We start from the raw sequence: 72,089 nt of genomic DNA, 5'->3' as shown, positions 1-72,089 counted from the left end.
AGTGGGCATGATATCTCTGATAGTGAAATGTGCCAAGTATGTTAATTTCTTGTGCTGTGTGGGATTGGTTAGTAACTTGGAGCTGTTTAGGGTAGTGTCCCTCAACCAGACCTTAACCACACCGTCAACCAGCATTACTGTTACTTTCAATGGGGATAGCAAATCTGTCTCTCCGCGCCTCCTCAAGGACTTGCCTGGAATTAATTTATCAATTAGCCTAAATAGTTATTAATTAGGCTAAATACACAGTATTTAATGCCAATAAGTAATAATAAACTACTTTTACTGATGCCGATTTGTATAATTATTTTAGGATTATTACATAAGTAAAGATATACAATAGCTGACAGTCTTATAATTTGAAGAGACTGACAATTGCAAATTCTCGTGAAATTGATGTATGTCGTTGGCTATTGAGATCCACGTGAATTATGCATTATTTAGTGTTAATTTTCTACGAAAAACGTTATCATTAACGTTTCTGGATTAGTTTACGTTAAGAGAGACATGGTTAGGCTAAAGTGGGTTAGTTTAGGTAAAGTTAGGTTAAATAAAGCTAGATTAGGTTGCCTTATTTATTAAGGTTGAGTTAGGCGAGGCTAGATGAGACTATATTAGCTTAAAAGTAAGGTTAGGTTAGGCAAGGATAACTTAGGATGGGGGGGACCAGTGTAGCTGTACCTGTGACAGGTGTGTGTGTGCACAATTGCCCTGTCTGGATGGCCACATGTGTGGTTCAGGTGTAGAGGTAAAGTATGCAGTATTGTGTCAGGTGTTTGGCAGTACGAGTGAGGCTTCTTGCACTCTGTGGCTTCTGTGCTGTGAGTGTACTCACCTATTTGTACCTGCAGCATAGAAAACAAAGATAAAAAAAACGTTGTTTTTTGGAAAACAAGATTGTCGTTGGCTCGTTGTAAAGTCGACGTTCTAACGCTTCTCTTAAAAAGTTCTGAGTTTTCCACCTTGTCAAAGAATAGTTTCCTTGGCCATAGAAATGCAGACAGTGATGGGGAAAAAATATATATATATACTTGCTGCAAATTAAAAAGAATACAACAACAAATTAATTCACCAGCAAGGAAGTCAACTCAGAATAAAACAATATGTCCAGATGTAATTGAAAGCGAGTGCCTATTTTCACGAGTTAAGTGCAGGAAATACCAGCAAAGTGCATCACTTGATTGGCTACACCAATCATGTGATGAATCACATATATACATTATTAAGTGGAGTGTACTGGAGTATACTTTGTTTATTTACAACAAAACGTATATATATATACGTTTTGTTGTAAATATTACTCCACTTAATATGCCTTATTAAGGGGGGTAATTATGCTCCACACACCAGCAGCTGGCCGACCAGCGAGCCAGTAAATATACTGTAGTCATGGACAGAGAATATATATATATATATATATATATATATATATATATATATATATATATATATATATATATATATATATATATATATATATATATATATATATATAAAAGGCTTCTTGCCTTTATAGGTATGCCAAGGTACCCGGTTCTCTTTCCCCTTCTCTTTCCACCACCCTTTTCCCCTCTTCACTTTTCCCCTCTCGTGTCCCATTCGTCCTTCCCCTTTTCTCACAAAATTTATATTCAGAAGCACTGAAACAACTGTATGATCTATCAGAAAATTTACTACGACGCATTAACAACCCTAGGTGAAATACACTAAATATATTACACTTGATACCATGAAAACCTGAAGAAGGGGGGGGGGGGCATTATAAATGCAAATGAACAAAGATTTGTTCATTTGATACATCACGTTAGTGTGATTTCTGTGTGTAATAAATGCAAATATTTCATAAAGCATTTAAATTAAGCCGACCCCGACAAGCCTATGCCCGTCCTGTACCCAAGACCATTCTCCCTGAAAGGTTGAGTGAGGATAGTTTTATAAGCGTATCATTCTCTACACAACTTCATGAGCATCCGAGAAAAGGGATGATCTCGGACGTAGGTTCGAACCCTCGTCATGGCCTTTGTGGATTTGTTCATTTAATCATATTCTCTCTCTTACAAACAAAACATTTGTTTGCATAAGTGTTATGTTAGACTTCAGCTCTATGACTCTTTATGGCCGCTATCTGAAATGGTCAGGTGTTGGACTAAAGGCCCCCATCAACCTCTGAAAGGGGTTATAATAGCCACCACAATACCTTACTGACCAACCAGTAAGTATTCTTTAGTCCTGAACATAGTCCGGGACTCAAATACACTGAATACACTGTACAAATACACTCAAATACACTGTACAAATACACTCAAATACACACGCCGCGAAGCAGGGAACACATCTCCATACATATGTGCTAATATACTTACCAGCAAGTCAACAAGCATATGTTTTATTTACTCGCTTTAATTACTCGTGTATGTTCTATAACTCGCAAGTTATTAATTATCATATTACTCTTATTACTACTAGCAATAATAACATTATAAAGTAAATATTTGCAGTTATAAAATTAGGTATTAAAATACCCATCATAAAATTGATAATAATGAATTCAACTTTATGTACACACTCTTCTCTGGCGACACATGTACAAAATAATTTTGTTTAAAGAAAACGCCCCAAAAAAGTTGCCAGAGATGAAAACAAAATAATTACACTTTCTTCAGGGATAAACAAAAAATTACAACACAATGCCCAGAGTTGGAAGAACGGATGTGAATAATATTTATTACATACTTATTCTTATTGTTACTCTCATGCTCTCTCTCTCTCCCTCTCTTTCTCTCTCTCTCTCTCTCTCTCTCTCTCTCTCTCTCTCTCTCTCTCTCTCTCTCTCTCTCTCTCTCTCTCTCTCTCTCTTGCCCCTTAGGGCCAACAAAGATTTTGAGAAGTTGCCAGACTTATAATGGCTTTTACTGATTAAAATTTTACACACACACACACACACACATACCAGCGATACAAAGATGCGAGAAACAACTACACTGCAGTGAGGAGAGAAGCAGAAAGATATTTTGAAAAAGGGATTGCGAATAAATGTAAAACTGAACCAGACCTATTCTATAAATTCACAAACAACAAATTGCAGGTAAAGGATGATATTCAGAGGTTGAAAATGGGAAACAGATTCACGGTAGAGCGACGGAAAATGAAAAGGAAATGTGTGAAACATTAAACGAAAAATTCCAAAATGTGTTTGTATAAAAGGAAATCTTCAGGGAACCAGACACAATAAAAATTCCAGAGAACAACATAGAGCACATAGAGGTGTCTAGAGATGAAGTGGAAAAAATGCTCAAGGAGCTAGGTAAGAACAGAGCAGTTGGTCCAGATGGAGTTTCACCATGGGTTCTGAGAGAATGTGCACCTGAGCTCAGCATTCCACTTCAACTGATTTTTCAGGCATCCCTGTGTTCAAGAATTGGATGGAGAAATACTAAAGAAATTGTTCACGACTTTTATTAGGCCAAAGCTGGAATATGGAGCGGTTGAGTGGTGCCCATATCTTCAGAAGCACATCAGCAAACTGGAAAAGGTGCAAAGACATGCTACTAAGTGGCTCCCAGAACTGAAGGGCAAGAGCTACAAGGAGAGGTTAGAGGCATTAAATATGCAAAAACTAGAAAATAGAAGAAAAAGAGGCGATATGATCACTACGTACAAAATTGTAACTGGAATCGATAAAATTAATAGGGAAGAATTCCTGAGACCTGGAACTTCAAGAACAAGAGGTCATACATTTAACTAACGAAACAAAGCTGCCGGAGAAATATAAGAAAATTCACGTTTGTAAACAACAGAGTGGTAGACGGTTGGAACAAATTAGGTGAGAAGGTGGTGGAGGCCAAGACCGTAAGTAATTTCAAATCGTTATATGACAAAGAGTGCTGGGAAGACGAGACACCACGAGCGTAGCTCTCATCCTGTAACTACACTTAGATAATTACACTTAGGTAATTACACACATACACACATTAGGACCAAAGAGCCAAAGCTCAACCCCCGCAAGCACAAATAGGTGAGTACACTGGTTTGGAGGCCAAAACCGTCAGAAATTTCAATGCGCTATACGACCAAAAAAAATAAGAGTACTTGGAAGACAGGTCATCCTGAGCGTAGCTCTCATCCTGTAACTACAATTAGATAATTACCCTTAGGTAATTACACTGTCAGTCGCCGCACCTTCGTGGTAAAGGGGGGATTTGTTTGAGTAATTGGTTCAGTGGGATACTCGATGAGAAGCAGAGGGCGAGGCTCTGGGTACAGAGGGATTAGTCAATTTGATGTGGATGGAGAGGAGAGATTGTAAAGGAGGGGGGGGGGACAGTGATGGAGGGGGGAGGGGAGGGTGAGATGTAGTGTGGTGGGAGGAAGGGGGTGGAGAGAGTGTCAGGAGATGGATGAGCTCAGTTTCCAGGAAGGTTATATCTTATCGGCCGATTCTCCCCCTCTTCCCTCCATGCCCTCCCTCTTCCAGTAATAGTCTTGGTTCTTTATTATTTTCAGCGTACTTTTTATAGTCATTAAAGAAGAACATAAGATATTAGAGGCCCTATGGGGGTACATACGAGGCAGCCTCTCTCTATTTTCACCCCAAACTCTTCTGCTGTATCAGTTTCTGGATCTGTGTATCTATTAGCACTACAACTGGTATAGTCTTACTAACTCCAATGTTCCTTCATTGTCGTTACCAACTGCAATGATCAATTTCGCGAGCCGCTAACATTTTTTGTACATTAGTTTTGACCTTAAGTTTCTCATTAGTTTTTGACCGTACACGTCAAAATCGTGATGTGTTATTAGGAGAAGAGAGAGAGTTCAAGAGAGAGAATTTGGATCACGTTACGCATGCTAACAGTACATTCTCTACACTGTTTCAAATCATAAAACAGCAATGTATGTAGTTACTAAACGTTTGTTTTGTATTTAATACAACCAAATTGTAATTGTTCTTAGGCTCAGAGGTTAGGAGTCATGCGGGGTAGAAATAGCCTAAGCTACTCAATCCCTTTGGGATGTATTTTTTTCTTGTTTCAAGAAACATACTTGAACTTAGGAGTGGATCGAGGTGCTGGATGGAGATGGGTTGTTCGTTTGTTACTCTAATTCATCTTCAACATACCCCCCCCCCATTCCATGTCCTTGTACCACCTATCATTACACACCCCATCCCATCATCTACACTCCTCTCCCACCCCATTCCAGCACATCACCTAACTCATTCTCTAAAAAAAATGCGCAGTAATTTTAATTTTACAGCTCTTGTGAAGCAGTTGGCACGATAATCATCTTACAGCCTCGCTAAGCGGTCAATATCTATGCGATTATCCGGAGCAGATGCAGTTACAAAAATCCGAGAATTTTTAACTTTTGAATTGTTGTGTGAAATCATTTTATTCAGTATTGTTATTACTATTCGTATGCATGACATGATATTGGCATAGTAAGAGAAAGAGAGAGAGAGAGAGAGAGAGAGAGAGAGAGAGAGAGAGAGAGAGAGAGAGAGAGAGAGAGAGAGAGAGAGAGAGAGAGAGAGAGAGAGAGAGAGAGAGAGGAGAGATATTCGCACATGTTTCTTAAGACTAACAACATCTCTCTCTTTCCAGGTGTGTCCAGAAGCGCTCTCTCTTCCCAGGGTTCTACCCCCCTCCCCCTCTTCTCAAGGACACCTCCACCACCACCCTCGTCTTCTCCTGCCCCTTCATCCATCGTAAACCCATCGTCAACAATCTCAGAATCACCTCCAACTCCCTCGGAACCGTCTCCGGCGATCGTAGAATCGTATCCAACCCTCTCAGAAACACCTTCAGACCTCTCAGGCGCCTCGCCCGCCCTCTCACGGGCTTCCGAACTCGTTTCCTCTGCAGATTTCGTTGATGTTGCTACTTCAACGTCCCTCAGAAGCTCGGCTCTAGAGACCGCACAAAGCCTTTTCCACTCCTCTTTTCCCCCCTACCCTTCCACTTCCACCTCTTCCTCCATCAGCCACGAAGAAAGCACCTTCGCCCCATCCCACAAATCTGTGGCCAACATCACAGCTTTCCAGGACCTGAGAGTTACACCTCTCGGCACTACTTCTGTCCTCCCGTCTACTTCTGCTGCCTTCCCCTCGCCATCGTTGCTTCCACATACGTCTTTGTGGCCATCGCCTTCGCCAGGGCCTTCATCTTCCTCGCCGGCACCGCCTTCTGCGTCTGTTTTATCATCGCCAACCTCGCCGGGGGTGTGCTGGGGCGGAGAGGCAGGAGGCTCCATTGCCCTGAGCCCGGACCACCGTGGCAACCTCTGGCTTCTTACCTCCTACAAGAGAGGGTAAGAGAGAGAGAGAGAGAGAGAGAGAGAGAGAGAGAGAGAGAGAGAGAGAGAGAGAGAGAGAGAGAGAGAGCGAGAGCGAGAGCGAGAGAGAGAGAGAGAGAGAGAGAGAGTGAGAGTGAGAGTGAGAGTGAGAGAGAGAGAGAGAGAGAGAGTGAGAGTGAGAGTGAGAGAGAGAGTGAGAGAGAGAGAGAGAGAGAGAGAGAGAGAGAGAGAGAGAGAGAGAGAGAGAGAGAGAGAGAGAGAGAGAGAGAGAGAGAGAGAGAGAGAGATGGTGAATGAAGACAGAAGTCCGTCTCTACTTGTAAATCCTTAAAATCACATTCGTCATTAGTTCCAGCTGTTCACTCTTCGTATCAACATACCTGGGCTCGTTCTAGGTTCGTTTTAGGCTAGCCCTATCCTCGCCCTTAAATTATCCTAGTCTAGTCCAATCCTCGTCTTGGGTTCGTCCTATCCTCGGTTTGAATGTCTTCTTTATTCGTTCAGTTTTCGTTTTATCTACTAGACCAATAGCATACATAAGTCACTGGTCAAGTTGTACTTAGTAAGGGGGACGGATCTGTTGCGTTAGTTACTAATAAAAATATACTTTCTATAACAACTTTAAAATTTGCACTCTGTTTCCCTATCCATTCAAAGTCACCAGAAGAAAAAATGTAATTTGCAAGTTTAATATTCTTTGATAACAGTTTTCAAAAAATGCTGCACACACACACACACACACACACACACACACACACACACACACACACACACACACACACACACACACACACACACACACACACACACACACACACGCCGTTAAAATAATCATATGATGATAACAATGTGCACAAGTGCAATTGTACTGAGCATTTCACTACGCTTGCGGCCTCAATACTATTATATCGACATCCACAGTTCCTTAACTCTCTCTCTCTCTCGAGTGTATCAAAAATCTGCATTTCTCATTTTAAACCCAGAGTTAATACTGCTTCAGTAGCCACAGTAAAGAAACCAAATTCTTGGTATTAATTAACAAGTGTGTTTATGCGATGGGCGGTTTCTAAACTTCAATTAGCGGAATGTTTCATTAAATCCTTTACAGAGGTTTTAATCCCACTTTAGTGACCTCATGAAGGCAAAGAAATTTATAAATAATAAGTAGTAGTTGTTGTTATTGTGTTCGTAGAGTGAAAGAACCATCTTGGGAAGTCTGAAATTGCGTGGCGGGTGGCGGACATAAACCTAACACAGGCGCCACGCTCGATTTCACGTGAGAAGGGAAGGCTATAAAGGAAGCAGAGGCTATATACTCTCTTCTTTTGTAAAGCTCTCGTGTCACTATTGTGGGCTAGGCCAGTAATGCTTTTGAGGCGCAAATGGGACTAACCCAACTGCTTTTATATTGGGGATTTTTGGCCATGAACCAGGTACCGGAGCTGGACTGGTTATCAGCACACTGTGTATTAATTATTTGTTTGTGTGTGTGTGTGTGTGTAAGTTATTTTCGATGTTAGTATGGCAGCTCAATCCAGTATGACAGCTCAATCCTCTCTATACTGCTTTAAATGCCCTCTTACCACTTCTAAAGAGCTAGGCTATGGTTATTTTGGTGTGTTCTCTAGGCACTTCTCTAAATAGTCATGTGGTGTATATACCTAAGAGGTGTAGCCCATTTTTCAATGCATATACTACGAGCTTACTTTGAGTCTTTCTGGTTAGTTAGAAAGCGTGTGAAAGATTTAATTACCCTTGCAACTGATAGGACTGAAACCTAACACCAATATATCAAACTAGGCTATATTGCCTTTGTTTCGTTTGCGTTGTATTTTCTCTCTTTATTAAATAATGTACAGTATAAATGGCATATATATACATCAATTTACAAAGGAAATACTACATTACATAGAGTTTATAAAATTCTCTATCATCACAGAGCATGAGTTTTAAACCTCAAATGTTAGACTTAAACCTGCCTTGCAAGAATAATATTTTTGTCTACTGAGTAACCCTCCTATTGACACAATTTATGCCTATTAACACATAAAAGTAATCAATCAAACAGTAATGTTCCTGACTCTCGATAAGGTATTGTATTAACAGTGGCGGGCTGGCAGATTTTATATATATATATATATATATATATATATATATATATATATATATATATATATATATATATATACTATTGGCATTAAAAATATGTAGATTTAGGAAAAAAGATTCATTCGAGATGTACATGCAGATATTGATATATAAACATCGAGAAGACAAACTTGTGAATATACATACCGGTATTTAAATTACCTAGGTGTATATATATATATATATATATATATATATATATATATATATATATATATATATATATATATATATATTTATATATATATATATATATATATATATATATATATATTATATAATAATAATATATATATGCCGGTAGCATTTATAAACAACATTAATGACCTTCTCTATCCTCCCTTGTCAGGCCTCAGGTGTCGCCAGGCCTAGTGTGGGTGCTGAACTTTACCTCCCTCACCTGGCAGGCTCTTGGGCAACATAGCAACCAGGCTCAGCCAGGTGGTGAGGATAGAGGCCCTCAGAACACGATGGAACGGCATTCTCAGCCTACAACGCCGTTACCCGCTGCTGCTGGTGATAATGTTGGGCAAGTTATGAGTGGTGATAAAGCTACAGTTACAGACCCGTTGGCGTTCTGCCCGTGGTCCCATGGTCTAGTAGCCCTCTATAGTGCAAACAGGTCCTCCACTATCACCTGGCTCTTGCCCTACGGAAATGATACCTGGCGAAGACTCCACAAAGATCAGGGGGTTGTATTTCCTTCGGGAGCGGCATCTGTGATCGCCAGTTGGTGTGGCAGACATCGTGACGCCCTCTGGCTGCTAACCACCGCCAGGAGATCGCCAGCTGCTGTAGGGAAGAGCGACAGCATCGACAGACAGACACTATGGAAGCTGGACCATAGAGGCAAGTGGTCTGCTTTGAACTTGGTGCCGGGAAGGGAGGAAAAACAGTTCGATTTACATCGCACCATACGCAGCTGGAGCGATGATCGCGGCGCTCTCTTCCTCCTACAGGAACTGGAGAGTTTGAGGACCTCCCTGCGGTTGGTGAAGTTGAACACAGTGTCGGGGACGCGGACGTTACTTACCCTGCAGGCCGACCATGAGAGCAGCGTCTGGGTCCCCAGCTCCTCGGGTGAGTTGTACTCCATATTCTCTGATCCTCGAGGTTCGTGGATCGTGACCTTCAGTTACTATACTGGCGTCGTCTTGAGGAGAGAGCGGACACGCGTGGCTCTCCACACAGATAATCTCTTAGTGAAGATGAACGAGACGATATACAACAATATTCCTCTGTGCGGTGACACGCCCTACATTACAAGCGAGGACGTTGTAGCGAAAGAAATAAATCTGTATCATATATCTCTGTCGCCCGAGTGCCCGCAGTTTGCCACACAACACACCACAACGCTACAACACAGAAACACACAAGTCACCAAGACTTTCCGTGGCACCAACACACCCACCCACCAGTTCCCCAACATACAAGCAATTGTTGGAGAGGACCGAGGGAGTGGTGGAGGGTCTGGGGTGGTCTCCACCAGCACCCTGCCTGCAGGGGAGACAAACCGCTCACTCCACAATGGTTACGAAGGGAACTATATCTTCATCACGGATGGTAAGGTAAGAAACACTGCCTCAGTTGTATCTACCTAGTGTCTATATTTATTGTAACCCTATGTCAGTATATTTATATAACTTTCCGTGTAAATATCGTAATGCATTTCCTGCAGTATTACTTCAGTTTACCCTCTCTGAATACTCAAGATTATTAAGTACTTCAAGTAAAACATCGGATATTTACTGTAAAGTAATGTAGTATGATCCTATTTAATTTACTCACCAGATGGGACTACAGTTGAGCTTAATAGTCAATGACCTGTTAACTAATAAATGTCTCTATTTACCAAATAGTAAATGGAAGCCGAAGCCTATGGAAGGTTTAGGTGGGGGGGATCTCGATAAGCCTAACAGGTTTCCAGTTCCCGATTGTTTGAAATAATAAACCAAATGAATAGATTTACACTTGGCTTTCCAAATTAACCTTTACTGAAGCATTGGAGTACTCAAATAAGCTCAAAACTTATTCTCTTAGCAGCGGTGGTAATAAAATAGGTTGACGTACTAATGCTCCTCTTTGTATGTGCACGTGTTCCTGCTTCTCTTCCTATGTGCACGTGTTCCTGCTCCTCTTCCTATGTGCACGTGTTCCTGCTTCTCTTCCTATGTGCATGTGTTCCTGCTTCTCTTCCTATGTGCACGTGTTCCTGCTTCTCTTCCTATGTGCACGTGTTCCTGCTCCTCTTCCTATGTGCACGTGTTCCTGCTTCTCTTCCTATGTGCACGTGTTCCTGCTCCTCTTCCTATGTGCATGTGTTCCTGCTCCTCTTCCTATGTGCATGTGTTCCTGCTCCTCTTCCTATGTGCACGTGTTCCTGCTCCTCTTCCTATGTGCACGTATTCCTGCTTCTCTTCCTATGTGCACGTGTTCCTGCTCCTCTTCATATGTGCACGTATTCCTGCTCCTCTTCCTATGTGCACGTATTCCTGCTTCTCTTCCTATGTGCACGTGTTCCTGCTTCTCTTCCTATGTGCACGTGTTCCTGCTCCTCTTCCTATGTGCACGTATTCCTGCTCCTCTTCCTATGTGCACGTGTCTCCGCTCCTCTTCCTACGTGCACGTATTCCTGCAGTAGCAGCAGCCAGTGTTGGTTCGTGTCCAAGGTAGGAATTATTCGTGTATATCTTTGTTCTTATCTGCTCTACGCGTTAGTGCATGTAAGTCTCATCATTCTAATTAAGCAAAAACGTTAAATAATTTTCTTATCATATGTTCACAAGGGTTTAGCATATTTTCGGTTAAGCATATTCTCACATAGGCTTAATCGAGGCTTTACTGTGGGAAAAACTTTGTAAATTAAAATAATAACTCAGATTAAGGCATCTTGATTTGAGTAAGGCCCGAGTCGAGGTGGTAAATATCAATATTTAAGAATATCGACTACCAAGGTTATTTTATTTCCAGAGATTTTGGAGATTTCCTCCGTTATTTCTTTGGCTATCATTAATAAACCGTAGGATTTACGGAGCAATTACATGCCCGTTTATAAGAGGTCTGTACTTCTCACCTGGGGCACGGCCGCTCAGTTTGTTTTTTATCAAACAGTTTACAAGCTCCAAGATCGTCCTCAACCGTAAGTTATTAATACTGTGGATAACCTCGTAGGGCTTCGTAGTTCGTAACCTTTAATAATCCTCAATGATCGTGTTAACTACTGGTGTCGCAAGCGGAGAAGCATAAGTAATTGCCTTGTTAATCCTAACCCAAGTAAGTAATTATCAAATGAAGGCGCAATCCTGACCCCCCCAAGTCTATGTTGAGACTCAGACATACTTAGAAACGTGTTTAAATTCTTGTTAAGCAACAGTTTTGTACATTTATTACCAAATACAAAACAGTACTTACTCTATTATAAGTGCAATGTTATGTTTTAGTATCGTAGAGAACTCAGGTTCCTCGTTCTTGATTCCCATAATAAGTATCATCTACTATTATTATAAAATATAGATAAATAGTCTTGTATATGAGAAAAATTTACGGTATCTTTCTTGGTCCTTGACTTTTAAATATTAAGTACATGGAACTTAAATAATAGCTAATTTCCAAAGTAAATGACAGCAAAGACAAAAGAAATTTGGGACGTAGTTTTACGAAGCCTAAAGTGCCGTTAATTTGACTTGAGTTATGGTTATTTGTAACATTAATTAAATTCGTAATTACACCCCCAGTCACGAAGAACAATCTCAGGTTAAATATTCGTGACATTCTCTACTTCCTTTGATAAACGAGTTGACGGTATCTAAATTTTGCAGTAATTGGTCCTCCTCCTCCTCCTCCCAGCGCATATATTATATATTGACTTATTAATTTTGGATAAATTGCTTGTAACTCATCAACGTTTTTTCAGAGGGGAGAATATATATATATATATATATACACTCGCTGACTACTCTAGAACATCAAGTTTACAGTATACTTAGGAGGTTAGCTATGGTACGGCCAGAGCTAGAAGGGTAGACAGCCCAACACAGTCTAAATCTCGCCGGCGCCTGGGATCGAACCCAGGACCACAGGATCACAAGTCCAGCATGCTGTCTGCTCGGCCGACCGGCTCCCCAACATTAGCTCCCCCAACATTAGTAAATCAAAATATATCACAGGGTATGCTGGCTACATAAATTTTCAAAATATAATCAACATGCAAATGTAAGACATGTAGTCCTGGTACAATATACTGTATAGAATTCAATGCAACCCGTAATTAAGGCAAACATATGTTTCTATATTAAACAGCATGCATTAATCACCTTAATTACTGTAAATGCAATATACAAATTACATATAATGCAACTGTGAATAACCATTCTTGTAAATTATTTCACTGTTCTCCCGCAAAGTAACTTTGCATATTAGGCTGTGCAAGAACTACTATTCAGCCAACAAGGCTGGAATAAATTAACATGAAGCAATTTAATGCATTATCAACATCATATTAACAATAAAGGTAAGCTAGGTAATCAAAACTTTATTTAATCTCTAAACTTGGTCTAGGCTGGTCACCATAAGCAAATACAATTAAAGTTATGGCGAGCGTAACTCCTTGTTCACAACGGCGCTTCCACAGCTTGTGGCATAACACACACACCTGTAGCTTGTGACACACACACCTGTAGCTTGTGGCATAACACGCACACACCTGCAGCTTGTGACACACACACCTGTAGCTTGTGACATAACACACACACACACACACCTGTAGCTTGTGGCATAACACGCACACACCTGTAGCTTGTGACACACACACCTGTAGCTTGTGGCATAACACGCACACACCTGCAGCTTGTGACACACACACCTGTAGCTTGTGACATAACACACACACACACACACCTGTAGCTTGTGGCATAACACGCACACACCTGTAGCTTGTGACACACACACCTGTAGCTTGTGGCATAACACGCACACACCTGTAGCTTGTGACACACACACCTGTAGCTTGTGGCATAACACGCACACACCTGTAGCTTGTGACACACACACCTGTAGCTTGTGGCATAACACGCACACACCTGCAGCTTGTGACACACACACCTGTAGCTTGTGACACACACACCTGTAGCTTGTGACATAACACACACACACACACACCTGCAGCTTGTGGCATAACACACACACACACCTGTAGCTTGTGACATAACACGCACACACCTGCAGCTTGTGACACACACACCTGTAGCTTGTGACATAACACACACACACACACCTGTAGCTTGTGACATAACACACACACACACACCTGCAGCTTGTGGCATAACACACACACACCTGTAGCTTGTGACATAACACACACCTACAGCTTGTGACATTATTACTGTACACACACACACACACACACACACACACACACACACACACACACACACACACACACACACACACACACACACACACACACACACACACACACAAGTCCTCTTCCTCTGACTGTCAATAACCAATTGCTTATCTTGGTCATTTCATAATCTGGCAGCTGTATTTTGTTGATGTAGTGACAAACACGATTTATTATTATCCCGAATATATCTGAGGACCAACATCACAGTCCTGGTGACCCCCACTGGTCACATTTCCTTATCCCCCCCCCCACCATATCCTCCATTTTGAATGATGGCAGGTGTAACCTAAATTTGATAAATATAAATGTTTAATAGAATCATTGAATTTATTACAAGGTGCATTATTTTGTATAGATTTAATTATAACATTTGAACAAGATATGAATTATTATTGTTATTTATTTTTAACATTATTATTATGTGTATCAGCAATATTATTATTATTAGTAGTACTGTATATATATATATATATATATATATATATATATATATATATATATATATATATATATATATAATTTTATTTATATTTAAAATTTATACTTAAAATATATTATTTCCCTTCTTGTTATTAGTCTTATCAATATTCGCCAGAACGAGAGTGAGGCGCCGCCGGGCCCGCATCTGAGGGGCAAGAACCATGCCAACAACTCTATCATCTTCTTCTCCCTCTCCCTCTCCATCTTCGCCCTGGTGGGCATCATCATCTTCGTCAGGCGCTGCGTCAGGTAGGTATTGGGAGGGGGGAGGGGTGAGGCTCGGGTTAAGGAAAGAATATATTGGGGGTGAATCTTAAACATACTTCATTGCCTTCCCTGTTTCCCTTTTGTTGGTTATATTATATTTATCTTTCGTGAATATCATTATATAATTGATAAAAATTTGATAAATCTGTTTCCCGCTTAACCATCATGTACAGTAAGCAATTATCAATGTAAAGGCAACACTATGATCGTTAAATGTTGACAAGTATGTAATATTCTCTAGTTTTCTTATGTGTTTGTGTCCACCAGATGTCCAGCTGCCCATGAGCTAGGGGATGTCCGGGACGAGCGGGGCAAGCCGCCCTCTCCTATCCCTGTGCTCTACAGCATCGTGTCTGAAGATCCAAACTACGAGACCTCGACCAACAACTCGCCGTGTCCGTCGCAGAACGCTCTTTACGACGCCACCGTCACCACCGCCGCCGATACGCCCAGCATCACCACCCCTAATGGCGGCACGCCCAACTACATGACCCCCAGTTCCACCACGCCAACGGGTATGTCCCCCAGCACCGTCACGCGCCACACGCTCACGCCAGCGTCTCACCCCAGGGACCCCGTCAGCTACGCCATCACCAACACTACCACGGACGCCATCAGTATCGCCACCAATAACGCCTTTACCAAGTACCTCATCAACAGCGCCTCGGACCCCATCAGCCTGGACGGCAGTTCGACCCTCAACACCACCAGTACCAGCACCACGCAGTTCTGATCTATCCTGTGCTACAGTAACAGCACTCACGTCTAGTTAGATATTCTAGCAATGGCAATGCTAGACATTTTATACAGAAGCTACTAGATAATTATCAGGAAACAGCGCTAAGTTAGAGTGACTATATAGCACTTAGATATTATATAAGGACGGATTTTGAGCTGGGATATAAGGACAAAGAAAAGGTACGGTGCCAAATCACATAGACAGTCGGGAATTGATTGTCAAAGCTACTAATATAATATAGCAATTAGCATTTGTTAATCTAGAATTACATATTAAATTGCAAAGCAAGGTTGCATGATTATATTTAAATACTTCAAAAGCTGCAATCCGGCAAATGCTGAGCTCAATGATTCATGATACCTAGAAACTAAGATTTTGGTAACATTCGAAATAAGAGGTCCTAGTCATGTTTAAGAACTACATTTAAGGAAACACTATACAGCTGGTTATATATACATATATATATATATATATATATATATATATATATATATATATATATATATATATATATATATATATATATATATATATATATATATATATATATATATATATGTCGTACCTAGTAGCCAGAACGCACTTTTCAGCCTACTATGCAAGGCCCAATTTGCCTAATAAGCCAAGTTTTCATGAATTAATATATTTTCTCTAATTTTTTTCTTATGAAATGATAAAGCTACCCATTTCATTATGTATGAGGTCAATTTTTTTTTATTGGAGTTAAAAGTAACGTAGATATATGACCGAACCTAACCAACCCTACCTAACCTAACCTAACCTATCTTTATAAGTTAGGTTCGGTTAGGTAGCCCAAAAAGTTAGGTTAGGTTAGGTTAGGTAGGTTAGGTAGTCGAAAAACAATTAATTCATGAAAACTTGGCTTATTAGGCAAATCGGGCCTTGCATAGTAGGCTGAGAAGTGCGTTCTGGCTATTAGGTACGACATATATATATATATATATATATATATATATATATATATATATATATATATATATATATATATATATATATATATATATATATATATATATATATATATATATATGTATGGCAACTCTTAAATGACTGGAAACTGGTACAGAATGATGATTACCCAAGTTAGGAGAAATTACATCGACTGAATTTACTTATGACGAAATATTTAGTTTAACCGCAAGATTTATAGCAAATAATAATAATGATCCTGTGCCAATATTTATTACATATCATAAACTTAGGCAAGATTGGAAAGTTGAATAGCAGTTTAATATGTATAAAATTATGCCTCAAGAAAAATTGTATAAGTATCATTAGCCATTCAACTTTCCTTTCGTATTTACGGCAGTACTTACTCATCGACATTAGAGCATGATGAATAACAAACCTGTTTTTGACCCATGTGACTATACTTGTGCAGACGATGAGTCACAATAACGTGGCTGAAGATATGATGACCAAAACACACACCAGAAGATGATGAGTCAGTCGCCTCCCCATTTTCTGGTGTGTGATTTGGTCATTATAACTATACTTGGCTTACAATTACGCTTCGGTATTTGTTTACGATTTTAGCATGGAGAGATTTATATATATATATATGTGTTTATTTCAACCAATCTTCCTAAAACGATGTAACTTATGCAGACGAGGAGTCACAGTAACGTGGCTGAAATATGTTGACCAAAGCACACACTCCTCCACTCGACTTGAGAGTGGTCCAGGACGGACCAAAACGTCGTCGCCCCTTCACTTTCTAGTGTGTGGTTTGATCAAGATGTAACTTATAATAACTATCTGGTTGAAAGTGCCAATATGTAGTGATGGACCACCAAAAAGTTGACTTTTGTATTACTGAATTTGGCTAAATGTGAAACTTTTTAAAGGCAACATAAATATAGAACTTAACCTATCCTTTCCTAGCAATCTAGGATTGTTTAATCCTAGACAATTGTTTAATCCTAGACCTAAGATAGCGTATACTAGATAATCCTAAGCCTAGTATACCACAAATATATATGGTATACTAGGCTTAGGAATGTTTGATTTATTTTTAGATTTATTTTTCCGGACTATAAAACTATAAATACCAAAAGTGAAATTTTTGGAGGTCCATCATTACATACTGGTACTTCGACTAAATAGTTACTGTAAGCACTATCATTTCAGGAGGATAAGATACATGCTGCTGGTCATTTTGTAGTTAAATCTTAACAAAACACGTACATTAAATTGATTCCGAACTGTATTAAGCAATTAAAACATAACATGTTTCTTCCAGCGTTATTTGCCGTCTTTCAAGTGAATCGAGTTATCCTAAAGGGCCAATTAGAAATAAGCAAGAAATGTCACTAAATGAGTAGGCAGCCGTGCATCCTAAGAAAGAGATGCCTAGTGACAGGAATGATTAGGCATGGTTTCCACCGGTAGATTGTAAGCGTGTTTACATGCCCATAATTTGTAAATCAATATTCTCCAGCTCATCGAGATTAGATAAAAGTTATTACTCTATGGTGCCCAAGCCAAGTTTTTAACAGGTGTTCAAAGTAGTTTGAGAATTCTTTAGCACAAGAAAGACGAAACTCGCGAGTAGTTCTAACAAAGAAATCAGCCTTCAAAACTCTCCTCCAATAAGACATTATATATATAGCGCCAATAGAGTATAAACCCAATACATGTTCTTTCCCACATCAATCTACATATTGGCCCAGTGACAACAAAATTACATACATCGGCGGCGGATGGCAAAACAAAATAACTTAGCCTAGGTTCACGTGGTTGGATTTATTACCTGTCAACCTCTTGAGAGTTACAAAGGTAACACAACTACATTCAGGCGATGAGTCACAATAACATGGCTGAAGAATGTTGACCAGACCACACACTAGAAGATGAAGGGACGACGACGTTTCGGTCCGTCCTGGACCATTCTCAAGTCGATTACACAATCGAATTGAGAATGATCCAGGACGGACCGAAACGTCGTCGTCCCTTCACCTTCTAGTGTGTGGTCTGGTCAACAACACAAGTACATACTGGTCAATCAGCAAGAATACTTTAGCCATGGACATGGTAAACATTCAGTGAATATATGCACAGAAAAGCGAGGTATATTTTTCAGTGTTTACAATACTTGTCGTAACAGACCAAATAATGAACCGTTTGACAGTGTCAAAATCCATATTTTTAATATATACATTACAGTACTGTCGCTAGTTGTATCATTGTGTTAGAGGCTGGGTTGTTGTTTTCATGTTCTAGACATTCATAACTCTTTCTACCTTTGTTTAAAGTGCTTAAATTAGTCATTAGCCCGTGAAAATTGTTGAATGCCTTCAATAACCTCTCTAGTAAAGATAATTCAGTTGATAAATGGCTTCGTATCTCTTCAATGTGTACAAGTGTCAATCCTGCTGACAGAAAGGATTGTAAAGGCTGCAATTTTCCTTGTTAGTGGTCTGCCCTGTTTACTATACAAGATGTTTCTGTTTATAATCATACATGATTATGAGTTTTAATACGGGTGCTACAATATTCTAATTTTTATTTCAATTTTACCAACCTTAAATATAGTTTTCTCATTTATTTTTAAAAATTAAGTAAAAAACTAAATTACAGATTTTAATTTTTAATAAATGAACTTATTTTGTACAAACACCGCTAGAATTCGAAATGTACTTGAATACTTATGTTTAATCTTTGCTTTGCATCTACAGAATATGATGACAGGAGTCTAAAATATCCGTTTTTCAAAACCTTAAAATTGTAAAAAAAACAGATGTTTTAGTATGTAAAAACGGCTTTTCTGGTGTATACAAAAACAAAATTTATAACGGGCACAATAATTTTCAGATAAGACACTAATTTTTCGTTTTAAATTAATAACAACGTTATAGCTTCCATAACAGAGTTAAGAGATAACCATAGTATATTTATAACATTTATAAATGAAACTTAATAGAGCTTAGACTAGAGGGTAAATAAATAAATTCTATTAATTCAGCCCAACCTACTGTGTACTTTAATCTGAACATATGTCATGTGTTGGGCTAAGTAAATACCATGTATTGTTTTGTGTATGTATGGTGTATGCAGTTAACATACAACACGCAGCGTGTTCTACCCCGTATTGTATAATATACAGCATATTTGTAAATTAATGGTATCGCGCAAGTATGTTGTTTAAATAAATGGAGTGTTGGTTGCAAGATTATAAATCTATATTTTGGTGCAGAGTCGTGAACAAGCACTCGTGATTCTCTTGAACTACCATTTATCAGTCATAACTACGCCCAAACAAATCAAGAAACTACCACCTATCAGTCATAACTACGCCTAAACCTATCAAAAAACTAACACCTATCAGTCATAACTACGCCCAAACCTATCAAAAAACTACCACCAATCAGTCATAACTACGCCCACACCTACCAAAAATTACGCCGTGTACAATGCCGTTGTCCCTCTATCATCGCCACTCTATAATCCACCATCATTACTTTATCATACATTACGGCAATAGTTATACGATATAATTACGTGCATAAACTGCCCCAAATATTATGGTTTCGTATGTATTTTCACATACGTTATGTAAAAATATATATATATATGTTGCTTTTTATATTTATGTTTTCTTTGGATTTACTTTTAATATTTATATGTATTTTTTCACAGTCGGATAATAAAGTTTATGGGATAATATGGAATATATTCTGTAAATAATTTATCTAGTAGATTATCACAGAAGTGAAAAAAAACTCGAACGTTCACGGCTGTGCATTGAAGCCTAATTATTTCCTGTAGTAATATTTAAATAAGTCAGTAAATATTTTAAATTGTTCATACGTGTTATTGCTCGTAGTTGGACGTTGTTCCAACGTACAATGAACTTTACACAGGTATTTAATCAGCAATTACTATTATTATTTTCTACTATAGACGTGGCTACACATTTACAATTCTAAACAGCATATATATTTTTTCTTCTGTCCTCCATGGACAGGGTGAGAGATTTGTTAAAAATATAGTTCAGGGATTTATTTAATCAGCAATGCCAGGTATTCCTTCAGTGTTTATACGCGACAAAAATCTATATGTTCTAGATTTACTTACAAGGAATTCAATTTTCTTTCTTTATTATGCACCGGAAGCTACTAGTAACTTGAACCGCATAAAGGTAGATTCATTTCACTGCGTTACCTTTATAGATGAATTTAATGTTAGTTTAAAATTCATATTTCAACTTCAGTCATTATAATAATGTTTCCCGTGTAAAAAAACAAAAAACAAATCCGTAATATATATGAACAAATGTCCAAAGTCAATAAAATGTTTTATATCTTTGAATTTGTATACAATAATTTCGTAACAATATTCCCGAGAATATTAATTTCCTGATCACTGACAATACTATAGGGAGACACAGACGCACTTGCCTTAAAGCAATCACCACAATAATAGGTACGAACATTACATAGCCAGTAACCTTATGTACATTCATTTGAAATGGATTAATAAAAGGTATAAAAAGTAACTAATGAAGCCAAGTTAGATATAGAAGGTTAAATCCTTGTTGCCCGTACAAATTAATACTTTCTAAAAACTTTCAGCCTATACAGACAATAAGTCACAATAACGGGGTTAAAAATTAGACACCCAACCCACAAATTTGAAAAAATAAAGGAATTGACGACACACTCAGAAATCACAATAGCGTGATGCATCAAATGAAAAAAACTGTGCAATTGAATTCCTCTGTGAAATCAGTGGAATTCCCGATTGCAATTCTTTTGACCATGTCGTAACCTAGTCGACAAAGGCAGCGTCTGGGCTCATCCCGGGCATAAGTTCGAACCCTCATCACGGCCCTTGTGGATTTATTGAATTGACGACGTTGTGGTCCGTCCTGGACCATTGGCTAGTTGTATAATGCATTGCATGACTGGTTAATTGTCCAGGACGGACCGAAAAGTCGATTTTTTTATTTTGAGATTTTTGTGGGTTGGGGCGTATCTGGTTAGTCTATATTTAGAAATGATGGTCAAAATTTGACTATTAGTTATAGCGTCAATGATGCGAAACAAAAATATAAGAACTGTTGATTATATATCATTATTAGTTAAAACAGTTTATTATAAAGAGTATAGTACAGTACTTGTATCGCTTGAGGGTATTAATAGTACAGTACTTGTATCGCTTGAGGGTATTAATAACACTTGGCAGACAGGAACTATGGTAAGACAGAACTAGTTATCATTCCGTCCAAGTGCACTCTTCTCTCACAGGAAAGCTATATTACAAACTCTTTTAGACTCTAGGCTTTTTTATTATTTTGCCCTATGGAAGCGTACTTAGCGTGCATAATCCAAATTTCAATATGAGTATTGTAAAAAAAATTATGTGTACTTCATATCAAGAAGAACTGAGGGGTATATTAACAATTAGTATATTTTTTCCTTAGAATTGCTATTTGTAGTCTATGAATTTTTTTAAAGAACTGCATCTGCCTTCGCAACGGTGTAAACACAACACAAAGGGTAAATATTTACTTGTTGATTAATAGGTGATCAAGGCCTTCAAGTAAACGTTAAGACTTTCAAAGATGTAGAACAGTTAAGTAGGAATTATAAGCAATGTTACTGTATAAAGCATTACGTTATACAGGAAGTTTTAGAGCTTTATATAAGTGATAATTGTGGTAGTTGCCAAAATGTCTTAAGTCTATCATTCTAATCTTCAATATTAGACCGATATGTTTTTTGTTGCCTTTAGAATAGACCTCAACAAACGCTAATTTCTTCACTCAGTCGTGCTTGGGCAATCTACAAAACACAAATATAATTAAATATCACGGCCTTTTGCCAAGTGAAAAGCCAAGATAATTATGAAAATCTGACAGGAGCTTGGAGATGTCACAGTAGTTTATGACCGCCAGGGAGAACAAGCTAGTGAGTCCCACCTCCTGTTAGGTTACTTCCAGCACGTCCTCCAAAAATGGGGAGGTAAATGTAACAGCCCCATAAGTGCAATTGTGTACTATGTATGACAGTCAGGAAATGTACTTATTACACTTGGTATTAAAACGTACTGTCAATTCGGAGGATGGGTTGGTTAATTCACTACAAAGTTACTTCTTACTCGATTAAAGTTTCTAACTGTGAATTTGATTTGTTATTAGTGATAATCTGCCAATTAAACTAGTGCTGATGCATGATTTAAAATTCGTGTATTTGTTAATAGATATGTCAATTTTGTTACCTAGAACTATAGTCGAAAATGCTATAAAAATGTCTGTTTTATTTTAATAAATAACAAGCATTGCAGAGAGCGGTTCACTACTTATTTTGTATTAGTGTATTGTATAAAATAGTGACTATTTTTCTTTCCCTTGTCCTATTATTTCAAAATAATATTCTCTGCTTTCATTACATTATCAATAACAAAAGTTTTAATCCAAAAGAAGGTTGTGAAAGTATCTCCTTCAAACCCTTACAAAAAAATAACATTAATATATTTAAACATAATGAATGAATGAATGGCTTTTGTAAAACGGAAACTAAACAAATAACAAACAGGAGAGAGAGAATTTGATCGTGTGTTTACCGAGGAAGAAGTACTAACGCAAAGTATCTTTGTTAGTATTACCCATCAGAGTACTTGTAGTACTGTGATGGGTAACGTTGCAACACTATTAAATCAACTTTTGGCTACATATAGTGATGAAAATTGGTCTCGGTAATAGGCTTACATGTAAACATTTATGATGTTCTGCTGATTTGGTTGTAATGTCTATCGACTGCCCAGTGGGCACAATAATCAAAGAGTAACGTTAATTACCTTTCATTCAACGTTAATTAACGCTACTCTTTGATACTCTGCCCACTGGGAAGTGTATACCAACCACAAATAGTTGAGAATGTTAGCAAACTACAGTATACAACTAGTATATGTAAAAAGATATACAAAATGAGATATTCTATAAACAATACTAAATTATATGAATATTTATATATGTATATATTTTATAATTCCCTTTCAGCGAAATAATTGTGTGTGGATATCGCCGCCAGCGAACACCCTATGAATGAATGGTCATGGATTAAGATAAGACTGTAGTAGGCTTGTCAGCCTGTGTGGGACAGGTCATATATACACAGCTGTGATTCGTGTAGCTGTCTGTCTTATTTTTTAAGATGTGATGTATTTCTTCTGTGACACGTCTTCGTCGTTTGTTCTTCTACGACAATATGGCCATAAAAATATTTACCTATATAGTGTTTACATTTATATAATAAAATATTTAGTAGCAAAACTAGATTTTCATACATGTACATGTTGATACTGTTTTTTAGAATTTGTTCAGAGCAATTTTTTTTAAATATGTATTAAATTTTTCCTCAATATAAGTCAGAAATTTTAAAAACATATAGAGACAGACCACAGAAGACGGAAAGTTGGGGGGTAGAAATAGCCTAAGCTACTCTATCCCTTTGATATGTATATTTTCTCGTCTCGATAAACATACTTGAACTTGAAGACGGAAAGTAGATTCTTCTTATGAGAGCAAATGAGCAGTGGGGGACTTTGTCTACAAACAAATTAGTATTAGTGAAGAAAGGGAAAGTAGCGCAAGTCGTATTTGCCTTGTAAAGTTATGTCCTTGCTATGTTAATATTTAATCCCTAGTATGCCGATCAAGCCAAAATCAATTTTTATATTATTGTACTATGAGGATCGTGCCTAATGTGATTTTTACCTGCACTAAATGTATGAAACTTCCCCCCACAATGTATCCAAGAATATTTTTCAGTTTTTAACAAATGTTTATATATGTTTCCCAACATGACAGCAGAGACGGCAGGATCTTGTGTGGCCAACCCATATTATGTCTATTCTGTACATGTTGAACAAGGTCATGTGGCTTTTTTTTCCTGTCTATTTTTATTTGTGTCTTAAGAAATAAATATTGAATTGAAATGTAAAAGGATATCCCTTTTGTATAATTTAATCCTAATATTACACATGTCCCTCACAAAAGTAATCTCTTAATGTAGATTAATATTCAATACATATATGTTACATATCGAGGACCAGAATCCTCGATATATATCACGTAAATACAGAGACCTAACACTTGTCACATTTTTCTATCACGTTAACGTTCGTGATTTACACACACACACACACACACATATATATATAATATATTATATTTATATATATATATATATATATATAATATATATATATAATGTGTGTAAATATATATATACATATATATCACTCGCTATACGAGCCCTCGGAGGATTCGAACCCAGGCCTCCATGGGGGTCTCCCCCACTAACAGAACCTCAGATCCGGTTGTTATTGCATTAGATTTAGCTAATCAGAACGCAATGTCCATTGTAGCACGGACTAAAGTGAACCCGTAAAATCCCAGACCCGGTGTAGCTTACCTTTTAAAAAACGGTCGATACTTTAGGAACACCTTATTAAAAAATTTGCCCTCCCCGTCCGCCAGGCTATTATAGATCACTGTGGAGCCACTGTACCACCCTCTCACTCTTGTCAATTTCACTGCATTGACCACCAATCCTAGACGAGTACCCGTTAACATCTCTGAATGTATTCACAACGACCAGGGTCCTCGACTCAACTGTCCACTCGGGCTAATTTTAGTTTTCAGAGTGTCGTCAGTTCTTTGACAGTTTATTTCAGATTTTACGCCGTAAATAATTCTCGCCTTTATCTTTTTTCTTTTAATTACTACTGATTATTCATAAATCTTTGATAATTTTTTATTGATTTTAAGCTAATTTTTGCTCGGCAAAATGTGTTCTATTTTTTTTTAATATAATCTTTGAAACTCATAATTGACAAATTGAAGATGTAATGTTTTTAATTTTTATATTACTGATCATATTATATACATACATGTATATAATATGGCTATATGTATATACACATAATATAGCTCTTGGTATTTCACATGCACAGTATTAGATTTTTTTGGAATATTTCAGAACCGTTTAAAAGGCTTAAATAAAATATGAAATAATTCAATTATAATATGAGCCAGATTCTAGTATATTATTAAAAAATGGCTGACATTTTATAACATTATATCCAAAAAATACAAAAGCAAACACTAACACTCAATAAGTACATCACCAGTTTAAGTTAGATATAAATGTCATAAAGCAGCAATCATGTTAAGCTTCGAAGACCAACAGAGAGCGTACGAAAGCCTTTATGCTTTATTATCTAGTAGGCTACCATACGAAACTTTAATAGCATCTTTGACACTCGTCAAGGGTTTTAAGAAGATTATTGTAGGCAAATCATTGTAGACATTAATGCATATCCTTGTTAATGTAGGCAAGGAAATTCTATATAAACTTCGGGAAAGAAAAGGCTCTCACGTGTCTGAATGAATTTACTGAATTTCAGGAAAATGCCATATGGACATGGCTGGTTTTAAGGAAAAGGGTTGACGCAGTTTAGACGTGTGTAAGACATGGTTTAGGTTCTGCAGAGAACATGACGGACGCAAAGGACTTCGTAGTCCTTGTGGGCGTGTTCACTCCCGCCGTAGGGCACGTAGCAAACCCCGTGACTTGGCTGAACCTGCGGCAGGAGACAGACATGTGAAAAAAAAGATCATAAACGCCACATCACTGCACATCTTATTGGTAGCTATTGACAGGAAAAAGTATATTTATTTATAAGGTACAAAGAATTTTTAAATTTGAGACACTTATTTGACTGAACATGATGCTGGGCACATTGTTTCATTTTCCAGGGAATATTTGAGTACTGTATTTCTATTGAATTCTCTTAAATGCCAAATGAAACTATAACCCAAGCTGTCCTAGCAATCTTAGGACTAATACAAGTTATATTAGACCTAATATAGAACCTATATATGTGATATACTAGGGGCACAGAAATGTTTAAGTTTGGATTTTACCTTTTTCTAGAACTCTAAAATTAAAAGTATAAAATAAAAATTTGGGGAGCAAGCACTACGTACTTGGTGCTTTGGACCAAATAGTTAATATAATTTTAGGATGATGGATTGGAACAACCGAGGCAGCCCTCACACACACACACACACACACACACACACACACACACAGGAAGAGTGATGGCCAGGTTGTGGGCAAGACCGCCGGAGTCCTGACGGTCACCAGGTCAAGTATATTTATCTTTAAGAAAACAGATGCCGAAAAAAATTATTGGGAAATGTTCTTTTGCAAACAGAGTGGTAGACGGTTGGAACAAACCAAGCGAGAAGGTAGTGGCCAAAACTACTGCCAAAACCGTCAGTAGTTTCAAAGCGTTTATACGACAAGGAGTACTGGGAAGACGGGACACCATGAGCGTAGCTCTCATCCTGTAACTACACTTTGGTAATTACAGTATTACACTTGGGTAATTACAGTATTACACTTTGATAATTACACACACCTAACCAGTTGCATGCGCTTGCTCCCTCCCACAGGCCTAAAGCTCATCATAACAGTAATCAGTACCAGGGCTTCACAATAAGCAGTCGAGGGCACCCACCTTGCCGACAGAGACAACACCGTCGACGGAGACGCGACCAATGAAGAGGCTCTCGCCATCCTCGGTGACGCCGCCCTGAAGCGCCCCCGGTGGAGCGTTGCCCTTGCTGCCTGGCTCCCAAGTCAGGGTCACACTGGCTGGGTTACTCAGAACCTGCATATGTATAACGATATACGAGAAGATACAGAAATTTATATATATAAATGTTGATCAAGAGTTTACGAACCTCAATGGGTCTGGCTAAACAATTTATTGCGTGACCGCATGCACAACTTTGCTTTAGGCTAAGAGAATCTCGATATGTCAAAAATGCTTCCAGTCTCTGAAATCAAATGGATAGCATAGCAGATAATCTATTAAACAGACTATACTTTAAGAAGACTAGATAATATAAAAGTGGACGGTCACTTGAAGAAAACATAGCCTATTACTTACAAAGTACTCAGACTTGGGAATGGCGTCTCCCCCGTAGGGAATGTAGCAGCAGCCATGGTCGGGAACAACCATGCCCAAGACGTAGCCACCTTCGTGATGAGCCATTCCCACGAAGACCTCTCCGTCAGGGCCCTCTCCTCCAGAGACCGGGTGGCGGGGGAAGTAACCACCCTTGGCAGGAACCCAGCGAGCTGGCCGCTTGTACTGGATAGCTGTCAGTCAGGAGAAAGCGCTAAATCAGTATGCTTAACACTTCAAAGTGATACGAGGCCTCACTGAAGGGCCGGTGCTCAAGCACGTGGACTTCGGGATCGAATACCGACCCTGCAAAAAAGCAAGGCCGTCGCTCTACCGACTGGTCTACGTTGAAGCATTTAACTAAAATATTCAGATTCCCATATATTCTAATAATAGTCAATTGCTCTTAAAATATAAGAAATGACTTGTAAATTTGAATACGCTTCTACCACAAGAATGTAAGTAGTTGTATTATTAAAACAAAATGCACCTGGTTCACATGGAGTAGAAATACGAATAATTACTTTCAAAAATTAATTATCGGACTAATTAGTCTATGTAAATTAAATCCCTTACTGCGGCAATTTTTTTTATACAATTAATACTTCTGTGCATAGTCAAGAACCAAAACCTTCCTCGCCTCATCAGCAATTGGACATATTAATAAATTTAATTTTTTTTAATAACTTATGGCAGACGAGGCCCATAAAGGCACGCCATACTGGCGTTGACTAATATTAATCATGGGTTAAAGATTAATCTTACAACCAGCGTATAATGCGTCACGCCTTCATCATCACTGGTCGAGGTGCGTCGCGAGTAGATTAGTCCAGATTTTAAGGTGTAAGACGTGTCAACTGTCAGACTCATTAGGGCCGTAATTTACCGCGTTTTCTATCCCACGAGTATATTGCCATGTAAAACAGCTCACAACTAGAGTAACTTAGTGTATGTATCTTTATGGTAGCCAGCATCTTGGGTCATCTTCTTGGGTTGTAATGTATCGCATGAGAACGTGTGTTAAAATCAGAGAAGTTATGATGTTTAGTTGGCTAGTTGTAGCCTAGTTGTAGGAGAAATAATCGGTAAATGTTACATTTTGACAATGAAGTTAAAAGAGACCAAGAAAAATCATTCGTTCCCCTTATTATATTTTTTCCTTTTAACTCCACAGGGTAAACATGTTTTTTTTCCTTATTTTGAATTTTTTGTAGATTCATAGTTTCCACTTTTCCAATTTATTCGCACATGTGTGTATTCCCTTACGTCTGTCCTCCAGGTTGTCGATGTCTTCCGCCTCCGAGTCAGAGGAAGACAGTCCGGACGAGGACGACGAAGATGTGTCATCGTCATCTGCCGGAGAGAAATACGTTACAAGTCCAACAGCCAACTCAAAGAGGCTCTAAAGCTAGTCAACGGCTTTTAATTTAGCCAGCACAATAATATTTATCAATTTTATCAATATACCAAGTTTCATGTGGTGAAGCAGGACTGAGGGCGTACCAGGGAAGATCCACTCGCCCTCTGCGCCCCAGCCGGTCGCGAAACCATACCAGGTAGCGTGGAGGAGTGTCTCGGGGTCGGAGTAGGACATGAAAGGATGTTTTTGTCCGGAGCGTCCCACCTGCCCGAGGGAAACTTTTGGGTTAACTCGTGTAAACATCCACTACACAACTAATCTAATTGTGAACGTTTTTTTTCCTCCAAGTTATGAAACTTTCCATTTTTTGTTTATTATCTCATAAAGAACAGATGAACTTTCTGGAGACTTAAAATATACTTTACAAAGATATAAGCCAAACTTTGGCAGAAGAGAAGCCTCAGGCCGACCTTAATGACGCCACGTTCAATCTTTATCCAGAAAGTCCTGAACTCGTCGCCGCTAACGATATCTGGAGTCTCAACCCTGCAGACGTCATCATGTTTCTTACGACGGATGCCGGACTCGCCGCCGCCGCCCCAGCACCCGATGAAGATCTCGTACATGTCCTCCGGTTCTTCTTCATTGTCAGAGGAGAGGCAGATGGCCACATCGTGAGCAGCCTTCACCTGGAACCGGATGGTCGAGGTCTGGATGCGTCGGAAGGTGTACTTGCGGGTACTGCCCGTGTTCTCCGAGAAGTGGACTGCAACGCCACATCAACTAAGTATAGGCTTACTCTATTCTCTACAATTTAGACCAGTGCATTTGAGTTTATATCGCCGAGTTTTAATTATATCTAACACAATAATACTTGCAATTTGGAAGATATGGTAGATTATTAAGGCCTATATGATTTCATCTAGGCCATATATATTCATAGGTCTTGTATATTACACCGAGAAAATTTTGTAGAAATCATGATCAGAATTCGAACCTGCACATTGGGTACTGGGGTCGTGTATCTAGCAGAGATTAGGAGAACACCAAGGCAAACGTTCTTTCAATTATAAATGTCCCTGTATAAAATCTCGGGGAATCAGATACCTTTGATCTCTATCATCTTATGACCTTGCGCGCCCGTGTTGGATTTTTTAATAATATCTAGGAATTTTTAATTGTTCTGTGACTCAAGTCTTCCGGGTTTGACGCCTTTTGATAATTACCTCGAGCAGCAGCCATACATGTTTACACCTCTCGTCCCACTCTCAAATACGCACCTTCATCTGGCGAGGTCTTCTCTCCGTGATTTAATAGGAAGGGTTAATCGGCTGCGCCCAGGTATCTCCCCATTTTCCCTCTTTCATCTCTGCTTCCCTATCCTCCTTTTCTTGAATCCCCCCCCCCCTCTTCCTGTCCGAAGATCCCTCCCCACCCCCCCCACCCCATCTTCTCCCTCTTTGAATCTGTCACCTCGTCCTCTCTACCTACCTACTCTCTTCTTCCCTAACATTTCCCTTCTTTCCCCTCCCTTCTGAATTCACTTTGTTAAAAAAACACACATTTAGGTGCAACTGCATTTGTGCAACTACCCTAGGCTATATGAAGGGAGTAGAGCGTGTCAAAAAGGTAGCAACGTGATGCTAAAATCCATCACACAGGATCATCGTTTCTAGGAAGGAATCTAAGGACTGCCAGCCACCTTTCACTGATTATGGCATGTGAGAGCCACTATTGGCTCCGACCCCCTCTTAATAGGACCAATAGGACCGACCCCGAGCAGCCAGTGTTAATTCCGTCTTAAAGATTACATTTGCGGAACCCCTGCAGATTTAATGCCGACAGAATACTCTTACCTGCAAATTTAAAATGAAAAATTAGCCAATAATCCGTCTGAATATTTTCCTGGTACACGTCACAGTAATATAGTTGGGTTCATTCTAGACTCACAATCTGGAATTCCAAGGTCGAATCCCAAGCGGGTCAGAAATGAGTGGGTACGTTTACCAATCACCTAATGCCTCTGTTTAACTAGCAGTAAATAGGTACCCAGGGGTTAGTCAGCGTGTTGTAGGAGTGGCATCTTTAGGAGCGTCAGTAGTTCGACCCTTGGAGGAGGAGGCCTCGATAAAAAACCTAATATATACACAGGCTGCCTGTCCCGCAACAAAATTAATTAATAGTCTGATGGACATGTTAGTGACGGGAGGGGGGGGGGGTTTATGTGATAAAGGCGAGGTACCAGACACTCATACGAAACTTGTTTGCAACGATATTTCCTTTATGAGGCTTCACACTATTTTTGCTGTATTTACATCGGCCTAATTTCGACGTTATAGAGTTCTGTTTCTGCTGTGTCTCACACTGCACTGCGACCCTTTCAAACTCAGTTTACAGGGAAGCAGACATGTGCGTCACTCACCGATTGTTATAAGTGACGCATCATCACATATGGAAAAAAATGCTTCCGTCTCATAATCTGTAGGCTACTTATCGAAATTTTGATCCTTATCACAATCTACTGTCCCGGAAATGCTGATCTCTTTGACAGCTCTGTGTTATCAAGACGAGTCACCCCTAAGATATCGCAGCTGTCACTCGGCAGTGATATGATAATCAAAGAAATTGGAAATGCCTGTTAATAGACATGATAAACACGCCAAGCAGACGAGATAATCATTACTAATCCCCATCGACATTACATTAGGCTTTACATGTTATACACAAAATCAAGACAAAAGAAATTTATAATCTATTAAATAGCCAAAACCCTTATTAGTAGATATTTTAGCTTATGGATTTTTGTCTAGTCAGGTGTAGTTGGATATACAGCACTTCCAAAACTCTTATGTCTGTCTATTTCCTTGATAATGTGAAACACGAAAACGTTCGGAATTTTAGTTTAATTTTCTTAGTGGATACTTATACATAACCGAGTCAATAACCTAATTTTTTATATATTATATAAACAAATATTACATTAGGAAAGGATTCTGTATTAACAGCATAATTACTAGGATTATTAAGAGGTAATGGTATATGTAAATATATTATGTATATGAAATATTTTGGTTACAGCGTTTTGATCATTTTCGAGCATGGAGAAGTGTTGAACAAACGCAGACTGTTCGTATCAGCCCGATATCTTATCGGTGAGAGGCTGAACTCTCCGCCCCTCATGACATTTGTATTTTCTCATGACTGTTAGTGACCAGATAACAGAGGCCCTCGAGCTATGATGATACATCACACAACCCGCCAGCCCCCGGCAACAGAAAATACAAGAGCCGCACTAATCCAATATGGCTGAATGGCCGTCGGAAATACATCTTGAGAAAGATAGGACATTGATATATATCAATAATGGTGTGGCAGATGTATAGGATGGAATGAGACAACTAGTCAGCAGAGAAAGCATGGGGGGGGCCCCTGGAACTATCACAAAGGCTCACCGAGAGGCGTTGGGAGTCTTATTGAAGTCTGATCCATACGGAGCAAGAACTACGGGTCGGGAGGGATTTTGACCCGGGATGGGCCTAGAAGCTGTTGGTCTAGAGAGATGAAGGTGTGAATTTTTGTATAAATTCATCGAATGATTGGTTTATTAGTCCTTTAAATTATATTCTCATTCTACTTTTGCAATGCGAACAGTGGAAATATGTGTCACTGCTAATGGTAAACTGCACTTTTATATTTCCACTATATCGCCTTTCAAAGTGTAAGCTAAATGTTATTCACTTTAAATCAAACTTCACATTTTTGGCATAGACTGATGTACACCCGTTTAGTTCAGTCATTATTGTAACTTTGTGCAAGTTGTTCCGGAAATGGTTTCAGATTCTGAATTTGTCAACTGACAGTGATTATAAAAACCATTTATCAATGTAGCTTCTAAATCTAATTCTCGAGTATACAGTTTATAATTTCAGACATTACACGTTATTATGAAAAATTTACAGTAAATTATATATCTAAACTTACCCAACTACAGATGTACACAAACATTTATGGAACAAATATTTAACATTTCTACATATTTCATAAAATAATCCAAATTAGTAATACAACACATTTTCTATACTGAAGGAGTCTGTGTACTCATATGGTTAATGGGATTCGGTTTATCGCGTAATGTGATTTATTTAATGTCATGTGGTTTATCTCTTTACATGTGGTTTAATTAAGGGAATTGATAAGTACATGGTAAGAGGAACAATCTAGACATTCTACCACATGTCTGTGTCAGAGTTACAATGTAATGTGGAGAGGCGGGAAGTTGTTTTATCCGTATACGCGTGCGGTCAATTCGTACTCAGGATAATGCAGTTCCTCGTTTCTCATTTCGATTAGAACGACTGAGACAAAAGCGCGTTCAGTATCACTTTTTTAACTAGTGGTAGCTAGCCGCCAATTAATACCCAGTATTAATTACTGGGAAACTTGTGAATATAGGCAACCGTTTGAGGATGATGTTGCTTGTTGGAATTACCAATATGGCCGCTGTATCTAATATTTCCACTCTACCTGAACGCCGCTCGTGTTGGTGACTTTTCTGCAAGAATGTACCATTTAATGTAGAAAGATGCCTTACCACTTCAAACAACGCGTCGACAGCAATGATTCTTTCCTTACTAACGTACACACATTTTCAATGCTTACAAGATGGCACAAATACTTGTACGAATTCTTGCCTCTGAAGGAAGGCAGAGCACAAATGCCGATCTGGCTAAATAAATGAAAAAACTGGCATCTGTAGATTTTCATCCGTCGGTAATCTTGTATGGAGCAATTAGGCGTAACCTGGTATGGAGTAGACGTAAAATAGTATGGAGCCCCTAAACATATCCCGGTATGGATGTTACAAGGAAATTGTGTACGAGAGAGTGGGTTGGGGGAAGCGAGTTCGATACCTCAGATTGTCACACGCGTCCCGTCCGTCAACAGAGGTGCTGAGGGAGAGAGAGAGAGAGAGAGAGAGAGAGAGAGAGAGAGAGGGCGAAGGTGACTTCTGGTTTATCGAATTCACTTCCCACACTCACACCCAGTTTCTTTTGTTCTCACATTTACTCATCTCCCTTGTTACGTGGAGTACCTAGACGTAACCCGGTATAGAGTTGAGCATCAAGACCAACAGAAATAATTTGGTGGAAGGAAAATCTGCTTATGGCCCAAATTATCTTGTTCCAGTGCGAAAACTAATGATTTTAGAGACAACCCTGTTAAAAAAAAATATTTCAAGGAATGTTTAACCGTTTTATTCAAAATTAACTAATACCAATACCAGACAATGTTAATTATACCCCGTTTGGTAGGTGTAACCTCCCCACACGTATGACTTAAGACGGACCGAAACATCGTCACCCCCCCCCCCCATCGTCTGACGTGTGGTTTAGTCATCATACAACTTACAGGATGGGTAGGGGGTGCTTAACAAATAAACTAACCTCCACACCTTGTTGAATACCCAAATTTCAAAGACGGCCGTAAATTATGTTCCCCCGTTCATCCCTTAACTAAGCTGTAATGACCTTTGTGCGTCTCTCGATGCTTCTGATGTTCTGACTTGCTCTGGTATCCGAGACCAGATTCACGAAGTAGTTACGCAAGCACTTACGAACCTGTACATCTTTCCTCAATCTTTGGTGGTTCTGTTTACAATTATTAAACAGTTAATTAGCTCCGAAGCACAATGGGGTCGTTTATAACAATAACAGTTTATTGGGAAGTTCTCATTCATGTGAATTTTTTATTAAATGTAACCAAAGCCGTCAAAGATTGAGGAAAGATGTACACGTTAGTAAGTATTTGCGTAACTGCTTCGTGTATCTGGCCCCTAGCTTTCGCTAGTAACTAAAATGGTGCTACATAATGTCACTGATAATTACTTAAGTTGATGAGATCAAGACTGCAGAGAACACTAACCTGACATGGCACTGCTAGAGAGGAGACAGCTCTTGCCCGAGTGAGTGCTGGTGGTAGAGTGAGTGCGGACGCCGGAGGCACGCAGCATATCACTGCGTGTGTGTGGGGGGGGGGGGGAGGGGGGGTTATTGGCAGCAGTGTCATTTGGTATGTGTCGGAAATAAGCCCGTCCTTATAAACAAAGGCCAAAGTCCATTCCATGCACTCGCTAAACCCTCCTGTTTATGAATGAAAAACGGTTTACACACGCAACCCGTCCTCCACTCAAGTCCATTACATCCAGCGGTCGACCCCACAGACGCATTCATAAATTTTTACATGCTGTTCATTCAAAACGGAAATTTTCTCAAATATAAATTAATATTATAATATATTAGCATATTGTACATATGCTAAGGTTATAGGCATAGGTAAGGTTAGGTGTTTAGGTTCTGTTGGTGATTATTTGTATTTGTAGTATGTGGGTGAAGCATTTACAGCGTTGTGGTTCGAACAAAATTCGTCAGTGAAGTACTTGTTCCGGAAGTTTTCGAACGAAATCAGTTGTGAGTCGTGTGTAAACCGTTTTTCATTCATAAACAGCCGGTTTGGCGGGTGCATGGAATCACTTTTGGGTCTTTGTTTGGAGGACGGGCTGCGGGTTGACACACGACTCCAGCCCGTCCTCCAAACAAAGATCCAAAAGTGATTCCATGCACCCGCCAAACCCCCAGTTTATGAATGAATAGCGGTTTACACACGACTCACAACTGCTGACGTTCGAACATATCCGGAACAAGTGCTTCACTGACGAATTTTGTTCGAATCACAACGCTATAAATGCTTCACCCACGTACTACAGATACAAAAAGTCGCCAACAGAACCTAAACACCTAACCTAACCTATCCTATACCTATATATACACAATATGCTAATATATTATAATATTAATTTATACTTAAGAAAATTCCCGTTTTGAATGAACAGCATGTTAAAATTTATGAATGCGTCTGTGGGGTCGACCGCTGAATGTAATGGACTTGAGTCGAGGACGAGTTGCACGACTCACAACTGATTTCGTTCGAACACTTCCGGAACTAGTGCTTCACTGACGAATTTTGTTCGAACCACAACGCTGTAAATGCTTCACCCACGTACTACAAATACAAATAATCGCCAACAGAACCTAAACACCTAACCTAACCTATGCCTATATATATATATGTATAATATCCAAATATATTATTATATTAATTTATATATGAGAAAATTCCCGTTTTGAATGAACAGCATGTTAAAAATTATGAATGCGTCTGTGGGGTCGACCGCTGGATGTAATGGACTTGAGTCGAGGACGGATTACACAGTGGAGACAGTTAACAATGAGCTAGAGTTCACATAACATTTAGATGTTCGCTGATCCTTAACCATTAAGCCACTAAGGGCTTTTGGGCCTGCAACACCGTTAGGCGCAACAACAAAAATTCACTATTTTTTTCGTCATATAAAAGTGTTCATTTGTGTACCCTGGGCACGGGGAAAAATTCAAAACAAATTTAATTGTTCTTACCAATGACGTAAATGAGCCGAGAACTTGGCCGATGACGTCACAGATCTTGGTCGCTGGAGCGTGGTGCGCCCCGGGAGAGTCAGGCGCTGTGTTGAAGCAGCCAGAGTTGCCGAGAATTTATTTTAGCGGAATTATTTACAGTATATATGGCGTATTTTACAACTATTTTTTCACTCGTATTGTACAATATATGCTCACTTGATGTTGTATTATAATACAACTGTTATAAATTCAATACACACCCACATATTAGTGTGACATGTATGTGCACCAAAATGTTTTATTTTTCAGGAAATATAAAATGTATTATGAATTGTTTTCAATATATACATTCACTAATTCAATATGTATACGTTTTTGCACCATTATTGGACATTTAGAAGTCCTCCAGACTGTGATACTCGTCGAGACACTTGACAGAGCAGAAAGTGACCTCACACGCTGGGCACAATGTTAACACTAATTTACGTTCCTGTAGCCTCTTTTGTCTGGTCTTGAACACAATGCACTCACGCTGGCCTACTGCACGCTTTCCAGTTGGTGGTAAATTCCTTAGTTTGTGTGTGTCAGAAAGGCCTCCTTGAAAGAGAGCCTGAGTGTTGGTCCATGGCCAGGGAGAAAGGGAGCCGGTCGGCCGAGCGGACAGCACGCTGGACTTGTGATCCTGTGGTCCCGAGTTCGATCCCGGGCGCCGACGAGAAACAATGAGCAGAGTTTCTTTCACCCTATGTCCCTGTTACCTAGCAGTAAAATAGGTACCTGGGTGTTAGTCAGCTGTCACGGGCTGCTTCCTGGAGGTGGAGGCCTGGTCGAGGACCGGGCCGCGGGGACACTAAAGTCCCGAAATCATCTCAAGATAACCTCAAAATATGGTGTAATACCGGGTTCACACTGGGCCTCTGTATACCAGGAATTGGTTTGCCAAACTTTTCTAGTAATTGTGTCACTACAGTAAAACTGAACGCACGGAAATTTTGTTTACCACCTGTTTTGACAAGATACATATTGTAACTGTTCAGCATTGTTACGTCAACAGTGTGGAAAAACTTCTTCTTGGTCCACTTCACTGTTTTCCGTACACACTCGACTGCCCCCACCATCATATCACATTTATCCAACAAACGCACGTTGATGTTATAGTCCAAAACAGAATCTGGTTTATATAACGGTTGTTTCGTGGTTTTGTTCACCTTGCAACTGTTCAGCATTGGACCATCGTGAACGGTGCTCATCATGTTCACTTCTGAAGTCTATCATCTTCAGTCTGGTCATGAGCGTCTCATCAAAATATGCTCTCGCTCTAAACCGCGCAAAATATATTTTGCGCGGTTTAAGGGTTAAGGTAGGCTCTCTTTCCCCCCCCCCCCCCCCCGAAAGCCAGATCTTGATGAAAACTAATAAACACTATGCCTATTACAGTGACTCTAAACTGCGTACTTTGAAACACAGTTATAAAGTGTTGACCTTTCATATAGGGTACACCAGATATGCTCAAGCTCTTTCCGAGAGCCTCAGCCAAGGCGAGGAGCGCATGACAGCTCAGACAAGATAACTGGAAAACTTTTGTCAAGTTTCAAGTACCTCGCCCCACCCCCACCACTCAGCCAGGCACGGAAGGATGTCAAAAGAATCAATGGCGATAAGATTGACCAAGTGTCACACCCCCTCACCCCTATACACAGAGCAAACAAGTTACAGTCGATGCTTGGGCAACCACCTATAGCTAGAGAATGGTCCAGGACGGACCGAAACGTCGTCGTCCCTTCAGCTTCTGGTGTGTGGTCTGGTCAACACCTATAGCTAGCTTCAACAATCTTCCCCCAAAACACAGAATTAAGATTAAATGCTGGTTACGGCGAGAATGGTATTATTTGCGACATATTGCGTTTGCTTAAGTTTAATATCTAGAAGCTAATTAGCTTACATATGCGTTGAGTTATACCGTAATTTCATACTTGATTTGCCTATTACGTACACCACTCCCCTATCCTGTGGGCAGTAGTGTAGGCTATTATCACCCACATTTACTACCTACAGTAAGCAAACTGAAGATATCTGGCAGATCACTTTGGATTAAATATGTACATTTTTCTTTAACATTTATTATAGAGGTCTCTAAACTCACATATCTTTTCGCACTCCATAAAATAGTGACAGAAAATGTGCGAATAATTTACATGATAAACGAATGATAAATTATTATACTAACCTTTATCAAATGAATGATAAACTATTATACTCATAAGTGCTCTAGATTTTATTTCAGAATTTGCCCTCGTTACTAACCATTTTTTTTAAATTGTAATTGTTTTTTTACGTTATTGCATGATTGTCATTATATTTAACCATTTACCTCAAAATTATAATTATTTACATAATATTAACGATAAGTGATCATCTATAGAGGAAATCATATCACAGTTTGATTCAGAACCGGTCGGCCGAGCGGACAGCACGCGGAACTTGTGATCCTGTGGTCCTGGGTTCGATCCCAGGCGCCGGCGAGAAACAATGGGCAGAGTTTCTTTCACCCTATGCCCCTGTTACCTACCAGTAAATTAGGTACCTGGGTGTTAGTCAGCTGTCACGGGCTGCTTCCTGGGGGTGGAGGCCTGGTCGAGGACCGGGCCGCGGGGACACTAAAAGCCCCGAAATCATCGCAAGATAACCGCAAGATAGAACACTGTCATATTAAGGAATATATAACACATAAAAACTGCAACACTCCACAAGTTGACTTTTTATTTGACATCAATCAGCATTCACAGCATAACTAATTCATCCTTCATTTGGCACGTCCAAGCACATGAAAACCGCTGGCCTTACCTTCCCTAACACAACACCGAGAGCATTCGTATTTGGTTGACAAAGCTAAATAAATAATGTCCGAAGGGAAGCGCTGTGTCAGTATGTCTATACAACACTGTCAGTATGATCATACAACAGTGTGTCAGTATGACCATACAACACTGTCAGTATGATCATACAACACTGTGTCAGTATGACCAAACAACACTGTGTCAGTATGACCAAACAACACTGTCAGTATGATCATACAACACTGTGTCAGTATGATCATACAACACTGTGTCAGTATGACCAAACAACACTGTGTCAGTATGACCAAACAACACTGTGTCAGTATGACCATACAACACTGTCAGTATGATCATACAACACTGTGTCAGTATGACCAAACAACACTGTGTCAGTATGACCAAACAACACTGTGTCAGTATGACCATACAACACTGTGTCAGTATGCCCATACAACGCTGTGTCAGTATGACCATACAACACTGTGTCAGTATGACCATACAACACTGTACCAGTATGATCACACAACACTGTGCCAGTATGATCATACAACACTGTACCAGTATGCCCATACAACACTGTGTCAGTATGACCATACAACACTGTACCAGTATGCCCATACAACGCTGTGTCAGTATGACCATACAACACTGTGTCAGTATGACCATACAACACTGTGCCAGTATGATCATACAACACTGTACCAGTATGACCATACAACACTGTGTCAGTATGCCCATACAACACTGTACCAGTATGATCATACAACACTGTACCAGTATGACCATACAACACTGTGTCAGTATGATCATACAACACTGTACCAGTATGACCATACTACACTGTGCCAGTATAAACATACAACACTGTACCAGTATGACCATACAACACTGTGTCAGTATGATCATACAACACTGTACCAGTATGACCATACTACACTGTGCCAGTATAAACATACAACACTGTATATTAGTAATGAATACACAAAGAGGTCTCAGCCAACTTAAGAGGAGACAGAGACAAGACTTTCAAGAAGAGGCTTCAGGTTTAAGAAGCAAGAACACACGCATTCACACGGGAACATTGCGGCGATAACGAGGAATATTTTTGTCCTCAAACTGACAACACACACAAATTATCAACTACTGTAATATGAAACAAATTAAATCCGAGGGAAATATTGTGCAATTGCTATAGGATTATTGAACACTGTATTAATCATCATTTTGCGTCGTAAGTCAAATTCACAGCAAATGATAAACTCACAAAATACACAAATCAACAAAATCAAATATTTTGCAGAATTTCACTAAATATGGAGAGAATTAGTTAGAGGAACGGTGATTGAAACACATAAGACAATCCCTCACTTGAAAATGAGTCACTATGAGTGTGTGAAAATGAGATGTGTGTGTGTGTGTGTACTCACCTATTTGTGCATGTAGGATCGAGCTCTAGCTCTTGGACCCCTGTGTGTGTTGGTGTGTTGGGGGGGGGGAGGGAGGGAGGGAGAGAGTATGTGTGTGTGTGTGTGTGTGTGTGTGTGTGTGTGTGTGTGTGTGTGTGTGTGTGTGTGTGTGTGTGTGTGTGTGTGTGTGTGTGTGTGTGTGTGTGTTTACCTAAGTTTAATTATACACATACAAGCAACACACACTGTGTGTGTGTGTGTGTGTGTACTCACCAAGTTGTCTTTTCACGTTTCAAATGTGGCTTATTCCGCGTATATGAATATGTTTTGTTATACGTTATGTCTAGTCTTGCAAATCAGTTTAAATATTGTAAGAAACACAACGACTTAGTTAAGTGAAAGTCCCACATACACAAAACACAATACAAAATTGCCATATATTCTCCTGATGGGAATTCTCTGTATCTTGTAAGTTACGACGCTATGTAACCAATTAGTGTGACACCGAGAATCATCTATGCACTTTTTTCTAAGAAGATTTGCACGACTGTGTGTTTCCTACAGTAATGATCATTGTGCTTTATAAACTCAAATATCATAATTTTCAGTCTGTATACAACCTTTTCTCTTAACTGAACTTGACCATAAAAGTTCATCTGACAGACTGATACTAATAAGGCCATTCATAATTATTCTAATGAATTGTACATGCTGTATTAATTGAAAAAACAATTCTCCAAAAATAGTAATCAACTTTTATGAAATCGGAGAAAGTGTAACAAGTGCTACCGCACACATTCAGGTCAAAGTATTGCACTATACAGATCCTATACATATACCAAACGAGTTATAGTACCTAATGAGTGGTTATCCTAACTAAAAGCTTAGACATTAATACAAAACATTCATCAGTGGAATACTGAAAGTATTTCCCAGACATGATGAATCCACATCAGCACCAACTTCAACTGATTACTATTGTGCACTAATAGGAAAATTATGGATTGTTGAATTGCCTATATATATATATATATATATATATATATATATATATATATATATATATATATACACACAATAACCAAAAGATTAATCGTGCTAACACAAGATAGGGTAGACTGTAGACATACTTCTAGTACTTAAGGAACCCTGTCCATGGAGGACAGAAGAAAATGTATATATGCTGGTTAGCATTGTAAATGTGTGGCCACGTTTGTGGTGGAAAATAATACTAAAAAAACAACAACAACAAAAAAATTACTTAAGGAGGACGTACAAATGCATTTCTCAGGATCACACCTTGAAAACTTTCATACAGCCTTGGTCATAGAGTCACTTAATGAGTAGTATAAGCTTACAACTAAATTCTGTACCCCTTGCCCTACGGGCTCACCATAGCCCGTGCTACTTGGAACTTTTGTTCCGAGTAGCTGAATCTAAAACAACAACAACATGTACCCTTGCATGTATAACCAATTTTAAGTTTCGATGTAAATGCAGTACAGTATTAACATCAACCTATTGAATGTACGTAATAAAAATAATAGACCATTTGTTATTATTATGACAGTTACCATTTGCTTTATTGACAAAACCACCCTTTTTCAACATTACAAAATTCGAAATATCAAACTTTTCCATCATGACAAGACAATGAAAATATCATGTAAGAGAACTTAAATGATTAATCATTTCTGTTATTTCTAACATTTTCCCATGAACATTTTATTTGTATTAATGCATTTTATATGAGGGGGAGCAAATACAAAGGGGGGCTACAACTCAATCAATAAAAAAAAATAAACATTCACTCTTAATTATGCAATAAGCAATTCGTGATAATAATGCTCTTTGGTATCTTCTAACACTGTGTAGTGAAATAAGGACGAGTCATGTCTGCCGGGTAACAATAAGGTAATGATCAGGAGAACCCTTGAAGCCAGTAGGACTATATAGCAGAATTATTACATAATTAGAAACAATCATATATTACTAGCATTTGTGACATTTGAGATCATTAATATTTAGTTTTTGTGCCAGGGAAAGAAAGAAAGAAAGAAAGAGAGAAAGAAAGAAAGAAAGAGAGAAAGAAAGAAAGAAAGAAAGAAAGACACACACACACACACAGAGAGAGAGAGAGATATATATATATATATATATATATATATATATATATATATATATATTATATATATATATATATATATATATATATATATATATATATATATATATATATATATATATATATATATATATATATTACTTTAAAAACCAATTATATGCTTGTAGAATACATTTATATCATTATTATTACACTTTTGTTGATGATTCATCTATCATCTTTGAAGTTAATGCTTCACATCCTTACTTCTAATTAAATTTGGAAATATTAAAATTATTTGTTAAGAATTATTAGAAAGCCTTGTAACACCTTAAAAAGCATGCATTTATCTTACAATACTGTACCAAAATAAAGCAGCATCATATTCCAAGGAAATAATTATTTACACGTGTTTAATAGTCAAGATGAATGACACACATAAGAACAGAAGCTACAAATAACGACACTACAACTCCCTTAGGGCATATTATTCACGCACTTATTATAAACATAAAGAAACAGTGGCATTTCTAACAAATGTTAGAATCACATTCTAATCAAGTAAGAATAATAAGTGTGTATTGCAGAGATCTATAGTGCAACACTTTGAAACTAGCAAGAATAAGATAATACTGTATACAAAACCTGAAAGTAGAAACTAAGTTGGCCTGGAATCCAAAAATTTAATGCTTTTGGTATGTACTGTATTTATTTACAGTACTACAGTATCTATGTATTTTTATATATAGTACAGTGGAACCTCAAGTGATGAGCAGCTCCAGTTACGAGCATTTCGAGTAACGAGCAAGCCACTGGCAGAAAATATGTCTCGACTGACGAGCTTTCGCTCGATTAATGAGCATTCCCGCTGGTTCTCGGACACCTCCTCCGACAGTTTTGTTGTTGTTTCGAGAGACGAGTTTTCCACATGACGAGCTCGGTGCCAGAACGGATTAAACTCCTGGTTGATACCTGGTTGATACCTGGTTGATGGGGTTCTGGGAGTTCTTCTACTCCCCAAGCCCGGCCCGAGGCCAGGCTCGACTTGTGAGAGTTTGGTCCACCAGGCTGTTGCTTGGAGCGGCCCGCAGGCCCACATACCCACCACAGCCCGGTTGGTCCGGCACTCCTTGGAGGAATAAATCTAGTTTCCTCTTGAAAATGTCCACGGTTGTTCCGGCAATATTTCTTATGCTTGCTGGGAGGACGTTGAACAACCGCGGACCTCTGATGTTTATACAGTGTTCTCTGATTGTGCCTATGGCACCTCTGCTCTTCATTGGTTCTATTCTACATTTTCTTAATGTAGAATATTCTTAATTCTTAACTCGTTAATTGAGGCGTCACTGTACTGTGCAAGACAATTCCCTGTGCAAGTAGACGACTCCCTATGCAAGTAGACGATTCCCTCTTGACAGCAGCGAATGGTTCGGAACCCTCCTGGTGCATGCATCTGATTTCGTCTTACCTCGAGATGGTTCCCAGGATCATTGTCCCCTGCAGCCCAGTCTTCGACCAGATCTCTTATCTTCGCTATTTTGTGCTATAATGTGTTTTATTAATGCACATACTCTACTGGAGTATATTTTGATACCACTACCATGAAAAATTTTCAGTTTAATACTGTATAACAAATATAACTAGAATTATATATATTTATATTCAATGCATATTCTGGATCTCCAGATTTAGCTTGATTATCCAGTTTATAATTCACTTATGACTGTGTGTTAGAGTGGGTTCCAGTTGAGTGAGAATGTAGTGTGCTATACAATATATACACTACTGTATATGAATATTTTAATTTTACATTAAAGAAGACTACTGTGCTAGATGTAGCTTAAGTATAATCAACTGGTTCCATCAAGCATTAGAAAAGAATTCAGATTAAAGCATTATGGAATAAAAGCAAAATTGCCTTTTTTTTTTTTGTTATACCATGTATACAAAAAATTTAGTACTAAATGTACTTATTTAAAAGCTTATAAGTAAAAAAATTATAAAAATAACCTAAAGATTATATGAAATAAAACAGAATTTTTTTTATTTTTTTTTCAAATTGCAAAACAATATTTTCAAACCCTATTTAATTTTTTAGTCTTGCTATCATTTTTTAAATAAATAAAAAATATTTACCGCTCGATTATGAATACGCAACTAGAAAATATTTGTACCAAAATTTGTCCATTTTGTTATGATTGCATGTGCATTTATTAGATAAATTTAATGCCTCTTTACAAGTAATATATACAGTATATGGTTTCTTTAAATAAAAGTATTAACACTGATGTGACTACTCTACCATCCACCACTCCCCAGCACATATACAGTACTAGTATTCCCCAGCAACCAGGTATCATATAGATTTGCACGTCCCCCAGCGGAAAGAGTAGAGGAAGAGGCCAGACTGGGGATCAATCTTCTCCCCACTAGATGCTATGTGCTCCTCATCTTTCTCCGTGAAAGTTGGAAATTACGTTAAATGATGTTGATTGATTGATTGATATTTGTCCAAATTTGTTTTTTTTTTAACAAACTGTTCAGAGTTTGTTTAACTGTGATATAAATAGTCAATGACATTTTGGTAATCATATGCTGTGCCTCATATTATTGCTGACCGTTTATTAAATGTAATACATTTTAATGCACAAATACAAGCACACTCAATTTCCAAAGCAGAGTTTCTTACGCACCAAAATCCTACATAACATTCTTTGGAATTCTTTTATACAAGTTAATTACATTTTTCTTTGCAATAGTTGTGCAAAATTAACAAACATTACAAGAGCATGCAGCTAATACATTTTAAGGGAACTCCTTTTCCACATCATTTGCAGTTACAGTACATACAGTGTAACAGGACTACTGTACTATAGGCTGGATTTATGATTTATTACATCCCATATATTTTCCCTTCCAAAACTTCCCTAATTTAGTTGAAAAAGAGATGTTCAAAGTTCAACATAAAAAGTACAATGTTCACAATATGTGCTATTTACTATCCTGACTGAATGGAATATTTGGTCCTGCAGTATAATTCAATTATCTATATTTAGTCCTGAGAAAAATGAAATGAAATGAGTCTCATGTGTTAATACTCTTTTTGCTTTGAAAAAACAATACTTCTAAAGCCTATTCTGTCACATTAAAAAAGGGAAGGAAATTAACTTGCTAAACACAAAGAAGGGGAAGTCTATCTTCTATCATGTTGGCTGGAAAATAAATAATAATCATCCAAAGCTCAAAATCCCAAGGATACTAAGTTCCTCGTACAACCATTCCTCGTACGGGGACACTAAAGCCCCAAAATCATCTCAAGATAAGATCTCAAGATAAGCCTCATGGGCTTGAATGGGTAAGTATTCCTGTAAATACTTTTGTATCTGCATGAATTAATGTACCTGATACCAATATCTAAAACTGGGAAATTAGGACAAATCCATCTGCATACATCTTCTCCACATCATCATCATTATGATGCATCTACACACACAATTGAACCACATACACAGGGCATGTTATTTAGAAATGGTTTGTAACAAGTAATGATTTATCACTATTCAGAGGTATAGAATTTTTTATTACATTTTTCTCCTACATATATTATAAAAATGATCTTAAATGATTGGCCTCTCCTTGTGTTAGGGCCCTTGAGTAAAATCTTAAATTTCTCTGTTTGGAAAAATACCCCGAGAGAGCAATTCTACATGATTGTACTGATTCATTACTCTATGTAAAGTTACCATAACTCTAATGACATCCTTGGCATCTTATAAATATCCCTCCTTGCCTAAATATTCAATTTAACATTTGCATTTCATTGCAATACATAATTAATGGTGTCATTACAGCTTTAAAATAGCCTCAGTGTTTAGGTTATATTAATCAAGATATGCAGGGGTTTGCCATAGAAAAGTTTCAAGGGTTCACTGAACACTTATGTCGTCAAACTAAAGAAATCAAAATGTTTAAAGATGTATTTTGTGAGAAAATGCCACTATTTCTTTAAGAATATATTTCATTACTAAATTCTATTATTATTAAATTTACAACAGCCCAAATTTTTCCACAGCTCCCACTACGGTCTCTAATTAAACTAAAAAAAATATTATACATGAAGAGTACCAGTCATTATTTTATCATAATAATGTGACACTATTATTTCTAGTATTTGGTTCCAAACATCTGTCTCATCACACAATTCTACTTGGTCGAGCTGTAAATAAATAAGTTTGTAAAATACGAAAGATATTGCTTATGTCGGTATAATTTTAAAAAATGCAGAAAGTAATTCCATGCCATACACTTGAGCTAATAAACAACGACATTCCAAAACACTTAGTCTTACATCCATATACTGTAGATATATATATTTCATAAAAGGCAAAGGTTTCACCTACTACCAAGCCCCCTTACATTCAAGTAGGCACAAAATTTGCTTTAATTTTTGAATTAAAAACTTGACAGTACTTACGCAAATTGAAAAAAGTCAGAATTACAGGAGAGGATGTGTAAAGGATCACCTACGACATGCAATGTTTTCATACAACAGCCGCTAGTAACATAAAGAAGAACGTTTACAAGAGGACATACAAAGTTTATCACAAAACTTTATGTGCTACTCTACATAGTATTTGTTGGGATGGACTAAATTCAACCTTGCTTAGAAAACACCAAGAGAAAAGGCACGCAATTCTATTTTAAACTTCTTGATGTTTCTAGCCCTCGCCACAGGTAAGGGAGTGACAAATGTATACTCCTAACAAGATGTTGTAATTCTTTACATTATATGCTTCACATTTTCATACATAAGAAGAAAAAACATTACTTAATTTGCAAATAAATATTACAGACACCTAGAAAATAAAGAAACCTGTACCTGTTTTTTACAATGGTAATGTAGAGGCAAAACGCATGTCGTTTCATTACCTGGGAAAACAGTCAGCACTAGTAATATGCTCAGATGATTACTGACCTGGTTTCACCAAGTTGGTCTCACCATGTTGGTCTTACCATGTTGGTTTCACCATGTTGGTCTCACCATGTTGGTCTCACCATGTTGGTCTCACCATGTTGGTTTCACCATGTTGGTCTCACCAAGTTGGTCTCACCACATATTGTACATACCAGTGCCACACTACAGATTTCAGCACTGATCATCTAGTCAGTATAAAATATCTAGTTGGCTAAGGTTAATACTTTATATACTGTATATTTAACTATTTATATGCCTATTAACCTTACTTCTTTCAAACTAAAGTGGTGGATTTTGGCTAAAGATTTAAAATCTTTAGCCAAAACAAATAAAAATGTCCTTTCTACTTATTACCAACACAACCGCTTGCGGTCCTAGTCTAATACAATCTACATTACCCCAAAACAGAGACTTTTGGTATTGAACTTTTTTTTTACTCTTAAATTCATACTCTTCTCAGTTTTTCATAAGACCAATTCTTATACATTCCCAAAATGCTTTTCCTAACATTAAGTTTAATCACGTTAACATGAGAAAGTTCAGCAGTTAATTATATAATTACACAATACTGTATATGTTAAGTTTGACTAAAAAATTTATAGATACCAAAGGAAAATTTTGATTTAAGAGCTTTCATTAGTCATCATACAAGGCAACTCATATTATTGTAAGGATATTCAATGGTATTAAAAATTGAAACTAGAAAAGTTATGTTAAATATTGTAAAAAGGCATCATATTTTAAATTACATTTTGTAACAATATAAATACTCAATGAAAACTATAATTTTTGTCATTAATATGGGCTTGTGACATTCTTATATCCTCATATATCAGGGACTTTTGCATGGGACAACTACAAACCAGATGCTGTGCATTCTATACACTTTCCAAGTTCATCCAAGACCCTAACTATGACATGAAGAGTGAAACGTGTCCATTTAGTGGAAGAAACATATTACATGCAGTAACTACTTGCCCAATATCATATGGCACAAAAATATCCCACACGTTTAAATGTTTCCCGACCCTACTGAACACTACTTAAAGGCAGGGTATGAACACATTGTGTTATATGTCGCATCTCATCAAGTAGAAAAACCCACGCTTCAAGTGATACTCTATCATACATCAAGTAATTAAAAATCCTGACAATTTCCTTTTTTTTTTTTTTTTGCCTAATTCACACTAATTTTTCAAAATCACGAAATAAGTACTGTAACGTCTAAAAGCAAATCTCCCCTTAAATAACAATTATATTTCATGTCTGGCTCTTGCAAAAGTTGTATACATCCTTGACTTCCATCCATCTCAAGACTATTTTCATGCTGCTGGTGTGGGACATGAATGTCAAATCTTTTCTTCAAAATAATTCCAAGTGAATAACCAGGAATAACTGAGAAACCAGTCCCCAGCTCATCTTACACATTCGAAACAAAGAAACTGTAAAGGTTACCACAAAAATACAATAGAGGGCACCAGTATACAAAATTAATTTGTGGATTAAATCCACTGAAACTTGTACTTCCATCAAAGTTCCAGGTAGCACTTGCAGGAAATGTTACAATTAATAACTTTATCAATAACCTTGAAATTTATATGATAGGTTACCAATCTCAGAACAAAGATATAATTTGTTCATCACAGATAATGTAGTCATATAAATTCATATAAATTGCTCAGAAATTATATCTTGAAAATAAAAATAAAAGTATGCATAAATTTAGCATAAATTACTACAAAACAAATTAAAAAAATAAATGAAATATCTTGTAAAACCTTACCACATGAAAGGAAGTTAAAGATATTCAGAATCTATCGGTGCATCACTGAGTAGTATAGTGTACAGTGGAACCTCGGTTTTCGAATGCCCCTGTTTTTTAATTTTTTGGTTCTCAAGCTCAATTTCATAGAAAAATCTGACTCAGTACTCGAGGTTAGCCTCGGTGCTCCAGTTTGTTGATACACGTATCAACAACACGTATCGTGGCTTAGTTTACCGAGCGTTTCAGTTTACCAGTGTCTCCCGCCTAATGATGCCTACGCTAGAATTCTTTGTGAAGAATTTTCATTGTTTTTGTGCTTTTTTGGTTTCTGAACATAAAAATTCTTATTATATATCACACCATGGGAGCCAAGAAAGTCAGTGGTAAAGTTGAACCTAAGAAAATATTTGTGAGGATGAAGAGAGAGGAAAAACAAGAATTCATTCATAGTGAGATAATGTGATGTCTCGCTAAAGACAGTCTTAAAACGTAGGGAAAAACAAGTGTCTATAGACAGATTCTTAGTAAGACAAGCAAACACTGAGTCATAACCAGGCCCTAGTGGTATGTCAGCAACACATAAGAGAGAGAGTACCCCAGAAATGTCATCTCTGCTGTTATAATGGAAGGGGGACTCCTATTCCAAACACTAACACCTCTCCTCCTCCCTCCCTTCCTTCCTCACTGCCTTACACCAACAAGAGTCCTCAATAAAGGTAAGATATACTTGTACATACTGTAGTACAAAATATTAGTAGTAGTACTGTATGCATAAAATGTATTTTTAAGTTAAAATTTTTGGGGGTGTGGCAAGGATTAATTCAATTTACATTATTTCTTATGAGAAAATTTGTTTCGATTTTCAAGTTTTTGGTTTTTGAACTGTCTCTGGGAACAGATTAAATTAAAAAAATGGAGGTACCACTGTACTGCAATTTATTAAATAGAACCATGAAAAAACTGACTTGATTCAAATGTCTATTACTGCTGGCAGATAGTAATGACAGTAAAGGCATAGCAGATAGAGCTCCAAGACCTACAATGATGAACCACATCCATACATCCATACATACATACAGTATGTTAAATTAAACAATGATGAAAGATGAGAAAAAACATGATGGCTACCAAATCTAAGTGATACAGTAGAGGGTAACAATGTATTAGTCGACAAATAAACAGCTTTGAGCACAGATTAATACATTTCCAGTAAATTACTAAATATATTCTACACAGCAAAACAAAATAGCATTATGCCGAGGACAAATTATTCTCATACTGTACTCTGGTTATCATGCAGTCCGAGACTTCTTTAAATAAAAGAGGAAAACTCTGTGCGATAGAAGGTTGTGAAAGGGCAGGCACCTGGTTCGTTAACAAACACTTTTGATAATATTATCCAGGATAGCACTTATCCCAGCACCTGAGAGGTGGGATATGGTGAGAGAGAGAGAAGGTGGGATATAGTCAGTGAGGAGGTGGGATAGTTTGGGGGGGGTGTCCTTCTCGCCAGGGTTCAACAAGCTGATGGTACAGTACATGAAAAAGACCGACAGCGAGCCTTATTGTGCTTGTTACTCATCACTCGGTTATTACTCAACAGCAGCACGGTGAGAGATACAATGAGAATGACTGAGAGGTAGAGAAGTGAGAACGATCGAGAGGTAGAAAAATGAGAATGATTGGGAGGCAGAGAAGTGAGAATGAATGAAAGATAAAGAAGTAAGAATGACTAAGAAGTAGTGAAATGAAAATAACTAAGAGGTAGAGAAGTGAGAAAGACTGAGACGTGTGTGTGTGTGTGGTTATGAGATAAAATGCAACATCATAATTTTATTCTCTCTATCCACTCACACCGCAGGAAAGTATGATAGGCAGGAAAAATATTCGTTACTGAAACCTTGAAATATTTTCCCTCTAAAAATCCTGAGTAATCATAATATATATATACTGTGTACATAATGTATATGTCTGTATGTATATGCATATTATATATATATATATATATATATATATGTCGTACCTAGTAGCCAGAACGCACTTCTCAGCCTACTATGCAAGGCCCGATTTGCCTAATAAGCCAAGTTTTCATGAATTAATTGTTTTTCGACTACCTAACCTACCTAACCTAACCTAACCTAACTTTTTCGGCTACCTAACCTAACCTAACCTATAAAGATAGTTTAGGTTAGGTTAGGTAGGGTTGGATAGGTTCGGTCATATAACTACGTTAATTTTAACTCCAATAAAAAAAAATTGACCTCATACATAATGAAATGGGTAGCTTTATCATTTCATAAGAAAAAAATTAGAGAAAATATGTTAATTCAGGAAAACTTGGCTTATTAGGCAAATTGGGCCTTGCATAGTAGGCCGAGAAGTGCGTTCTGGCTAATAGGTACGACATATATATATATATATATATATATATATATATATATATATATATATATATATATATATATATATATATATATATATATATATATATATATATATATGTGGCATCTCCTATCTAAACAAAGATTAATCCAGTGTAATTGGCCTGTTATGTGTCCAACATAACAGGCCAATTACACTGGATTAATCTTTGTTTAGATAGGAGATGCCTCGTATGGGCCAATAAGCCTTCTGCAGCCTATATATATATGTATATGTATATATATATATATATATATATATATATATATATATATATATATATATATATATATATATATATATATATATATATATATATATATACACACACACATACACACACATATACATACAAAAAGAATAGGGATGGTAGGAGAAGAGAATATTTAAGTGTTCATTGAAAATCCGCAAGGTCTTCTCTGAATACATTATTTTCTTCTCTGAGGCTAATGGGTCCCTACACTTGCACCAGAGGTGGTACCCTCACAACTTATATATTATATATTATATATATATATATATGTATATATATATATATATATATATATATATATATATATATATATATATATATATATATATATATATATATATATTACATATATATATATATATATATATATATATATATATGTCGTACCTAGTAGCCAGAACGCACTTTTCAGCCTACTATGCAAGGCCAGATTTGCCTAATAAGCCAAGTTTTCCTGAATTAATATATTTTCTCTAATTTTTTCCTTATGAAATGATAAAGCTACCCAATTTGTTATAAATGAGGTCCATTTTTTTAATTGGAGTTAAAATTAACGTAGATATATGACCGAACCTAACCAACCCTACCTAACCTAACCTAACCTATCTTTATAGGTTAGGTTAGGTAGCCGAAAAAGTTAGGTTAGGTTAGGTTAGGTAGGTTAGGTCGTCGAAAAACAATTAATTCATGAAAACTTGGCTTATTAGGCAAATCGGGCCTTGCATAGTAGGCTGAGAAGTGCGTTCTGGCTACTAGGTACGACATATATATATATATATATATATATATATATATATATATATATATATATATATATATACATATACATATATATATATATATATATATATATATATATATATATATATATATATATATATATATATGTCGTACCTAGTAGCCAGAAGGCAGTTCTTGGACTACTATGCAAGGCCCGACTTGCATAATAGGCCAAATTTTCCAGAATTTCAATATTTTTCTCATTTTTTTCTTATGAAATGATAAAGTTATTCATTTCATTATGTATGAGCTAATTTTTTTTTAAATTTTAGTTAAAACTAACGTAGATATATGACCAAACCTAACCAACCCTACCTAACCTAACCTATTTTAACCTAACCTAAACTAACATAAATAAAACAATAATTTATGTTCTTAATATAATATAATAATAATATTTAAAATAAACCAATAGGAAACAATTTATTGAAAATAAAGAAAATCACTCGGCCTATTAGGCAAATCGGACCTTGCATGGCAGGCCGAGAAGTGCATTCTGGCTACTAGGTACGACATATATTATATATTATATATTATATATATATATATATATATATATATATATATATATATATATATATATATATATATGTCGTACCTAGTAGCCAGAATGCACTTCTCAGCCTACTATGCAAGGCCCGATTTGCCTAATAAGCCAAGTTTTCATTATTTAATTGTTTTTCGACTACCTAACCTACCTAACCTAACCTAACCTAACTTTTTCGGCTACCTAACCTAACCTAACCGATAAAGATAGGTTAGGTGAGGTTAGGTAGGGTTGGTTAGGTGAGGTCATATATCTACGTTAATTTTAACTCCAATAAAAAAAAATTGACCTCATACATAATGAAATGGGTAGCTTTATCATTTCATAAGAAAAAAATTAGAGAAAATTTATTAATTCAGGAAAACTTGGCTTATTAGGCAAATCAGGCCTTGCATAGTAGGCTGAGAAGTGCGTTCTGGCTACTAGGTACGACATATATATATATAATTTCTAAAAAATTAAATAATTAGATTACTATGCATAAGTTAATCACTTGATATTGAGCACAAATTCTGAAAAGTCACTTAAGTTAACAAACTTAATACTAGTCAGATCACATGAGAAAGTTTACCTAAGACTCTCATATGTAACTTAATTTTATAATTCAGCATAAATTTAGAAGATAAATTTACAACATTTAGGATGCCTCCAATTAAAAAAAGTTATCCGACTAGTATTTTAAACAGAATTCCAATTTATTTTCAGCTTCATTTCATCACACATTAATGGAATTACTGACGACTACCACCATAACCATCTTCTTCCTTCTGAATGCATCACCTGTTGATGAATCAATCAGGAAACGATTTTAATCTTGATGGCTATGGCCATTCCACTGGGAAACTGTCACGGCTTCACTGCGGGTCCGTCTGTGTATGCTAGTATGATGCCTCAGTCCATTTTGGTTATTTAAACAATCATCCTGGCTGCTCAATGCTTCTTGACTCATTATTCGTTGATCATAAGCACTAATGGTAACATCAGTTTCAAGATTATCCTTTACCTGCAAAAAAACAGCGTTGAATGTAAAGAAACGCCATTTTCTGGGTAAGTGGTTCCCAGTAACTCTATAGGACTGAAACCCCAGACTAATATAGCTAATATCAGTCCAATACCTCCAGGGAGCTGACGGGGCTCCCCCTCAGAAAAAGTATTGCATTTCAGAGCTTTTATAGATGTAATTCATTGTGTTATTGTATTGGGGACAGGCAACCAGTGTATATATATGTGTTAGGCTATTGAGGTCCCCCCCCTATGGTCAAACTACTGACCTTCCCAAGTATGCAATTGCAAAACAAGCTGAACTAACTCCTAGATACCCATTTACTTCTAAGTGAACAGATACATTAGGCGATAGGAAACGCACCCAGCCATTTCTGTCCTGCCCAGGATTCGATTCTGGAATTCCCAACTGTGTGTTGAGAATAAACTCCTCTGCAGTGACTTAATATTTAACATGCTGTATTCAAGAATTTCAGTAAGGGTGCTGAATGCTATCTCGGATTGGAGTTTATAATTGTTCTAACTGCTGATTTATGTTGAGCTCCCTTAGTTCCATAAATCAATAAAGAGTTTGCAAGTTGAACACACATGGACAAAACTAAATATATCTCCCTTACAAATAAACTAAAAGTTTTAACCATACATGGCAAGTCCCCTACTGTTACCAAATTTAACAAGAACAGTATAAACAAATTAACAAACTACCAGAACAAGCACAGAATGGAAATCTTATCCAATGTCCTTACCTTTGTGGGAGGAAATTTTGTTATGAAAAAATTTGCAACAACACAGAAGGTCTTGCTAACCAGAGGCACACATAATGACTGATGAAACATGGCAGCAATTCGGTAATTTGGGCCATAGAAAGGATCACTAATGGCTGGACACAGCATGTTGTTTAAATTAACCTGAGAAGTCTGCAAAGACAATGAATAATTAATTAAAGTGTTTACCCATTTGGTATGAACAATTATATACTACTGTACATAACAAGATACTCTGAAGGAATACAAACTATTATAGATTTGACGCACATGAAAATAAGGAGCAAACAATATACGTAATACAACTTTTTTTTTTATACATACAAGAGTTCTTACATTCTTGTACAGCCACTAGTACATGTAGCGTTTCGGGCAAGTCCTTAATCCTATGTTCCCTAGAATACGACCCCACAAACAACAGTTTAACAACCAAGTACCCATTTTACTGTTGAGTTAAACAGAGGCTACAGTTAAGGATTTGCGCCCAGTAAATCCTCCCCGGCCAAGATATGAACCCAGGACAAAGCGCTCGCGGAACACCAGGTGAGCGTCTTAACCACTACACCACGGGGACTGTAAATATACACACAGTAACTAGAGTGATAATTATGACCTATGTTCAAGTGCCTACACTAAGTAGTAGAAATAAAGGATATCAGAAGGTATACCCATACCGTCTGATGTATGACTGAAAATCCTTCTGATTGAAAGCAACATAAAAGTTTCATATATGAAGACCTGCACATAAGATGCATAACCAAGATACATGTACATTGAGAAAGTTTCATTATCCAAAGATATGGATAATAATAAATAAGAATGGTGGATGTTAGCACACATCTGGTGTTCACAAGAGTGCACTGATGACAAGCACTCATGCAATAACTAAAACAGAATGAAATGCAGAAGGGTATTTGAAGATATATAATCAAATATCTACAGAAATATTTGTATCTAGAGATCACAATATATCTGCAGATCACAGTATATCTACAGATCACAATATATCTGCAGATCACAATATATTTATAGATAACAATAACATGGCTAAAAGTTAAAAACTCAACCCACACACATTTAAAGAAAGAAAAGTGACTACGTTGCTGTCACATGAGAAAGTGACTACTTTGCTGTCTGTCCTGGGCCCTCATGAATGGGTTAGGCAATTGGTTAGGAAAAAGTCAGACATTCGTGTGCTATTAAATAGTGAAGAAAATGGGTTACAGAGTAACCCATTTTCAATTTCACATTCGTATAACCTCATAAAACAACATACGCTGAAAAAGAGTAACCACTCGCACGAAGTGCTCGATTGTGTGGATACATAACAGTAATCATTTACTACAGCAATTGACCTTTAGATTACATTATGGCAACCACCCACTCAAGTGCTCGACTCTGATAATACACACAGTCACTATCACAACTAATTTACCACTATGCTTACCATGCCAATAATCTGAAGTGGCAGGAAATGATAAATAAGAAGAATGCCTAGAGACATAATGGTCCAACTCATATCTCTGGGGCTCTCAACTGTGTACACACCTGTGGGATAAGATGTCTTAAGATATGTCCCTTTCACATAAACATTGAAGGCAAATCAAATCAATCAAACTAAAATGTGAACACCATCCCCACAACACAAACAGGCTACGCTTAGATCAATACCGGGCACTAAACAATCTATATAACACTGAAAAACAATATTGTGGAAGCTTAAACAATAAACTTGATCTTAATAATTAAAAGTCATCTAGAAAAATTGACTTGTATTTCTTTAGCTTTCCCACTAAGTTGTGCCGTAAGGCAAACCTTACTGACCTCTGATTAGGATCTTGCATCAATTAGCCGACATTCTGGACCACCACAACAGGGAACCTTTCAAACTATCCCCCCCATGGTCATACAAGTGCCAGGGAGACGACGAAGAATACTCACTATAGCAAAAAAATATGTAAACAGAATAGTGTATCACAAAAATTTAGAAGCCTTTCCAAGTTGCAATTTGCACTTGTATTAAAAAGACAGCTAAGCAAACTACCTAATAACCCACTAGGTCACTACCCCCCTGACTGCCACCAAGTGGCACCAAAGCCCTAGCAAAAAGTCCTCCAATCCAATCTCTTCAGATTCCATTGTGATTGACCTTGCCTGTAAGTTGGGTGGACATAGAGCAGTACTTTTAGTTATGTGGATTGTGTTATCCTTATGAAGACTTGAGAATGGTCCAGGACGGACCGAAACGTCGTCGTCCCTTCACTTTCTAGTGTGTGGTCAGGTCAACATACTTCAGCCACGTTATTGTGACTCATCATCTTTATCCTTATAAACTTTGTTTCATTAGTACATTGACATTATACTGTATTACAAAAGTGAACAGTTCTCCTGAGTGTATAGACAAGACGTTTGTATGTCTCTGAACTGTAGCAAACCAGTGACCAGTTATTATTTCTCCACCTGACAAAATAATGCGTTTCATCCATAGTGACTTTCCTCTTGAGTTTCCTCACAATATTCATGGTTCTTAGGTACTTTGTGCCAAGGACTTAGGCATTTGGGCTAAGAACAAATAAATTTACTGTCCAGTCATCTCAGTTCTGGTTCAAAAGTGCACTAGTAGTAGTTTCCTCCTCTTGAGGTTTCCACTTCTTTTAGAACGTCTTGGTCCCTTTCTCAGGTGAGGTTCGCTGCCAGAGCATGTGCTTGCTGTTCTTCCTCATAGTTCCTGCTTCTTCTGTAGCCTAGGCAAGTCTTGAACGGTTATGGTGCCTTCCACCAGTTCCTTTCCAGTTTTCCCTGTGCTTGGTGGAATGTTTTTCTTAACCTAGGGTTCAAGTGGAATAATTGACAATTGGGTTGAAGGACTTTGTTGTGGCTTTGGTGCTGCCCCTCGGAATCAGTCAGGAGTGACTGCTGATACAAGATACTGAGTGACCTAATACAAGCCTGGCCTCGGGCCGGGCATGGGGAGTAGAAGAACTCCCACAACCCCATCATGCAGGTATGGTTTGGCAGTTAGCTAAGTCATGGCTTTAATGCCAAATTATGATAGGAAAAGTGTTCAATTTGTGTACATTAATGCACTTTTCTTTTCTACCTACAGTCAGGACTGGATTGAGTCTCCAATGTCTCCCTGGCACCAGTATGATTTGGCAGGAACAGTTTAAAACACTCCATGTTGTGCAGGTTATGTTGACCTGCCCTGACTGTGTCAGATACTAATCAAAGATCAATAGGATCTTGCCTTAGGGACCAACCAAGAGTACTGATGATCAGAAAGAGCTTCACATGCACTCAAACACTGATTGTTGTATTTTTATTAATAACTATGCCTTGAGCTATGTCATAAAAATAAATTTATACACACTAATACAAAACTGCTACATCTGATAGCTATAGAGAGAATTTGTTGTATTCCTAAAATATTAAAAGCTACTGTTATCAGAAAATGTGCTTTAACCCCTAAAGTGCGCAAATGGATGGCACAAAACTTGCAACGCATGCATACTGAGCATAACTGCAGTAAGCCATTTAAGCAAAGGCATCAGGACAAATAATCCGTGATCAAATACTGAGGCTTCTTTCACCATCCTTAATACAGTACTGTATTACTTGATTAGTAAAATTCACACCAACAACCTGGGTTGTATTTAGTTATACTGCAATTAGTAATTCACCTAGCCAACGGTGAACCAAAGTGTGTTAATTTCCCCAGGGTTAGGCCGCTTTCATCAATTTACAGCATAAATAAGGAAATGTACAAAAGCGAAAATAAAACAAATGGAAGAAAAAGGTGGTGTAAAAAAAGAGAAAGGAAAAAGGTACATGATTAACTGGAGAATTATTATAATGTTTGAAAAATGGTACAAAATAATGAACTATGTTGCTGGATGGACAGAGAGAGAGAGTATTGCAGCTTGACAAATGTCGTAAAGCTTCACTACGAATTGATGCCTAGAGCTTAGGGGCACGAAGAGAAAGGTGAATGTTAAGCAGCATCACATCACAATGGAAACACAAGTTACATCATTCTCCTAAAATTATTACAATGATAAGACAGATCAGCTCAGTCTAACACCCACCTTGCCTCTACTGTACTTATGTGGCCAGTCAAATTTCTATTAAGAAAGAAATTTAATTAGCAACAAAGTAAGCTATGGGTATTCTAAAAGCAATGCTAGATATTTAAACAAGAAAATCATAGATATACCTATATACAGTGTTCCTGCATAAATCAGGATCAAATCTGGAATTACATTCATTTGAATTTGTGTTAAATTCAAATTTTGCATGAATCTGGATTTGTGTGAAATATGGATTTCCAAACAAAAAAAAATCATTTTTTTTTTATATTTCACCAAATTTTCTGGATTTTTCGTATGATATAATACAAGTTTCAGCATATTCAGACATACAAATAATACAACAAATATTGTATGTACATATAGATAATAATTATGCAGGGAAAAACTATGAACAATTAAGTTGTTCACTTACTTTTTTGTAGCACAGGCTGGGGATGTTTTGCAACTGGGGGATGCAAAATGCAGCACTGTACTACATCATGCCTTCTGTTAAATTTCTGAAGTTACCCTGAACTGGACTTAAGGTTATCAATGGCCATGGTTAATGCCATTCCATTTCCCCACAGACCATGCTTACTGCCAACAGCCAGAGCCTGGTTAGCATCAGGCTATAATACTGAATGCATCATTGGAAAACAGCATCATTCAAATCCTCATGTGTAGGAAGTTTTAATGTTTTTCTGTCACTTCTTTTTTTCACCAGTGCTCTTCATTTTATTCACAAGTTACATGACCTGCCTCCTTTATTTTCTTCATGTCAGAAAAAGTAATACAGTAGTAGCAATGCCATATTCTAAGAGCCAATTTGTCTTCTCAGACACAATCACGCTTCTCTAATTACTCAACCTTCATATCCCAATCTGTCCTCTTACAAAGAATGTCTCATTTTGCTCTCATGTGTTACACAAGGCTAAAAATTGTCATACTAGAAAATGGCAGCAGCTTGTGAAAGTGACGTGCTGTCCCGTTTTCTGTTTTGGGTCCTCTGGTAGGTTAGGAGAGGATACTTTACACTGACCGATTTCTTGACGTTGGGAAACCTGAGGAGTACGGGCTGCATATCCATGGTAAGAGTACTTCTTATGCTTGTGTGATGTACCCATATTAATACTGCCACATAACACGGCTTCAACTCACAAATAATAATACGTCAGAGGAAAAAGCCACTGAAAACGCTTGAATAACGAGAGGCGAACTGTACTCCCATTCATGGAAAACACACGGTTGAGACGTATGACCTCACAGTAGGTCTGGATGCCTTGGGAAAACTGTCGCACAAATGAGCTCAGTTATATAATTTACAGTACAGTACACGTAGAGTAGGCATTTCTAAAACATAAATTATTTCATATAATATTTCAACAAAAAACTGATTTTCTTTCTTGAAATCCAAATTTCAGAGAAATTCAGGTGGGTGGATTTAAACTGTTGGCTAGAGGGATCCGTTATATAGAGATGTAGATTTTAGAGGGAGCACTGTATAGGAAGTCAGAAGCTGAGAAGTAAGTTACTACTGTGTCTTGTAAATTTAATTGCATACTATTATAACACTGTTGATGAAATATTACACCTAAAACTACATCATCAGAGATTATAGTATAACTCAGAATGAGTTTCATACCTGGGCATGAAGATTTTTGTATTTGAAAAATAAAAAATATTATCAGGAACAGATATACAGTCTTTTCCCTCTAAAAATTATTGCAGATAAAGATTATTACAACAACCTTCAGAACACCAGTAAAGTGCAAGTCTCCTTGTAAAAAGATAAAAAATTTAGACATAAAAGATGCCCACTGTAAAATTCATCGCTAAAGGCAAGACTTACTGCAAAAGTTATAATACTTTAAAACCACTCCTTCTCAATGGCAACACAGCACTGATATATTTTATTGCAACAAGATAACCATTTACAAATCAATACTAAATTATAAGAGCCCTAACGTAGGACTTACCACCAAGTCGGAGAAGGTAGTACGGTGTAACAAGCATCATTATATGCTGCACCCAGTATATCTCCACCTCAAACGGAAGCTGAAAGTATGTACATTATAGCACAATCAACTATTCAAAAGCCTATGGGGCGAGCAACTTCTCGGGTAATATTCCATAGATCCTTACCAATTCACATTCCTGATTACCTTTTAATCTATACTGGTTGCCCATGATTTGGACAATATCTGATAGTGATGTTTTTACCTGCAGTTTTTTTATAGCCCATTTTCAAAGAGCACAAGGGTTTTTTTTTTTAATGGCCCAGGGTCTGTGTGCTGTTCTAGCAGCCTGTACTAACCTAACAAGGCTTTAACAGCATTTAAACCATATGATACCTCCCGCATTTCCTATTATTACGAATGTCTTGGACTACATTCTTGAATCATGGCATATATATAAAATATCCTGCGATTTCTACTGCACCCCTAAAATACTCAAATAAAATTTTAAAATGATCAAGAAACTAGAGTATGGAAAGTCTGCAGCATTCCAAGGGAATGTACAAGGGAAAACAGCCCACACACCTGAGAAGTAGGGGACCCCCCTTCCAGGGGGGGGGGGCAAGAAACACTCATGAGACACCCCCCTTCAGATCTCTAAAAATAGCCTACTTTTTTTTTGCTATATTGTAAATTATATTGAAGATTTTACAGGACGCGCTGGAATATTTTTAGTATATTTTCTCTGTGCAGGCAATTACATCGGTAGGGCAATCTTTTACGTCTTTTACTCATATTTAGTTCCTTCGATGAAACGTGTTCTTTCCTTTTATTATTAAGAGATGTTTATTGAATGATTTGATTCTTTCCTGATGCTTCAACACTGTAGCTTTTTCATTCAGTTGACACATGAATTTCCTTCATGTTCAATGAATACAATTTTGTACAGTAATTACAATTCAGTTTCTTGTTGTGAATAAAATAGAAATTTAAATTTTTTCTGGAATTCCTTGACCTGCTTCATGCACTATCAGTCAGGAAGAGCAGTTGCTGGAAATTCATCTCTAGTTTGCACAGTACAGTACTTAACATGCAGATTTCATCATCTTTTTCTATTAAATATTTAACTAAAACTTCATTAAAACTTTCAGATCTATTTTTACTTCCCCCAAAAATCAGGTAAAACCAGTTATCATTTAAATTTTAAGCTAAATATAATGTCAAGAAACATACTGACTACTAATGTGTTTAGGCATTATCACTTTGCCTGGCCGATAACTCATAATGCGTCCATATATGAATATACTGTACTCCGTCTGGGCGAGGATGCAAGCTAAGTCCAAAATTAAAATATTTGTTAAAAATAAATTTTTCCCGATCATTATGGGATTAGATTTAAAATGCATGCCTTTCGATTGCGGATAATTTAATACCAAAATGAACGACACAGCGCAAAAATTTAGGTGACAAAACTGAAAAATAGTATAAATATTTAAGTACGGGTAATGGGTGCACGCTCACGGGTACAACTTGGCTTAACTTGGTGTGTGGCACTGGGCTATTATATGCATACACATATATCCGTTTAGAGCATTTTATTGTGAAAAATTTAACACCAAAATGAACGACGTAGCACAAAAATTGAGGTAAGAACACTGAAAAGGAGTACTGTATAAACATTTGAGTGTATGTGCACCCTCACGAGTAATGCTTGGCCGATTTTGGTGTTTGGTGCAGGTGGCTCGCCGGACTATTTGACTTTACGTATATGCATATAAGTGTATATATATTATATATATATATATTATATATATATATATTATATATATATATATATATATATATATATATATATATATATATATATATATATATGTCCCTTTAGAGCATTTTATTGTGAACAATTTGATACTAAAATGAACGACGTACTAGTAGCACAAAAATTGAGGTGAGAAAACTGAAAAGAGTATAAACATTTGAGTTCGGGTGAGTGCGCGCTCACGGGTAATGCTCGGCCGATTTTCGGATTTGCTGCGGGTGGCAAACCCAGCTATTATTTTACCTTATATGCATATACAGGCCGTATTCCTTTAGAGAATTCTATTGCGCACAATTTGATACCAAAATGAACGATGTAGCATGAAAACTGAGGTGAGAAAACTGAAAAAATGAGTACAGTATAAACATTTTAGTGCAGGTGCACGTTAATGCGAACGCTCGGCCAAGCATGGGGGTGTGCTGGGCGTCGCACACTGGGCCGAGCAAAGTGTTAAGGCCTGGTTTGCCAAACTCGGGAAATTTTAGAAACCTTTCTGGGTGAAGTGGAACAAAGTGGTTGAACCCTATCACACTGCTCCTTGACCATTTAATTTATGAATACCAGGGAAGAGAAACCTGAAACCAAGCTCAAGCTGGAATAAACAGTCAGATTAACACAAGTAACTGTCTTTGGCAAGAAGCAAACAGTAAAACAATGTACTGAACTATTAATGTGCAGAACAATCACAAAGTGTAACCAGCAACTTAACTAAATCTGCTCCCAAAAGAAGTGGGTCAAGGAGTAGGTGAACAAACAAGAAAAAAGTTAAGGTTTTTAGCTCCGATCTTGCAATGCTACATAACTGCCACTTGGAGACAGTTGAGTACTGAAGTGGCTAGTTTTTTCAGTTTTGAAAGTTATAATTGACTTTCCTTGTGTCATTAGGAAACACATTTAGGCGTCGCCGCACGCTCGCCTGCCCATTACCAATTATCACTTCAAGATGTTATTAACAGTATTGCTCTCTTTGGACACCGATCATGTCAATTTTTTTCTCTTGAATCCTAGCCGTGGACAAGACTCGCATCCACTACAAACATATTTGTATAAAATTCATTTTTTATCCAATCGACCTCGGGATAGTTTCAAAATAAGCGCCTTTAGAATGCACACAATTTGATACCAAAATGAAAGATGTAACATGAAACTTGATGTCAGAACACTTGAAAGATTATAAATATGTTTTTGGGTCTAAATTTTAAATTTTTAAAATATTTGTTAAAATTCTATTTACTGTGCTATTATTACGGGACTAGTTTTAAAATGCGCACCTTTATATTGCGAACAATTTGATACCAAAACAAGCTATGTAACATGAAAATTGATGTCAGAACACTGGAAAGATATAAATAATTTTGATGATGAGTGTCCAAAATTAAAATATTTGTTAAAATTCCAGTTATTGCCCTATTATTATGAGACTAGTTTTAAAATGCGCACCTTTATATTGCAAACAATTTGATACCAAAACGAGCGATGTAACACGAAAATTGATGTTATCAAACTGAACGAGTATACACATTTGGTTGTGGTGTACAAATTGGTGCTCGTTCACGGGTAATTTTAGGCTTTACTGCGGGGAGTCTCGCTAGGCTTTTGGACATTATAAGCATATATATCTGCAGGGAATTTAATTGCGAACACAATGATACCAAAATGAACGACGTAGCATGAGAATTAAGGTGAGAAAACTGAAACGAGTATACACATTTAGGCGTCGCCGCACGCTCGCCCGCACCATTAACCCCATGACGTCAAAGCCTGTAGTGCTCACGTGGCGCGGGCGATAGTGTTAAGAAGTTTGCTCTGCCCTCAATGGTGAACTAAGGTACTCTCCATTGTGTCCTCACCTCAAGACTATGTGCAAGACCACTTTATAAGTTCAATGTCACAACAGGGTTAGACACTAACAAGAGCATGTGTGTGAGCAGTGCCTTGATCCTCATGGGGACCAGGATCCCCAAATTCAATTCGGTTGCTCCCTGGCTCTGGGAGCAACCGAGGAAGCTCTGCTCAGAAAAGTAGCTCGAGTGGCCATCAACCAGCAACCTTACCCTAAGCTTATCCCTAATATACAAGTTATCAGTCATGAGAACTGGTGAGGAACTTGAGGAATGTTGACACGAGAGACATGCAATACTGTAGCTTGGCTTCCTTGTCACATGAACAAGCTTGTCATTAAAATTTCCGTAAATAATAATGAAGTAATTTTGAATACAAAGTAATTTCTAGTAGCAAGTATTAATCTAGGACTGATCAAAGCAATGATCCCAAAAGGGCAGTTAAAAGATGCTTTACAATTAATCATGAGAATATAATAAGAGCCAAACAAGGAAAGGAATAAAATAATTGTCTTGTTTTTTTGTGCGAATAAGAGTTTACAGCAACATAACTTAGAAATCTATTTGTCCAGTACTAATATTAGGAACAATAACAAAGAGTACAAGTTCATAGATGCAAGGGGTATTAAAACATGCCAATTAGGTGCTTCAACTGGAATAAGTGATAGTACGCATTACTCTGCCAGCCTCCGAATAAAGCTGCAAAAGCTTACTGAATGGTTGTTTTATCTTTAAGGGAAAATGAGTAATGTGGGCAAAGTAATTAATGTCTGGGTTAAATTAGTTTATGCTTACAAGTCTTGAATTGGTGACAGGAAAGAGCAAAGCAAGAACTGCTCCGTTCAGAAAGTTGAGGTGGACACGAAACACGGTAGTTACCCACTTGCTAGGAGGCGCTGCAAGGAGGTATATCTGAAATGTAAACATTTCTAAATATGAGACTAGGTTTTGCTCCTTTTAACTATCCCAGAGATATATATTAAATCAGTGATTTCATACACTTAATCTAAAATATGTGCAGTGCAATCCCATCACATCAGTACCATATCAATAAATATTTTCAGAGATGAAATAATAATGTATGAAACCCTTCGTTAGTGCTAATGTTATTCCCAAAGATATTATACACAAAGGATAAATTAAAATAAGTAGCTTAATTTCATGCTGGTAAAACTAGATAGAGAGAAAACTTGAAATGAGAGACAAATGTATTACAATATAATGTACATTTGTCTCTTATTTCAATCTGCATATTGTATTTTGGTCTTAGTTCTGAGAGCCTGAGACCCTTCTACAAAGATATTGTACTTCTGATGAACAGGTTTTCAGTACTATGACTGAAGTACAGCATATGGTTTCATAGTTTGTTTCCTTTTTCAATGTAGGGTTTAATTTGATTTAGATTGCTGTTCAACTTTTTAGACTAACCAGCATTGAAATGATTTGTATAAGTTGCTACCAATTAATGTTTCTGACTTTAATAATAACAATGTTTACTTGCTATGGTTATTCTGACTCTTATACAGTATAAATAATGTACTTTACTTTTTATGTACACTTCCCAATTATAGATGAATGACATTTATGAATACTGTAATGTCTTTTATTAATTGATTGATTGTAAAGTGTCAACCTTTCCTGACTGTTCCAGATTCTACCCAGGAGACCAGTATTATCTTGCCTTAAGAAGCAAATAACTGATGTAGTCCAAGATACACTTCTTAACTAATATAACAGAAGTGATTATATACACGCACTAATAAACAGTTTCGCTAAACTGAACCAGGTTCCAAATCCTACAATGGAAAAATGTATAATGCACCTGTATTGCTGTTGTGACATGGCATGGATTCAGAAGATATATAAGCTGCTTTGTAGCAAACTTGAATCCTATCTCCATACCAAACACCATCGAAACCAAAACCAGGAGTGTTCGTTTACCTCCTCGATCCTTCCTGTAAAGGCAGTCATCATTTAATGTTAAACAAAGGTGGGAGGAAAAAAAGCACGACAAAATAGCTTAACTCTAAATTAATAATGATACAAGCATATGGCACAAGTGAGCCCACATGGAGTTGGAACTTTTAGCAACTCTTGAAAGAAACCCAAAACATACAAGTCACTAACCTCACAAATTTATGCGATGCTGGGTAAGTAATATATGAATAACCCCAGAAGAAATACACAAGTGGTATTGCACTCCCCAAGAAGGTTTCAAAGAGGCGGCGGTGAATGGAGAGGAAATTTGCACAGGATGGTCCTCCATTGCCTGGAATGGATGGGTCCACTCCACCATAGCTCCAGTCGAGTACATTCTCCAAAGTGTATCGGCTCCTCCAATCCATCCAATGTCTGCAAGAAAAGTGGGTTCTGCATAGTCATGTAATAGTTGAATTTTTAACAACTCATTGTGAAGTAATGTATCCCACTCGGTTGCTCCCTAAATTATACTCCTATTCACCTCTTGAAGATCTGTTGAAAACAAAGCAGGTTAACATTTACCACTAATGTGGCAAAGAATTTTCAAATTATCCTGGGACTCCCCAAGCATCTGCCTTTCAGTGTTTTTTTGGCCACAAGTTGCATTTATTTCCACTGACAAGCAATGTTCATACAGCCATACAGCTTTGTGATTTACCCTTCAAGAGTACACTGAGGCATGCTGCACTGCTGCTATTGGGGCCCCTAAATCAACAACAGTAAAAACAGTGCTTTACATAACCAATAAGGGAAGGGAACTATCAGGGGGAAAGCACCAAGCCATTACAACTATATAGCACTGGGAAGGGGTAAGGATAAGGATTTGGGATGGGACGGGGGAAAGGAATGGTACCCAACCACTTGGACGGTCGAGGATTGAACGCCGACCTGCAAGAAGCGAGACCGTCGCTCTACCGTCTGACCCAAGTGGTTGGACTACATAACCAATAAATGTTCTACAACTGGACGGCTAAAATTAAACAAGATAGAGGAGGGTGGGCCGATTGCATGTTTTTGGATTGTCAAGAAGTCTTTGACTAAGTACCCCACAGGATGTTAGTGTAGAAGTTGGATAAACAGACAGGAATAACAGGAAGATGCTCCAGAGGAAAATAAAGTACCTCAGCAGCAAAAGTCCAAGAGTTTTAGTGATGGAAGACACTTTAGAGTAGTAACATACTACCAGCAGTGCAGGACCAATACTGTTCCATATCTAATAAATGATCTACCAGACAAGACAGACACACCTCTCAAAAAATATCAAGCCCTCTACTAATGTGGGTAAAATAAAGTACTACAACAACAAAAAAGAACTGTAACTTTAATACAAAATCCACATCAAAATCATGTTACCTCACTGAAAGTACTACTTAATAAAAAATTGGCAAAATTTCAAATTACAAAATAATATCGACTCATCCATAAGTTGCAAGAAAAGATCAACGTTGCTCAACACTGAGCTGCATCATAAGTAGGTGACCAGAGCGCTCATTAATGCCACCTCACACTATCCATATTTTCCATAAACTAAACAATATAGATAAACTTAATGAACTAGATTATGAGAGTTATTCCCATACAATTAAAAAATAAGTTTTAACAAGCATACAATGTCGCTAATTGTCTTATAACTACAACTAATGACTCGCAAAGCTAATTTCCCTAATAATTTCCCCTGCGGTGTTATCTACGAGGCAGCCACACTATCTACAGAAAGAAGATCTCTACGAGTGGCACTAGGAGTTGTTGTAGACGCCATAAGAGGGCCAGCAAACGTCTGGTGTCTCACCGTTCTGAAATCCCAAGGGAAGATATGGCACTCTGGCGGCTCTCTACTACGAAGCTTACAACAATCTCTCGCATACTGTAATACCACTAGATAAATAGATCTACTCTTCCTTAATTCCCTTTCCTGCTCTCTATTTTGTTACTGTTGTAATATTTTAGTTCAAATATCACGTTACATATTCATATTTAGAATTTTGTATATTTGTATTTTGTTAAAATGAATGTTTATGTACCGTGGAAGAAATCTTTTAATCTGCAAGGACGAACAGAAACAGCTGGTTTTAATTACGAGTTACAAAGAATATAAACATGATATCAAGATTACATATTAGTTATATTTTAAAAACAAATATTATGACGTTTTGATAATATTATTAGCTTTCATTTTGTAATTTTTATTGAGTTATAGTTTCTTTTAATTTGCAGAAAATTGTCAAAATATATCCCTATATTATGATACGGATTTATTAACATATCGTTATCTCTTGTACCTCCTTTCCACTACCGCCCACAAGATGGGTATGGGGTGCATAATAATAAATCTTGTACCTCCCATACAATCTGAGCTCCGCTTCCGGACAGGAACCGAGGATGTAGCAAGCGTTTCCTCTCTGGATCCCCTTACTGAGGCGCTGAAACAAAAAACTGGCAGCCCTTGAGTCTCCCTGGAACCCAATTCTTTGAGAAATCCCAAATAAACTATTTTGTTTGGGTTAATAATAATAATAATAATAATTTTTATTTAGGCAAAGGTACATACATAAAGAGATTTTACAAAGTTTGTTGGCTTTATAGATAAGAGCTAGTACATACAATGCCTAAAGCCACTATTACGCAAAGCGTTTCGGGTTCACCCAAACACCCTTCCCCAGGGGCCGAGCATCTCAGACGCTATTGGAACAAAGGTGTATTGACCTTCCAATCGCCTGTATTTGACTGATTTTGCTATTTCTCTGTGATTGGCCGCCCCGGCACCATTCGGGATGTACAGTAGAGCGACGGTTTCGCTTCATGCATGTCGGCGTTCAATCCCCAACCTTGTCCTTCCAAGTGGTTGGGCACCATTCCTTCCTTCCGTCCCATCCCAAATCCTTATCCTGACCCCTTCCAAGGGCTATATAGTCGTAATGGTTTGGCGCTTTCCCCTAATAATAACCTCCCCCCTCCTAGTACAGTTTTAGCTGCCATATCCTGTGAGATGGGCGATATTAGATTAACTTATAGCTAGTTTTTTATCTACACTTTGTAATCATTCATATAGAATAGGGTATCAATACATTGCTGTGTGTACCTAAGCGTGTTAATAAAAAAATATTCCACCTAAGAAATTTGTCGAAATATTAATAACTATTTCTTAAATATTGTTATTTTTCATTGTCTTTTTATAATAGTCACTATAAATAACATGATCGTCTTGCAGAACAATTTTTGTCAGAATCTTCTTTGAATTAATTTAATTTCATATATATACCTAAATTTTCCTGAAAGCCACTATATATCCCTCTTCTAATTCATCAAAATCAAATGTTGGTGTTGTTAAAGATTTAGCTACTCAGGACGAAGTGTCCATGTAGCACGGGCTATGGCGAGCCCGTAATCCAAAATCAAAATTCGAAGCCACTTATATAGTGGCCTCGAAGAGGACATGAAGCCGACTACTTGTAAAAGGTCAACATTTGTCTTGATTTTATCTATTTGGATCTTAAATTGCAGCAGAGTTTTGCCATTTACGGCTTCGGCGAGTAGGACGCTCCAGGGGCTTTTTTGTTCACCCTATGGGTGAACAAAAGTAGTTTTCTGTCCCACATTATTTCTTGCTGAAGTTGAAGTTGTTGCCCCCTTGTATGTGTTACATTTGACCTTTCAAAAAAGTGGTCTGGATTAATATCTTCAAGTTTGTTTAGCATTCTAATCTTGATGAGATCAGCCCTGTAATGTCTGTTTGCATTGTCAGTTCTGTGGCTGTCAACCGCTCCTGTCAGTTGACTAATACAAGAGATTTTACAAAGATTGATGGAATTATAGATAGAGCTAGTACATACAATGCCTAAAGCCACTATTACGCAAAGCGTAATGTATTTTCACAACCCAATGGACCTTGTTGTATATAAATAAATAAACAAATAAAATAAAAATATAAATATTATGACCCATGAATAATACATGCGTATGTGTAATAATATTATGTCTGTGTATGACCACCATGAAATTTTGAATGCATTTGGCGCCAATGAGTTTCCTAAATATACTGGCAAAATAAAATACTCCATTCCATACACATAAATTACATCTGGAATGCCCTTATATCTTAACATCTATGCTAAAAGCAAGTTAGATGACTAGCCACATTAACCACACGTTAGCAATGTGGCCATTTATGCCAGAATCACTCGGTGGCTCATCGAGGTAAACACCGGCCGATACACAAGTCATCTTGAGGACTCCTGCTTGTCACTCCTCCAAGGTGAGGTCCTGCACGCCCCTGTGGCGGGTTCCTGCCCTCGCAGGACCCTACTGCTGAGGTTTTAGCGAGGCGAGGAGGTGATGGTGGTGGTCTGGAGGGTGGAGACAGGTGGCTGAAGGTGGGACTGGTGGGTGTATAGCGAGGCCTCTCCCGGGGGTCGGTCCTGGCCACGCCGACTCCATTGACCAGTTATAATAAGGATTTTTTGAAGTAAATGTTGTGTAGGATTGACTAGATGGCTAATGGTATCCGGAACTGGATTAAAATAAAAACATATACGTATATATTATTCAAGACTATTTTCACTGACTTTGTTAGCCAGGATGGCTGGTGTATACTAGAGGTGCTACAATTAATGACTGGCATACAATTACTAGAAGCATTACGACTGGTGATCGCACTGCCGAAGGCTGTGTTCGCTGCTTATTTTTATTACTTTTTTTAGGCTAGCTTTACAGTGCAATTCTTGGTTAGGAAACACTTGGGTAGGTTGATTTTAAGTTAATTTAGGTGTTATAGTAGGTGTGTAAATACTGTGTCACAGTCAGGTTAAACACAGACGACCGAACCCATGGCTAGCGGGGCCCTGATGGGCGTTGTAAGCTTTGTCTCGGACAGTAGTATACAATACTATACACAAATTTCCATTAGTATACAGTTGCCCATCTGGCATACCTTTTGGTATTTTGTACTGTATTAATATTTTTTGCATTATTTCTTGATTGAATACAGTGTATTTGAAATGATGTACAGTAATATCAAAATTGCAGTCTATTGTATCTCACACATTTACTTCTGCTGTGAAAGAATATATTTCCCACCACTCACTAATAATATTAAATAAGAATGAATATCAAGGTTAGGTGGGCACTGATCTCTTTTCAAGTTCAGCCTATTGTTGATTTAAAGGCAACAACGAAATTAGATCTATGCACCCCGTCGAACCTGATAATCGGTATAAAATTAAAATGGGAAGCTATCCCCTCCAAAAATAAAATGTAACCAGAATATAAATTACACTTGTTCATTCATCATACCTTGCACATTACTCCATTTCCTCACTTGCCATATCTGTCCTTCATAGTCTTGGCTCACACACTCATTCACTCTAATAGTCACATTGCACCAGTTGATCATCATTCATTTGTTGAACATGACAAAATAATTAG

General features: G+C 37.5%; 4 protein-coding genes across 5 annotated transcripts in view; 2 read left to right on the top strand and 2 right to left on the bottom strand.

The window, feature by feature from the left end:
* Positions 1–15,771, top strand: part of LOC123757059 (mucin-5AC) — a 69,314-nt gene extending 53,543 nt beyond the window's left edge. Inside the window, exons 2-5 of the mRNA XM_069324148.1 lie at positions 5,604–6,309; positions 8,792–10,010; positions 14,442–14,575; positions 14,861–15,771. Coding sequence (XP_069180249.1) covers positions 5,604–6,309; positions 8,792–10,010; positions 14,442–14,575; positions 14,861–15,326 — 2,525 coding nt within the window. The 3' untranslated portion in view covers positions 15,327–15,771. The remainder of the gene's footprint in view (positions 1–5,603; positions 6,310–8,791; positions 10,011–14,441; positions 14,576–14,860) is intronic.
* Positions 15,772–25,737: 9,966 nt separating this feature from the next.
* On the bottom strand, positions 25,738–34,753 carry LOC123757179 (uncharacterized). Its single transcript, XM_045740634.2, has 7 exons — positions 34,621–34,753; positions 29,169–29,464; positions 28,842–28,962; positions 28,605–28,691; positions 27,321–27,532; positions 26,886–27,038; positions 25,738–25,943 (listed from the first exon to the last, which is right to left on the bottom strand). The coding sequence occupies exons 1-7, from the start codon at positions 34,706–34,708 to the stop codon at positions 25,839–25,841; spliced, it is 1,062 nt and encodes a 353-aa protein (XP_045596590.2). The 5' UTR covers positions 34,709–34,753; the 3' UTR covers positions 25,738–25,838.
* Positions 34,754–53,911: 19,158 nt separating this feature from the next.
* LOC123757180 (transmembrane protein 164) lies at positions 53,912–68,593 on the bottom strand. The gene is made up of 8 exons (XM_045740635.2): positions 68,458–68,593; positions 66,816–67,040; positions 66,511–66,643; positions 65,484–65,600; positions 61,050–61,128; positions 56,454–56,554; positions 54,989–55,159; positions 53,912–54,243 (listed from the first exon to the last, which is right to left on the bottom strand). The coding sequence occupies exons 1-8, from the start codon at positions 68,529–68,531 to the stop codon at positions 54,049–54,051; spliced, it is 1,095 nt and encodes a 364-aa protein (XP_045596591.1). The 5' UTR covers positions 68,532–68,593; the 3' UTR covers positions 53,912–54,048.
* A 2,208-nt stretch (positions 68,594–70,801) lies between these two features.
* Positions 70,802–72,089, top strand: part of Prosalpha5 (proteasome alpha5 subunit) — an 11,140-nt gene continuing 9,852 nt past the window's right edge. The window contains exon 1 of one of the 2 annotated variants that reach the window (XM_045740637.2): positions 70,802–70,920. The gene's annotated coding sequence lies outside the window, so the exon portion shown is untranslated. Of the gene's footprint in view, positions 70,921–71,025; positions 71,048–72,089 lie in introns of those variants that run through there. The other variant, XM_069323651.1, reaches the window with a different exon arrangement.

This window comes from Procambarus clarkii, chromosome 13 (assembly GCF_040958095.1).
Source record: "Procambarus clarkii isolate CNS0578487 chromosome 13, FALCON_Pclarkii_2.0, whole genome shotgun sequence".
NCBI lineage: Eukaryota > Metazoa > Arthropoda > Malacostraca > Decapoda > Cambaridae > Procambarus > Procambarus clarkii.
Note: the sequence above shows the minus strand (reverse complement) of the source record. Positions and strands in the feature narration are given on the sequence as shown.

Excerpts from the sequence above, each read along its gene's own strand:
- LOC123757179 (XM_045740634.2), bottom strand. The coding sequence starts at position 34,708 with ATGCTGCGTGCCTCCGGCGTCCGCACTCACTCTACCACCAGCACTCAC. Across the intron at positions 28,963-29,168 it reads TTGAACGTGGCGTCATTAAG|GTGGGACGCTCCGGACAAAA; the intron begins GTCGGCCTGAGG and ends TCCCTCGGGCAG. Across the intron at positions 27,533-28,604 it reads CGACAACCTGGAGGACAGAC|CTATCCAGTACAAGCGGCCA; the intron begins GTAAGGGAATAC and ends CCTGACTGACAG.
- LOC123757180 (XM_045740635.2), bottom strand. The coding sequence starts at position 68,531 with ATGCGAGAGATTGTTGTAAGCTTCGTAGTAGAGAGCCGCCAGAGTGCC. Across the intron at positions 61,129-65,483 it reads CTGTCACCAATTCAAGACTT|CTTCCGTTTGAGGTGGAGAT; the intron begins GTAAGCATAAAC and ends ACATACTTTCAG. Across the intron at positions 55,160-56,453 it reads CACTTCAGATTATTGGCATG|ACTTCTCAGGTTAATTTAAA; the intron begins GTAAGCATAGTG and ends TTGTCTTTGCAG.